At 54.1% G+C, this 69034-nt stretch overlaps 3 protein-coding genes across 4 annotated transcripts; 2 read left to right on the top strand and 1 right to left on the bottom strand.

Moving 5' to 3' along the window:
• Positions 1-12181: 12181 nt before the first annotated feature.
• Positions 12182-14635, top strand: GGT6 (gamma-glutamyltransferase 6). Of its 2 annotated transcripts, XM_037494672.1 has the most exons (4): positions 12182-12324; positions 12915-13117; positions 13206-13319; positions 13584-14635. In XM_037494672.1, exons 1-4 carry the CDS (start codon positions 12182-12184, stop codon positions 14633-14635), a joined length of 1512 nt encoding a protein of 503 aa, XP_037350569.1. The 2 variants fall into 2 exon arrangements, with proteins under 2 accessions (XP_037350569.1, XP_037350570.1); XM_037494673.1 differs by lacking the exon at positions 13206-13319.
• A 1405-nt stretch (positions 14636-16040) lies between these two features.
• Positions 16041-31932, top strand: MYBBP1A (MYB binding protein 1a). Its single transcript, XM_037495359.2, has 26 exons — positions 16041-16272; positions 16469-16564; positions 17261-17344; positions 17429-17503; positions 17591-17698; positions 19160-19335; positions 19501-19668; positions 19793-19910; positions 20916-21211; positions 21478-21588; positions 22108-22233; positions 22453-22620; positions 22706-22811; positions 23731-23827; positions 23938-24089; positions 24427-24513; positions 24593-24736; positions 24823-24996; positions 25100-25257; positions 26277-26514; positions 26721-26846; positions 26927-26995; positions 27578-27691; positions 27903-28004; positions 28928-29064; positions 29243-31932. Exons 1-26 carry the CDS (start codon positions 16066-16068, stop codon positions 29829-29831), a joined length of 4026 nt encoding a protein of 1341 aa, XP_037351256.1. The 5' UTR covers positions 16041-16065; the 3' UTR covers positions 29832-31932.
• SPNS2 (SPNS lysolipid transporter 2, sphingosine-1-phosphate) lies at positions 31765-65381 on the bottom strand. The gene is made up of 13 exons (XM_037495361.2): positions 64801-65381; positions 51695-51760; positions 41852-41988; positions 37828-37979; positions 37529-37595; positions 36195-36337; positions 35771-35923; positions 35472-35661; positions 35016-35081; positions 33161-33259; positions 32909-33072; positions 32383-32429; positions 31765-31804 (listed from the first exon to the last, which is right to left on the bottom strand). The coding sequence occupies exons 1-12, from the start codon at positions 65168-65170 to the stop codon at positions 32387-32389; spliced, it is 1650 nt and encodes a 549-aa protein (XP_037351258.1). The 5' UTR covers positions 65171-65381; the 3' UTR covers positions 31765-31804; positions 32383-32386.
• Positions 65382-69034: the final 3653 nt, after the last annotated feature.

The raw sequence follows: 69034 nt of genomic DNA, 5'->3' as shown, positions 1-69034 counted from the left end.
CAGCCACTGCTGCACGAGTTTGATCCCCACATGAGTTCGATCCCTGGAGGCCAGGGAGCTACCCACATGGCGCAGCAGACCTCTCCTGACTCGCCCGCTGCTCCCCTCAGCAGTGTGTTTCAGTCAGTCTGCCTGTTCTGTTTCCCACTCTGTCTCTGGCGAATCCTCTCACCCCCCACACCTCTGGTCTACACCGCAGTTCTTGTATGCATAAATAAATAAATTTAAAAAAAAAAGTCAGAGGTTTTTAGTATATCCACAGGGCATGCAGCCATCACCACTACCTCTTCCCAGAACACTTTCATCACCCCAAATAGAAATGCTGGACCCATTAGTTGTCACTCCCCAATTCCACGGCTGCTGCCCCTCCAGTCTTGGCCATGGCTCACCTTCTTCCTATGGCTTTGCCTGTTCTGGGACTTTCATGTGAATGGAGTCATATAGCATGTGGTCTTTCATGACTGGCTTCTTTCTTTCAGTTTATTTTCACGGTTGCTCGATGTTACAGCACGTAACCAAACTTCATTCCCTTTGATGGCTGAAGAATACGCCAAGGTAGAGCATAGCAAATATGGAAAAGTGGGCTTTAAGGAAAAAAAATAATTTAATAGTCAAGACATAGTAACACCAATATGTTATTAAAAATCACTGCAGTAGGCTTCCCCGGTGGCGCAGCGGTTGAGGGCGGGGTTGCGAGGCTGCCTCTGCGGTGCCGGTTTGATCCGCGGCTGCTCCCCAGCCACGGGAGGAGGGTCCCGCATGGCGCGCAGACCTCTCCTGCCGCCCGCTGCTCCCCTCAGCAGTGTACTTCGGTCCTTCTGCCTTCTCTGCTCCCCGCTCTGGCTCTGGTGAATTCTCTCACCCTCCTGCGCTTCTGACTGTACCCAGTGCTTGTATGAATAAATAAATAAATAAATAAATAAATAAATAAATCTTAAAAAAAAAAAAATTAAAAAAAAAAATCACTGCAGTAGATTTTTTTTTGATCCACTAAAATAGAAACAAGAAGTTGATTGCCTGTGGGCAGGGGAAAAGAGGAAGAACAGAACAACTTAGATATTTTTCTAAACAAGCCTTGAAGGAAATGATCAGATTCTTGAAACTATATACATATATAACTAGTGGAGATTAAAACTAAAATAAGGGGGCACATAAGAAAAAAAGCATAGGAAGTAAAAAATGTAAAATAAGGAAGCAAAGTAAATCCAAGTATATCAGTAATCACCATACATTTAAATGTACTCAATTTGCCTAAGAAAACTAAATCTTTCAAAATGATAAAATCTATAGTCTATTAACAGGAGACACACCCCAAGAGCAAACTATATAAAAAGAAATGTAACAGAGGGACGAAAATGTCCTTCCCGGGCAACTACCAAAAAAAAAAGAGTGGGGGCAGGGAGGAAGAGTGGCATCAGACAAAATAGAAGTCAGGACAAAGGACTTTGGGTTAAGATGGATATTTGATTTTTTTTTAATCACTCTTTTTTAAAAAGATTTATTTATTTATTTATACAAGCACTGGGTACAGTCAGAAGCATGGGAGGGTGAGAAATTCACCAGAGCCAGAGTGGGGAGCAGAACGACAAAGTGCACTGCTGAGGGGAGCAGCAGGCGGCAGGAGAGGTCTGCGCGCCATGTGGGACCCTTGCCGGTGGCCAGGGATCGAACCGGCGCTGCAGAGGCTGCGGGCAGCTTCGCAGCCCAGTGCTCAACCGCTGCGCCACCAGGGAGGTCCTAAGATGGATATTTTAATAAAATAAAATAAAAGTCAGAGACTTTCTGTCTCTGAATCTGACCCCTTCGTGAGCCTCCTGTGCGTGGACTCATAAAGATTTGTCTTCTTGTGACCGGCTTCCCTTAGCATGATGTCCTTGAGTTTTATCCGTGTTATACCATACCTAAGAATTCCTTTTAAAGGCTGAAATCGTCCATGGGAGGTATATGCCCCACTTCGTTTATCCATCCATCTGTAGACACTAGGGTTGCCTTCACCCCTCGGTTATGCCCCTCTTGCTGCTGAGAACATAAATGTGAATGAATATGTCAATTAATAGCCAATCAACAAGCATTGACTGAACACTGACCATCTGCTAGGCTGTGCTCCAGGTCCAGGGAATACAGCCCGAACTCGACAGCACCCTGCCTTCAGGGAGTTTATGTAAATTCTAGGGGGTGATCACGTGAGGGCAGGTGCTGGTCGTGGCAGGAGGATGATGAGCTCAGCTCTGTGGCTCAGTGACTGGCAAGGTGGGAACTGCTTTATCCAGGGAGTCTGAAGTCTTACCCAAAGATGGTAAAACTCAGTTAAGACTTAGAGAAGCGGGAGGGGGGAGGGTGAGAGCTGTGTGGGGAAGAACATTCCAAGCAGAAATAAAATCCTGACTCTGGATCCAGTTGGGAGCATCAGGGAGCAGCAGTGAGACTTGAAAGTAGCAGAGAGATAGCAGAGGCTTGAAGACAGAGAGGGAGGGTGGCCTTGAGCACAAGGGTGCAGGGTACAGGAGCTTTAGAGGGTGTCAAGAAAGGGGAGGACACACATTTTGTCTGATGCCACACAAAGCCTGGCTTTTAATGGCGTCAGAGTGGAGGTGGGAATTTCAGTTAGGCGTGCACCTAACTCAGTCCTGAAATGGGGAACGCCAGAACTGGTAGAACTACAAGAAGTTGAGAAACCTATTAATCACAGTGGGGAGTTTTAACTTCTGGATGAAAGAGAGTCTCTCAGCCCCTCCCATGTTGCCCTAGAGTTCCCACATTTTCCCAAGCCCTCTCCTCACCCCCTCTTCCCTTTACCTCCCTTTCCTTCCCAGAGCCCTCGGGGCCTTCACAGTCCCTGCACATCAACCTGCTTCCTGGCGGCCCTGTCAAACCTCACATCTTCCTTGCCTTCCCGGCCTCTTCCAGTCTTTCCTGGTTCAGTGCTCGCCTTCTCTCTGCCCTGCCCCACTCGTCTCCTTGGTCTTCTTACTCCATCCTCTTTGGGACCATTTCCTCCCAATCCTCAAGTTCCTTCCACCCAGTTCCTCTCTAGCAACTCAAACCCCCAGGTGGCCCCCAGCAACTATTGCGCACAGCACCCTGAGTAACTCCCTAACCTTTCCAGACACTTGGGTTTTATACCCCCTCCCACCCCAGTTCCACCAGCTTCCTCCCATTTCCCACAGTCCCTCTGGCTCCCTCTGGTCTAGCCCAGCTAGAGACTCATTTCTAGTCCCCCATGTGGGACGGTGAGCGGAGTATTTCCCCACTTTCCACATGGGCCATTCCACCGAGACCTTCAGATGGCCTGATATGCGGAAAACACAAACAGGATTTATTGCCAACTCCAGCCATTCTAGACTCAGTGACAGAGGAAAGACAGGGTCCCCAGACCTCTTTCACTTCCCACCCCAGGCAGGATGAGAGCATGGTGACCACAGGGTGGGGGCAGGGCCCATCCTGGCAGCCAGGGAGCCCCTGTCCAGCCTGGGGAGGCTCCAGCAGCTGTCACTGCACAGATGCAGCCGGAGGAGGGTAGGCCTGCAGCAGCAGGTGGCCACGGAGGGAGGACCAGAGCATTCTGGTTTTGGAAGATGTGTAATTTATCAAGATGGCTGCCCTGACCACCCTCATTACCATCCCCCCATCCCTAACTCTCTCAGCATCTCTGGTCCCTTCCCAGGCCCCAGACCCTCTTGGCCCCACCCATCCTCCCAGCCCCTCCTCCAGCCTTCCATCACCCCAGACCCTCCTGGTCTCCCATCATGCTCCACTGGGGAGGAAGCTGGAGACAAGGAATGATGTCTCAAAATGTTCTATGTGTAAGACAGGAAGTGAACTCAATATTGCCAGGGTCTGGGGTGAAGGGGAGTTATTAGTTAATGGATTCCTTTTTGGAAAGATGAGAAAGCTCTAGAAATGGATGATGGGGGTGGTGGTGGTTGCACAATATGAATGTACTTAGTGCCACCAACTTGTATACTTTAAAATGTTGAAAACGTTATAGATATTTTAACATAAATATTTAATTTTTTTTCAGTATTTAAGAAAGAGTAGTTACTAGTCATTTCCAACCCCACCCACTCCTGTTTGGTCCTCTCCAGTTCCCCCCAAGTTGCTATTTTGCTCCATCTTTTCTGGAGTCTTCCCTGTCCCAACAGAGCTGAGGCCTTTCCATCCTCCTGGTCCTCCCAGCCTCCTCAGCTCCCCAGCCCTCTATTTTCCTTCCATGACCACCAGTCCACCTGAGCCCTCCTACCTGCCCTCATCATTCCCTCTATCCTCAGTCCCCCTAGATCCCATCTCAGCCCCGGGGCTTGCAGGGGGTCGGGGGTGTCCCTTCAGGTGCTCTCTACTCCCACAACCCTCATATTCACAAACCTCCCCCAACAGACTCTCCCTGCCACTCCCCTACCCTGGTCCCACTTTATCACCCTAATTTGGTCAAAGTCACCTATGGGTTCCAGGAGCTCTTTTCCTCCCTGGGCTTGTGTAGGTTAGGAAATGTGACAGAGCCCGCCTGAGGCAGTCAACAAGGTGTAACAGGATAGGAGAATGGGTCTCATCTTGTCTCAGGATTGACTAAGACCCCAAGAGGGTAGGAGACAACAGAAGTGATGACTCTTGACATTCCTGAGTGGAACCTGCAAAGGGGCTGCTTGAAAACCAGTTTTGTGATCTTTAGTAACCCCCTCCTTACCCCCCCACCCCCTCCCCCAGCGTGATAGCTTGTGTCACCTATTCTATTCCAAATGGCACTGGAGATCTTTAGACAATGTAATAAAGCAAAGGGAGGGGGGGAGGGATGCATAAAGATTAGATAGAAAATGAAACTCTTTATTCACAAAACAGGATTGTCCACATAGAAAATCTCAAGCTATCTAACAACAGAAAAACCTTCTAGGCTAACAAATGAGTTTAGCAAGTTGTTAGGATACTAGGATCAAAGTCAATATGCAAAAAGCAATTGGATTTCTTGATATTAGTGAGAAAATGTAATGTAGTGATTTTTTTTACACTGAGGGAATAAACAGAACACTGAAATTTTTTAAAATACCATTTATAGTAGTAGTTACAATAACAGAAAACTCAAAACGCTCATGAATCTATTTAACAAAATATATACCAAACTTGTACATGGAAAACTATAAAATATTTCTGAGATAAATTAAAGAAGCCCTAAATAATAAAGAAATATACCAGGTTCATGCATCCTAAGACTTAATAATGTTATCAATTCCACCAAATGGAGCCAAACAGTATCATTATCCCAATCAAAATGCCTGGAGGCTTCCTTTCTTAAAGATTGACAAAATAACTCTAACATATTTCAAGAGAAGAAATTATCAAATTATCCAAATTTGAGACTTACTATAAAACTACAGGAATCGAGACAGTGTTTCTCAGGCCTCTCTGGTGACACAGGGGTTAAAGTGTCAGCACTATCAAGCTATCCAGACACTTGGCAAGAGTTCGATCCCTGGCCAAGGAGGTGATCCACATGGCACAGCAGACCTCTCCTGTTTCACCCGCTGCTCCCCTCAGCAGTGTATCTCAGCAGATCTGCCTGTTCTGCTCCCCACTCTGTCTCTGGTGAATCCTTTCACCCCGTACCACTGGCCTACATCCCAGCTCTTATATGCATGAATAAATAAAAATAAATCTTTAAAAATAAATAAAATCTTACAAAAAAGATTTTCTCAGTTTGGGAATGGCAGAGATGTTGATGGAATAGAAAAATGTGTCCAGAAAGAGGCTTATACACATAGAGTCCACTAACTGTCAATAAAAGCTGGAAAGTGAGAAAGACGGTCTTTTTTACAATGGTCTTTTTTTTTTTAAGGATTTTTTTTTTTAAAGATTTATTTATTTATGCACACAAGAACTGGGGTAAAGGCCAGAGGTACGGTGGGTGAGAATATTCACCAGAGACAGAGTGGGGAACAGAACAGGCGGATTGACTGAAACACACTGCTGCGGGGAGCAGCGGGCAAGTCAGGCGAGTTCTGCTGTGCCACGTGGGTAGCTCCCTGGCCAAGGATCGAACTTGTGCTACAGTGGCTGCGGATAGCTTCATAGGTTGCATCTTAACCCCTTGCGCCACCAGGGAGGCCCTTTTCTACAATGATCTTAGAATGATATTTGCAAAAACAAAATGAATCTTGACCCCTGCCTCACATCATATCCTAGTATGAATTCAAAATACAGACCTAACTATAAGAGCTGAAAGTCTAAAATTTCTAGAAAAAAAATATAGGACAAAATCTTTGTGCCTGTATGTTAGGCAAAGATTTCTTAAATAAGAAAGGAAAGCAAAATGATAGATAGAACTTTATCAAAGATAAGAAGTATGGTTGCAAAAGATACTTTTGCAAAACACCTTGCGAAGTGATTCTCTCTATGTGATGTGACCAAAATATTAGTAGTAAAAGAATATCACTCCAGCTGGTTCCAATTGCAGAAACCACCAGAAAGAGTTTTTAAGTCGGGAATAGCCCCAACAGAAAGGGCTGCAGTGGGGGGGGGGGAGGAAAGAAGAGAAGAGGGACAAGAAAGGGCTTAATTCTGACTAGTACTGTGTGCACTGGCACAAAATCACTGCGGAGCCTCCCTGGTGGCGCAGCGGTTGAGCGCCCGGCTGTAAAGCTGCCTGCAGCCTCTGCAGCGCTGGTTAGATCAATCGCCGGCTTGCGCTGCAGAGGCCGCGGAGAGCTTCACAGTGCGGCGCTCAACCGCCTGCACCACCAGGGGAGGCCCCATAACTAAAATTTTTTAAACTGTTGGTATTAACTTGCCAAAAAATGTAGAGCCACTGGAAATGCCTTTCATTGCTCAGGGGAATGCAAAATAGTACAGCTACTTTATAAAGTTGTTTGATAGTTTTTTATTGAGTTGGCCATATACTTACCATATGATCCAGAAAGCCCACTCTCATACAGTTACTTGAAAGGAATGAAAACACGAGTCCATACAAAGACTTCTACACGAATATTTATAGCAAGCTACATTCATAATAATAAAAAACATAAACTCAATCTCCATCAGTGGGTAGACAGGTAAATTACAGAATATAAATGCAATAAATACACTTCAGCAATAAAAATTAAAACTAGTTGTAAAGCAACAACATGGATTTTCTCCAAGGTTTTAAGGTGAAAGAAGGCGTTTGCATGTGATTACCTATTGTATGGTTCCCACTTAGGTAAATCCGCAAAACATGGTTCATTAGGTAAAGGCAAACGTGTAAGGGCTAGAAATCAGACTGTCAGATTCCCAAGGTCAGAGTAAAAGGTGAGGCAAAGGAGCACAAGGAAACTTTTTGGATGATGGAAATGTTCATCTTCATTGTGGTGTTGGCAAATAGCTGTATCCATCAAAATCGGTGTTTTGACTTTATATAAACTATGCCTCAATAAATCTGATTTTTTTTAATCAAATGCATGACCCAATTGCTGGTTCACGGTGGTTTTGATAGTAAAGACAGGTTGCTGCGACAGAGGCTGGAACTCTTAAAATCTATAGGGAGGAAATGGTGTATGACTGTTTCCGTGGACTGGATGTCAGCGTCGGAACAGCAAAGCCGCGTGGAAGCCTGTCCTAGAGCGCCATCTAGAGGGAAGATGAGACCTTAGCAGCAAGAAGTGGAAGCCTGAGCTGCCTGTGCACCTAGAAGGGGTCAGCAGTCGTGGTGTCCTCACCAAGGGGCCTGTGGGTGACAGACCGTAAAGTCAGGAATAGACACGATGCAGGTTTTCTGATCCCATGCAGACCGGGTAAAGGAGGAGTCAGAGTCCTCAGTGGTTTTTTGCAAGTCTTTTATTGGGATTTAGCGGGTACAAGGCAGGCAGGGGTGCTGGGGGGCCGGGAGGCTGGCAGTCCTCCCAGCCCCCAGCAAATCCTCACTCTATCTGGGCTCTCCAGTGATCTCGGCTTCTGCTTCTGCTTCTCGGCTTCTCTCTCGGCTTCTGCTGGCATCCCTGTGACACCGCCCTTAAAAGCCCAGTCTCAGCCCAGGTGAATCCCACCTACCTATGCCCACACCCTACTCCAGGTGCCCGCCACCAGGCACGCATTCAGGACCGCAAGGATCCATCATCTATCCTGATGGCGGGAGGGCAGAAAAGCCTGACATTTTTCCTTACCCTACACAGACCCAGATAATGGTGTGAGCGAGGGGATTTGGGACAAACTTAGGAAAAAGGCCCTGTGAATGGGGAGTCAGCTTTACACACACCCCAAGCCCCAGTGGTTTTGTGCTAGTGCACACAGGACTAGTCAGAATCAAGACCTCCTCTTCTCTCCCCGCCACTGCAGCCCTGTCTGTTGGGGCTGTTCCTGACTTGCTCAGAACCCCTTTTTGGTGGTTTCTGCAATTGGAACCAGCTGGAGTATTTTCTTTTACTACTAATATTTTGGTCACATCACACAGAGAGAATCACTTTGCAAGGTAAAGCCAATTCCTTTATCCCCATTATACTGCATTGCCTCCAACCTGATAGTAATTAGAGTCAAATCCCAGCTCAGAGATAACCTGAAGAAAGGCTTACCCCCCCAACGCAAACGTACATACACCCCAGAGGAATGATGAGCAGGGAAAACCGACCTCTGGCTGCTCCCTGTCTCCTCACCACCCCCAGTTCATGTGCATCCGAGAGTGAGTTAGCATACTCATGAGGTCGAAGCAGTCTCCACACCTGGCTGCTCGGGACGGTCACCTGGGGGAGCTTTCAACATTGTCGTGATGATCGAGACTCATGTCCAGAGGAGGGGCCAGCATGTTGATATGATTTTAAAATCATTCAGTGACTCCAGTTGCAGAAACCACTGGGCTAGAGGGCTGGACATGGCAGTTGTGCTCAGCCTTGGCTGCACACAGGGAAAACCTGGACACTTGTTTAAAAAAATACTGATGACTCTGATTCAATTTTTTATTGGCCTGACGGGGTCCTGGGATGCTTTTAAGCTTGCCAGGTGATTCTAATGTGCAGCAAAAACTAAAAGAATGAATGAATGAGGAAATGATAAAATGAATGGAAGATCGCATGAACCTAGTCCTGCTCTTCAGACCTACAGCTACTCCAGTGGGGGGGGGTGTGCGTGTGTGTGCGTGTGTGTGCGTGTGCGTGTGTGTGAAGGGGCGGGGATGTTGCCGGGGTGGGAACTGCCCATAGCATTCTAACATTGCAGAGAGTGAGACCTATAGAACAGAGAAGGAACTCATGTTTTCGGAGCAAACCCTCATACCAGGCTCCGGCCTAAACGTTGTAAATGTATTTCCTTGTTGAATCCAAACAACAGCCCAGGGAGGGTAAATATTACTACTCTGAGTTTACAGAAGTGGAGTTGACACTCCCGAAGGTTAAATGACTTGCTATGGTCACACAGTGAATCGGGGCAGAAACTGGAGGGGACCTAGATCTCTTGAAGGCAATGCCATGCCCTCCTCCACTGACGTGACTGGATCCCCTGTCCCTGGAGCCACCTGGGCCTGACCATTCTCATCCCTAGAGCCTGGCTGGCATCTAACTGGAGCCCAGCTCCTAGGCATCTCTGGGCGCGGGGGTGTTGTGCAACCATCCCAGGCCACACAGGTTCATGGTTGATTTGGGCAAATGGAAAAGGATCTTGGAGCCTTCAGTATATCTGAGTTGCCTTTAGTGCTCAGCAGGGGACTGGATTCACAGGCAGACCAGTAGGCAGGGACGCAGGCAGGCAGCAACCAAGCTTCCCAGTGCCCATGCTCTCCCCCATGATCTCTCACGTGATCTCGGCCAGGGTGCCCATATCCATATGTGCGTGTGCCCCGTGCTCACGCTCCCAACGCCTTATTGCAATAACATGTTACCACATGTGGGTAATGAAACCTGGGAGGAAAGAAAGCTGCAGGTGGAAGTCGTAGAAGCTGGAGGCAGGGGAGGTGAAAAAGCCTGAGCTACTCCATATTCCTTACACTGGGGTTGGGAGGGCAGTGCTATCCAGGCCCAGGGCTATGGGAATAAGAAAGACCCCATACGGAAAGGTCCCTGGGGCCCAGTCAGTGGAGGTCTTGGTCCCAAAGAGCTTGTCAGCACCCAGCCCAAGAGCAGAGGAATGTTACCGGGAAGGGGTCAACGTATCGAGTCTGCAGGACAACAGGAGCCAGAGCAGGAGCTGAGGACAGCCCGGGAGCCGGGGAGGAGGGGGCGGGGGTGGGTGGGTAAGGGGTTGGGGGTGCACAATTACAGCTCCCACTGCTTCCTCTTGGGAAGGGAGGAGTGTCCTTCATTCTGAGAGTGTAACCTTCCCACACGTGTTAATGGAAGTGAAGTCAAATTATTCCATGAAATGAGAGCAGATGGTAATTGTAATTTCCCCCCTCAACCCCATTACCCCTGGCAAAACAAAGGCCTTTTGCTGGTATCTCCATTTGGTTTGCTTTTTATTGGTCCAAGAAATCAGAAAACCTGGCAACCAAAAGTTTCCCAGGTGGGTGGAGGGAGGTAAAAACCAATCTGTAGTGGGCTGAGGAAGCAGAGACAGCAGGGGAACATGATTTTTGGTAGATCAGTGCCACTCAAAGTGAGGTGCCACCTGGGAGTTAGGAAAGCAGATTCCTGGGTCACAGGCTGTGCCTAGATGAGGTTTAAATAGGGGCGCCCTAAACATTTCTTTGGGCTTTGGTCCTGGCTGCAGAGTCCCTGCCAGTTCTCCAGCAGTGACCCCAACATCCACCTTCTGTGCCCACAGCCCTTTCACAGACTCCTGGTCCCTAGCCCAGGCCTGCAAAGTCAGAACGCAGGGTGCATTTTCACAATCAGTCCAGCCAGTGACCAGTATTTGGTCAAGCCACAGAACGTGACCGGCATCCCTGAAGCCGTCCATGCTCCTCCAGCCGTGACCTGATTTCTAGGGGCAGAGACTAGTTTTACCTGGTCTTGGGCTTTATATAAATGGAAAGGTCACTGGACCCTCCTGTCTGGCTTCTTTCACTCATCATCGTGTCTGCAAGCTCTATCTAGATTCTCACCACTACTGTGGACTCCTCGTCCTCCCCGCTGCAGTGTCTTCCATTGTGTGACTGACCAGTCCACTGATTATGGGTGTGTGTGCAGTTTCCAACTTGGGACTGTTCTGATTAATGCTGCTAGGAACATTCTAGTACGTGTCTGTGAGGCATACACCTAGGAGAGGAATTCTGAGGACTCAGCCCTGTTTAAATGTCACTGAGAAGAATCCAAAAGAGGTGGGAAGCTACAGGACAGGAGTCGCTGAGAGAGACAGTGGGAGGCTTCCATGGAGAAGTGGGAGGCAAGGGTGGGAGAGGTTGGAGCCAGAAACGGGAAACGGTTCTTCTATTGCAACAGGTGGGAAGGAGCGCAGCATAGAAGGAGACCTTTACCTGTCTACGTGGAGTAGGAAGCAAGATCATCTGCTGAGATATGCGTTGAAGGTTCAGGCCAGGGAGGCCAGGGAGGCCAGGGAGATGGAGCAGGTTTGAGGTAGTCAAAGCAGAGAGTGGTCAGCAGAGAGGTGACAGAACAGACAAGACTGGAGTCTGTAACTTGCCTTGCAGCACGCCATGGGGCTGCACAGAACAACTCCTCATGAATCCCAGCATCCTGGGAAAGGTTTCTCGGCTGCAGTTTCGGGAGCAGTCTGTGGCGCCACCTAGTGGGCAAGAGCCACATGCCAAGCCCAGGGAGTTCCCTTTGCACACCCAGCCACACACCCCGCCTCCCCAAAAATCTCCCAGACAGAAAAGCCCAGAAAGACCTCCAGAGTGACCTCAGGCTGAGCCTTGACCCTAGCTGAAGACCCCAACTGGAGACCACATCGGAATCCAGTCACATGCTGAGCCCTGATCAAAGTCACAGTATAACTAGTCCTAATTCAAACACCAGTGTCCCCAGAGTGGGGCTCCAGGGGCTCATCTCTTGAAGGAAGGGGCATGGTGCATGCTGGGGTTTCAGATCTGTGGTGGTGACCCTAGGACTGGGCTCGTCCTTTGCACTCAGCCATGCCACCCAACGCCGTGAGAGCCCCTTGGGCCCTGTGTCCTAATAGGGCAGGCCCACGTGCAGCCTCCCTGGCCCGGTGCCCTGCCCAGACCTGTTCTAGATTCCACCACCACCCTTCCCCAAGGCTGCCTCCACTTCCCACCCACCCGGCTCTCTCAGGGCCTCCTGGGATTCAGCTGGGAAGGCTGGCTGGCAGGAGGGTCATGGAACTCGCGGCGGAGCCCGTGCTCTACCAGAAACTGCAGCTCTGGGAACCAAACATGGAATATGAGGATGAGGAGGAGGAGGAGGAGGAGTTGTCAGAGCCTCTTGTTCCTGATCCCTGGAGGTCCCAGGATTCCTCTGGGTGAGTCAGGAAGGGTCTGGGCTCCTCAGGTCTGAGGCTGGCTAGTTGCTCTCTCTGGAGCCTTAGGGAGCCAGACGTCCCAGTGTTTGGCTCAGCTCTGGGAACTTTCTGATTGATTGTGGGGAACATGGGACTGTGTCTCAGATCTGGCCTGTACCAGTCAACCCAAGGTCAGTGTGTCTGAAGGTACATTTGTACCAAATTGGCACTGAAGGTCTTTCTGTCAAAGGTTCCTGGGCCCCGCCCCTTGGTACAAGAGGCACCTGCCGAGCAGGTTGCCTATTCCTGGCTGGGCTCTGCTCCTCAAGACTATCAAGCCCCCTCAGCCCTCCCTCCCAAATGAGTCAACCCTGCCTCTCCAAGCTCCTCTCCAGAGATTCCCTCCCTAGCTGTCCTTAGTTCCTCCAAGCTCTCTTCCATCTCCATGTCTCCAGTCATACCATGCACTCCACCAGGAGGCCCTTTCTCCTTGGTGGGCTTATATACTCCTCTTGCAAGACCACTCATTTTGGGAACTAGTCCCTGGATGCTCTTCAGGATTGTGGGTGTCCCCCTGTGTAAACCCTGGCTCAGGACGCCCCTCTCTGCAGGAACGAGGTTGGTGGCCTGCCGGGGTCCTGGGCCCGACTAGTTGCTGCCCTGCTGCTGCTGGCCGTTGGCTTCTCCCTGGCTGTGACCCAACTTCAAGGCAGGGGCGGCTCTCCAGGAACCTTGGGCTCTGTGGCTCCGCCACCCAGTGGGCACTCCCACCGCCCAGGTGTATACCACCACAGTGCCATCATCAGCCCTGCAGGTCAGTGATGGGAGTAGCTTGGAAGGAGGGGATAGGCCAGGGAACTAGTCCCAGTCCCCTCCCCAAGACGATCCCTTCCTCACTGCAGCCACGTGCTCCCACCTGGGCCGAGAGCTGCTTGCTGTAGGAGGCAACGTCGTGGACGCAGGAGTTGGAGCAGCCTTGTGTCTGGCAGTGGTGCATCCTCATGCCACAGGGCTAGGTCAGTGACCAGAAAGTGGATAGTGGGCCTGATCTCAAGGCTGGGGACCCCGGGTTTTGAGCAATAGCCCCAACCCTAGGTTGTGTCCCTTAATCCCAGGTCCATGTGATCTGGACCCCAGGACTGGTTATTGACCCAGGTCTCCAGGCCTGGTCAGTAGCTACAGCTCCCAGGCTAATAGTGACACTTCACCTAGTCTGCTGAATCCCCCTGACCCCAGTCAATGTCCCTGACTCCTGTGTAACCCCTTTTTCTCCCTCCCAGGTGCCATGTTCTGGGGTCTCTTCCACAATGGCTCCTCGGGCAATTCAACTGCCCTGACGTCAGGCCCCGTCCAGACCCTGACCCCCAGTCTGGGGCTTCCCTCAGCTCTGCCTGCCCTGCACTTGCTGCACACACGCTTCGGCCACCTGCCTTGGTCACGCCTGCTGGTGGGCCCCATCACACTGGCTCAAGAGGGCTTTGTGGTGGATGCACCCCTGGCCAGAGCCCTGGCAGCCCAGGGCACAAGGGGCCTCTGTCCGCTTCTTTGCCAGGCTGATGGGACACCACTGGGTCACGGGGCCCGAGCCACCAACCCGAAGTTGGCAGCCGTGCTACACAGGGCAGCACTCACCCCCACTCCAGAACTTGCTGGGGATTCCCTACTGAGTCTACTGGCCAGAGATTTGAAGTTGGAAAGACCCTTGGTAGAGCCCATGCCCACACTGGAGCCAGCATTGCAGTTACCTGTGCCTCAGGGCATCCTGTACACCACCCCCAGCCCCTCAGCTGGCCCAGAATTGCTGGCACTGCTGGAGGCAGCCCTACACTCAGGAGGGCCCAGCCCGGACCCCTGCCTACCGCAAGCTACTGTGCCCCCTGGCAGCAGTGTCCTGGCCACTGTGGACAGCAGTGGCTCTGTGCTCCTTCTCACCTCCTCACTGAACAGCTCCTTTGGCTCTAGGCACCTGTCCCCAAGCACTGGGGTACTGCTCAGCAACCTGGTAGCCAAGTCTGCAACTAGTGCCTGGGCCTGCCCCCTCATTCTACGTGACAGCCTGGATGACACTGAGGCTGATGTGATGGGGCTTGTGGCTTCAGGGAGCTCTGCAGTGGCCAGAGTCATGACTCACGCCTTTCTCAGCCACCTGGTTGCACCCCAAACTGAGGCCCAGCACCAGCACGAACACCAACACCAGGCCCAACACCTGCAAGGAGCAACAGGAAACACCAGCATCTGTGGCCAGGGAACCCTGCTCCAGGTGTCAGCCCATGCAGAGCACGCCCATGTCTCCAGTATCCCCAAAGACTGCTGCTCCTTCCAGGGATTCTAATAGGGAAGGATGTCTGGCGGGGGATGGGGAGTCTCAAGCCTTGCAGGCAGGAGCAGAGTAGGCCCAGCAGTGTATCAAGAGTGCATGGATATCTGCTCACCAGTGGCTCAGGCTTCCAACCCCTAACCTGGTCAGTTACCTGGACTCTGGCTTTTTTTTTTTTTTTCCAGCTGAAGGGACTGAGGATAAGGAGGAAAGAATTCCAGGGCCTGGGGGCAGCCCTTAGTTCAGCTGGAACTCTAGGATGACCAGGTAGAAGAAGGCTAAGCCCCTGCCTTGGCCCTGGGTCCCAAGTGGCAGGACAGGGAGGGTGTGAGGTATTGCTGGCAGCTCCCTCCTTCCCTTCAGGCTGATCTCCCTCTGCCCATCTCCCTCAAATGGGCTAGAATCAAAATAAAGATCAAGTCTTCTCGATGCCATTCCTGCTTCTTGGTTACTATTTTGTGAGCCTTTGCAGCTGGTGTCAGGGCTTCCCCCCAAGGGCAGCATAGGAGGCCCAGAGACAGAATCTGGCTGGTCTTTGTTCCCCTCCCCACCCCCCACTCACTCCACCTCCTTGGGATCCATACAGACATGATAAATCTTTTAATCATTCTCTAAAATAGACTGCAGAGCAAAAATGGGGTTGAAAGAGTGAGTAGGAGGTTCCCCAGGGGCTGGGGTACTCAGGGGCTGGAGCTGGGTGTGTGGAATTTAAGAGCCAGGGTTGGCCCGACTTTCCCCCTGCAGAGGGCAAGGTCACCAGGGATACAGCCCTCCAGGGGCCAGTTCTCAAGCCAAGAAGCAGGCCAGTTCCCTTGCCACCTAGCCCACCCCCACCCTGGCACCCCTGCAAAAGGTTATCTGATTGTAATAGAACTCTTGGTCCCACCTTTTACTATTGCAAAAAAACCTCTGATTTAATAGAACCCTTTATCCACTACCTCCACCATCCCTCAAAACACTCCCCCAGTCCAGTAGTACGACCTATCCAGTTATTTGAGCCCCAAACCTAGCAATCCCTCTTTTTCCTCTCCCCAGGTGCATCACCCCCATGTGCATTAGCCCCAGTCTGACTTGTTCTAGCGTCACCTGTCCAATCCACCGTTATCTCTGACTGGTCTACCTGCTTCCACCTTTGCACTCCTGCAGTCCATTCTCCCCACAGCAGTCAGAAAATCCGGCCAAGGCTTTCCCCCGCATAAACCCTCTAATGACTTCCCATCACACTGAAAATAAAATCCTAACTTCAGACTCGCGCTAGGCAGAGCAGAAGCGCCCACGGCGCCCGCCCCCAGGCCCCGCCCCCAGGCCCCGCCCCCAGGCCCCGCCCCCAGGCCCCGCCCCCAGGCCCCGCCCCCAGGCCCCGCCCCCCGGTTGCCAAAACTGTGCGCTTGCGCCGCGACCTGACCTGGAAGAGGCCGGCTGCAGAGCCCACGTGTTCGTGGAGCATGGCGGAGATGGGGAGTCCGGACGCTTCGGAGCCCGCGTCTCCCCGAGCGGAGGCGAAAACCGGCGGCGGGCCTGCCGACCGGCACGGCCTGCTGAAACACAGCCGCGAGTTCTTGGACTTCTTCTGGGACATTGCGAAGCCACAGCAGGAGACGCGACTTGAGGCGACGGAGAAGCTGCTGGAGTATCTGCGCACCAAGCCGAAGGTAGGGTGGCGGGCCCCGAGGCGGGGGCCTCGTTGATCCCGGCAGCGATGTGGCGCCGGGCCCCAGGGGTTGGGCCTGGGAGCTTGTGATCGCTAACCTGAGTGCCCAGGTGAGTCCCGGCCAAAGAACAGGGGTAGGCGGGAGCCAGCCGATTCTTCGTGTTAACTGGTGGGGTTGGGTGCGCTTGCTTCCGCAGGGATCCGAGATGAAGTACGCCCTGACGCGCCTGATCACTGGGCTGGGGGTCGGGCGAGAAACTGCCCGGCCCTGCTACAGTCTGGCCCTGGCACAGGTGAGGTGGTGGTTCGTGGAAAGGTCCCAGCTCTACTGGTCATAATGTTGGGGGGTGAGGACAGATGTCTCAGCTGCAGGGGAAGAGACTGAGGACCTGGGAGGGGGAGGGCATGCTGACACCTGGGCCGATGGGGGCCCACCCCACAAGGAGGTAGAGAAAGTGTGTGGACAAGTCTTGTCAACAGAGAAGCCCAGACTGAGAGGTTGAGAAAGTTTTCTTTTTGGCAGTTGGGTTTATCAGCCTCTTACTGGGGATAGAGTAAGCTTTGGAGTAGGCTCCCTTGCTAAAAGGGAGGTTCAGTGCCTTCTCCCCTCAAGGAACACTCAGCTCATTGTAGGCCATGTCTAAAGAGCTTGGGCAACTCAAGGCAATAAAGATCTAGTTCTTTAGGATCAGCCTTGGGATAGCTCGGGCACAGTGTGGGACAGTGTCTGGGAATCCCAGTTGAGCAGTTGAGGGGTAAAAGAAGGCCCTTTCTGAAGCCCCCGTGGATGTGAGGCAGGCAGCCAAGACTTCCATTTGAGCAGCAGAGATTTCCATCATCACCGCTGCTCAGAGGCTGGTGAGTAGCTTCAGAGGAGCAGGAGCAGGAGCCCAAGGTTTCTTGGCAGAAGTTGAAAGGAGAAGAGGTGGCAAGGAGATTGAGTTGTGCCCCCTAAGCCCCTCTCTCCCTCCTTCCTCAACTCCTGGCAGCTTTTACAGTCTTTCGAAGATATCCCTCTAGGCAGCACCTTGGAGCAGATACAGGAGAAATACGATGTGCAGAAGGTGAAGAAGGTGAGCGTTGTGACCCCAGGGAGTTGAGGGCCAGGGAGGAACTATCCAGGGCCTTTCTCACCGGTGCCTGGCATCCTTTTCTAGGCGATGATAAGACCTGCTCTCTTTGCAAACCTGTTCGGGGTGCTAGCCCTCTTCCAGTCAGGCAGGCTGGTGAAGGTAAGAGCTTATGGGGCTCACGGGGTTGGTGGACAGGCTTGGGAGAGGTAGGGGCATGGCTACTCTCTGTCTCTCTGTGGGTACCAGGACCAGGAGGCGCTGATGAAGTCAGTGAGACTGCTGCAAGCCCTGGCCCAGCACACCAACCACCTGCAGGAGCAACCCCAGAAGGCCCTGGTGGACATCCTCTCTGAGGTAGGGGCTCACCAGCAGCGGGATCTCAGGTTGTGCTACTCATTACGGAAACGTGGGGACGATGTAGCTTTAACACATGGACGTGTTCTCATAGAACTATATAAGCCTACTTCGGAGATATCGTGCATTGGCTTCCAGGCCACCACAATAAAACTAGTCAGGTGAACTCTTTTGGCTTGCCAGTACAGGTAGAAGATATGTTTGAGTGTTGCTGCAGTCTGTTAATGTAATGCTTCTAATGCAATAGTAGTATGCCTTATGAAGGCCACTGTGTGTACCTTAAGTAAAAATATTGCTGAAAGTGCTAACCATCACTTAACTTTCAGTAGGTCATAATCTTACTACTGATAGAGAGTTTTATTAAAAATGCATTGTCTGCGTGGCACAAGTGAAGGGCAGTAAAGTAATATATACATCCAAAAGTATGTAACTTGCCATTTCTTAGTAACTACGTTAAAAAGGCAAAAGATGCGGGCCTCCCCGGTGGCGCAGCGGTTGAGCGCTGGGTTGCGAAGCTGCCCGCGGCCTCTGCAGCGACGGTTCGATCCCCGGCTGCTCCCCAGCCACCGGAGGAGGGTCCCGCATGGCGCGCAGACCTTTCCTGCCGCCCGCTGCTCCCCTCAGCAGTGTACTTCGGTCCTTCTGCCTGCTCTGCTCCCCGCTCTGGCTCTGGTGAATTCTCTCACCCTCCCGCGCTTCTGACTGTACCCAGTGCTTGTATAAACAAAACAAACAAACAAACAAACAAATAAATAATTAAAAAAGGCAAAAGATGCATAACTTAGTAACTAATATCTAAAGTATTGTTGCAGAATGCAGTCAATATAAAATAAGTCATCAAATAGTTTATTTTCTTCGTATGTTAAATCTGTGCAGTCCAGTGTGTATTTTACATTTAGAGCCCGTCTCCATTCAGATTAGCCACATTTCAAGTGCCAAAAGCCTTGTGTGGCCAGTGCTGCCATATTGGACACGGCAGTTCTAGAAAAGTGCCTGGCATGTAGGAGGTATATTAAACACATTTGTTGTTATTTAGGGCAGAACAGTCCCTGTCAGGGCCATCACTGCTCTGCTTGGAGGTAGACTACCTAAGAGAAGGTGGGGTGACCCAGCCCAGGCCTCAGAAACGGAGGGCCTGAATTTGAATCCCAGCTCTTGGGACTCCTTGTATAAGAAATAACTAATCCTCTAGAAAACCCTGGAGAGGAATAATTAAAAGAGTAGTTCCTAGCCAGTTAGCATTGGTGGGGTGCTTGTTAAAAACCCAGCTTCCTGAGAGTTGGGGATTGAGTTTTTTAATAAATACCACCTAGCTACCTAGCAAGGTGGGTTTGACTGTCCTACCTCACACTGGCACTGCTGGGGGCTTATAGGAGACTGGGGGGTGAAACAGGGTCGAGAGGGAGAGACTAAGGATGCCTCAAGGGAGCTACCCTCCCTCACCTGTCTCCCCGCCCCCAGGTCCCAGAAGCCACATTGCAGAAGATCCTGCCAAATGTCCTTAAGGCCGACTTGGATTCGGTGCTTGGCTCCCCCGAGCATCTGGAGCTCTTCCTCTTGGCCAAGCGGAAGGTGCCCGCAAAGCTGGAAAAACTGATGGGCTCAGTCAACCTGTTCTCGCAGGAGAACATCCCCAGGTTGGAGAGAGGTGATGGGCTGGCTCTCCCTGGGACCATAGCACTGCATCTGGCCATCCAGAGACTGGCAGTGTAGCCGCGGGGTATCCCTGCGGCCCAGCCCAGCCCACTAGTCCTTGTCTGCTGGCTGGGTGCCCCACGAATCCCTTCCACCCTCCTCCATAGACTGGTGAATGTGCTGAAGATGGCTGCCACCTATGTGAAGAAGGAGCACAAGTTGCCCGCCTTGGCTCTGGACCTGCTCCGCCTGGCACTTCAGGAGGACAAGTTCCCACGGTTCTGGAAGGAAGTAGTGGAACAAGGGCTACTGAAGAAACAGCACTGGCCAACCAGGTACACTGGTGCTTGTCCTCTCTCAACCCCACCTCACCTGTTTGATACATGGAGATGGGCCTGTGGTTCCGAGGTCACCCACAAGAATGAGGGCTCTGACCAGGCTCTGTCCCAAACCCCTTAGCTTCATGTGTTTCCGCCTGCTGGGCGCCGCCATGCCCCTGCTGTCCAAGGAGCAGCTGCAGCTGATTTTGCGGGGAGATGTCATCCGACTTTTTGGGGAGCACATGGTCACTAGTAAGGTGGGTACCACCAGGGCGAGGCAGCAGACTTGCTTCCTAAGAAAGGGAACAGGCCACCTCAGGGATCTGCCAACTTCTGGAAAAGAGGGTACTCTTTATTGCTGCCTGGGATGGGCAGGCACAGCTGCTGTAGGATGGGTGGGTGTCTGGGTTTACCTTACCTCTGGGTAAAGTGGCCTGCCTGAGTCTCCCCACCCCCTTTTATCTCCTCGGAAATGAGCTTGGCAAAGTCCACCTTTCTACCCTCAGGCCCCTCAGCAGAGGCATGTCCACCTGGCAGTGTGTCCAGACCTCCCTTCTCCCACCCCGGCCAGTGTTACTCTAAGGGGTGTAGTTATTACCGCTGTTTTGAGCTCTGTCCCTGCCCCGCACACTAGGCTAAGTGCTAATCAGAGAAATGAAGCATGGTTAAAAGCACAGTTAGATACATGGAGATGGGCCTGAAATCCCTGCTTCTCCTTGTCTGTGAGACAGGAGCAGTGCCTGCCCCGGAGTTGTGAAGATAATGTGGCATCCACTGGGCTCATAAAATAGCACCAATGTGCAGAAAAGGCTGCTGGGTCTGCTTTTCTCACCAGCTCATTTCATCCTTACACCTGGCTTCTGAGAGCCATCTTTCTCGTTCTAGATGAGGGATAGGCGGAAAGTATAGAGTAGCGGTCAGAAGTGTGGGCATAATATAAGTTGCCACACAAAAGCAGATAACACGTGGCCTGGCATAGGAGAGACTTAGGCTCTGAAGCCCAAGGTGGCCCAGTCTGGACTCTGAGCCACTACCCTGCCTGCCTGCAGCCCAGAAAAGAGCCTGACCTCATCCAGCTGGAGGTCAGCAGGCAAGGGTATCCAGAGACAGGGAGGCTGGAGAAAGCACTGATGCAGAATAGTACCATCGGGGCAGAGGGGGAGGACTACCTAGGTGTCAGTTTAACCTGTTATGGGAGAGGTTGGTGGGGTTGTTGGACCCTTCTGGACTGATGACCCCAGTACCACACCCTCCTCTTGCAGTTGCCAAACCAGTCCAAGTTTGGTGCAGAGATGAATGAGTACGTGAGTGCCTTCCTGCAAGGCTGTCCCGATGACCCCGAGCGCCAGTTGGCCACAGTGGTGGCATTTACGTCCGTCACCAACCAGGGCCTCCCTGTCATGCCCACCTACTGGCGGGTGGTGCAGTTCTTGAGTGCCCCTGCTCTCAGGGGCTATGCGACTTGGCTGCGGGACATGTTTCTCCGACCCGACTTGGACTCCTTGGTGGACTTCAGCACCAACAATCAGAAGAAGAACCAGGACGCTTCCCTCTACAGGTGATTGGACCTGGTGGAGCAGGCTCAGGACTTCAGTAGTTGGCTTTCTGGGCCCGCTGAGAGTAAGGCCCTGACCTCTCCCAGTTAAGTAGGGTGGGAGTGGAGGACTGGAGGGTGGGAGGAGCCTTAACCGTCAAAGAAGGACTGTTTCCTCATGCGTGGGTCCATACTAGTGAGAAGGGGTAAGGAGATCCTGGTTATCCTGTCTCCAGGATGGGGCAGAGGAGGATGTTTTTGCCTCCTTGAAATGACTTCTACCCCCGCAGCCCTACGCGAGCGGTGTTCCGGCTACGGAAGTGGATCATCTTTCGCCTGGTCAGCATGGTGGACAATTTGCACTTGGAGAAGGAAGAGGCCTTGATTGAGGAGGTGGCCAGGTGCGAGCCATGCTAAAGCCCCAACTCCCTCCAGGTGGGACGGCATAAAAATTGAGCCTCTTGCCTGGCCCTACTTTGGGTCCTCCCTGAGCCAGAAGCTGCCAGGTCAGGTCATCTGTAGGGAGCAGACAGGCCAGCCTTGCTCCAGGCTGGGGCCACGCATTTGCAGGGAGCCTTTGCTCAACGCCAGCCTCATCTGTGCCAGGTGCTCATTCAGCCCTTGTCGCAGGCCCAGCAAAGGGAGCCGTGTTGGCGGTAGCAGCGGTGTGACTTAACCAAGGCCTCACAGCCACAAATCCATCCTGTTCCGAAGGACGGGATACTGATTCTCTCCCCAATTTATACCAAGCTATATTCAGCCGGGAGTCCAGGCCTGACAAGTACAGTGTCCTTTACCTCTCCTGGCCAAAGTAGTTCCCTCCTCCTGGCACCAAGCCCTCAGTGATACTATCCAAGGAGGGCCTGGATAAAGAGCTGGCACTGATGTGGCTATACTGGGTATTCTCCCTCCCACTCCAGGTTTTGCTTTTTCTACTCTTTCTTCGAAACAAAGAAGCCCGTGTCCCAGATCCCAGAGACCGAACATGAGTTCTCCTTCCCTTTGGAGAGCCAGACCCGGCAGGTGGTCAGCAATGCCTTCTTCAGGTGGGCATGGCACTTTGGGAGAGGTCTGAGGGTGGCCAAGCAGGTTGGGCAGTTGGCCTTGAGAGCTCTAACTTCCTCCACTTCTAAAATGGGTAAAGCCACTAAGGCCCTGTGAGTTCTGGTGGCTGGGGGTAGCAGTGGCAGTGGTGGTACACTAGGGGTGCACTAGGCTGCAGTCACTGGCCCAGCTGGTCATCCTCACCCCTACCCTCCATCCAGCCTGCTGCAGACCCTTAGCACACAGTTCAGGCAGACAGCAGACCAGACCCAGGACAGGCGGCCCTGGACGCACCGCCTGGTACAGTTTGCAGACATGCTGTTGAACCACAGCCGCAATGTGACCGCCCTGACGCCTTTCACTAAGCCACAGCGCCAAGCCTGGGACCGGTGAGAGGGGGTTTCCAGGGAATGGGGGATACTCCAGGTTCTGATCTGGCAGCAGTGACCTCAGAACATGCCCATCTCACCACAGGATGCTACAGACTCTTAAGGAACTAGAGGCCCGCTCCTCAGAGGCCAAGGCCAAGGCCACTGCCTTCCAGCACCTACTACTCCTGGTGGGCATCCACCTCTTCAAGGTACAGCAGCCTGCAAGGGAGGGGATTATGGACCTGGGATCTAAGCATGAGAGGCTTCCCTCTGAGAGACTTGAGGGCCTGGGGATAGCCAAGGAAGGCTCTGGAGAGTTGGACTTGCCAGTTTCCTAAGCAAACTGGTCCCAGGTGGAATTCCAGCTGAAGGAACAGTCACTTCATCTACTGACTGGGCACCAGTTACATCCTCATTTGAGACACATTGCAGCCTAACCCAGGCCATGGCATCTCTGAGTTTGACTCGGACCAAGGAGGCCGCAGGTCAGGGTGTGTCACAGGCCCCTGGGTAAAGGGGCAGAGACCTAGGGATAAAGACGGCCAGGACCTTGCCCTTCATTCTAGCATCCTCAGCTAAGCCTTGATGCTGCCCCCCGGCATCTCAATGGAAGACTCTCTACACATGTGCATTTGCCACCACGGATCATGCAGGATGTTCTCAAGAGTCTCCAACACACTAGTCGCTGATTGAAGTCAGGGCTTAGCCCCAGCAGAATGGGTGCAAGCCAGATTAAATTTAATGGATTAAATTAAATAGAACCAGTGGTTTTCACTCCTTTCTCTATAATATAGAGCCAAATGTGGAGGGGGTAATCTAGAAATTTAAATCCAGGGGCAGGGGCAGGGGCATGCTGGCTTCCGGTGAAGTGTCTTTGTCAGGCTCCCTCCTCTCTGGACACCCAGGAAGGAGTTGGGCTCCGGGTTCCCCGGGGGCTCTCATACCCTGATGCCGTATTAGGTAGGAAAGGTCATTAGCTCTCAGGGCTTCCCTGGGATCCAGCCAGGGGTCCTTCATTCTGGACTGTAAGGTGACTGACCATGGAGGGTGGAGTGTTCCAGGCCTTTGCTACCAGCCGTTCTTACGTGGCCAGCCCCTCCTCTGATTTCTGCCCTGCTCTGCCCACAGTCCCCTGAGGAAAGCTGTGACCTCCTCAGTGACATCCAGACCTGCATCAAGAAGAGCCTGGGGGAGAACGCCCGCCAGACCCGCTCCAAGGCCACCAGTGGGTCGTCGCCCATGGGGGAGGTGTGGGTAGGACACACACCGTCACAGCAGAACCCCAGGATGGGGTGGTGCTGCCTGTGCTGGGCTCAGCCCTCTCCTTGCTTGCAGATGCCCAGGAGCCACCATGGGTGGAGGTGATGGTGGAGATCCTGCTGGCCCTCCTGGCCCAGCCCAGCCACCTGATTCGCCAGGTGGCCCGGACCGTGTTCACCCACATTTGCTCCCAGCTGACTCCACGTGGCCTGCAGCTAATCCTAGATGTAAGTTTGGGTGCTGGGGAGGAATGAATCCTGAGGTGGTGGGTATTCTCAAGCCCTAGGGTACACTGGTCTGCCACATCAACCCCTTGGCCCCTTGCTGTCATCTGCAGAATGAGGGTGGGGGCAGCCTTCCTCAAACTCCACTGCTGTGCAAGCCTGTCTCAGGTGGGGCCAGAGCAGGAGGGAGGGTTCATCAGGTGACCAAGGAGGCACCAGCCCTCGTTCTTGGAGGGCATGGCCTGTGGCCAAGAGCAGGTGGGACACGAGGACCCGTGGTTTGCGGAGGGCAAAGGGACCAAGCCAATAGATGAGTCAGCTGTCTGGGAATTTCCCACAGGTGCTAAACCCTGAGAAGAGCCAGGGAGAGGACGAAGATGACAACGTGGTGGTCACAGATGACTCCAAGCAACTGCAGGATGTGGAGGTACTTGCCAGTAAGGGGCGGGGCAGGGTGGGCAGACCCATGGTTGGCGATGGGGAGCTGACACACCTGCCGCCCTCAGGACCAGAGCGAGGACGACAAGGATGAAAACTCGGAAAGTGGAAAGGACAGTGACGAGGACAGTGACGAGGAGGACCTGGACGGGGACGTGGACCAGGGCTTCCGGGAGCAGCTGATGGCGGTGCTGCAGTCGGGAAAGGCGCTGGTGAGCAGGAGCCAAGGAAGGGCTCCCATACCTGTCTGCATGTGCCCGCGGGAGGCCTGGCGGCTCACTGGGCATCTGTCCCTCAGGGAGGAGTGGACAGTGAGGAGGAGGAGGAGGAGCTGGGCGATGAGGCTATGATGGCCCTGGACCAGAGCCTCTCCAGCCTCTTTGCCGAGCAGAAACTGCGCATCCAGGCCCGGAAGGATGAGAAGAACAAGCTGCAGAAAGAGAAGATGCTCCGGCGGGACTTCCAGATCAGGGTGAGCCTGGACACCAGCCATCCCACAGCCGCCTCCTGCCCTGCCGCCCCTCCCCTTCTGCAGGTGCTCACACCCTGACTGAGCCCACCCATCTCGGCTGCAGGTCCTGGACCTGATTGAGGTGCTAGTGAACAAGCAGCCGGAGAACCCCCTGGTCCTGGAACTAATCGAGCCACTGCTGAACATTATCCGGCGCAGCATGCGCACCAGCAGCACCAAGCAGGAGCAGGACCTTCTGCACAAGACAGCCCGGATCTTCACGTGAGCGCGGGGCAGGGCCCCAGACTGACACTCCGAGGAGAGCCAGCCAGGCTTTGGGGATTCCCAGATAGAAAGGGCAGAAACCAGGTTCCCAAAGAGAGCCCACTTGGCTCTCCAGGCTCACTGCTCCACCCCAAGGTCACACGTCATGCCGTAATTCATGGTCCCTGACTCGTTGACCGCTTTCTAGCACTTAGTGCCAACTCCGTGCTAGGCCCATCCCCACTCTGATCACAGCAGCCTGGAAACCAGATCAGTCATCTGGCAGTGAGGCTGTAGGGTTGTAGTGGGGGGTGGACAGAAGGCAGCCAGGACACCTCAGTCTTGAGATACCTGGGAGGGCCTCTCAACAGAGGCTCAGTGATGCTGGAGCTTCATCAGGCCTGGAGGCCATGAGCAAGGCAGGAGGGAGTGTTCAGATGGGACCCAGCTGGATATAAGGAAGGCCTTGTGAGCCCGACCCTAGCAATAGTGGGGAGACCAGAGAATTTTGCAGCAAGGGCATGGCTAGGGGTGTAACAGGCATACAGGTGCCGATACAGCCCTGCCCACCAGAGGTGGTCTGGGGGACTCTAATGCTAGGGTAGGAGATGGTCTGGGGTCTCTAATGCTAGGTATACAGCATAAAGGGGAGCATGATGGATAGTGCACCCACAGCTCATCTCCCATATCAGCGCTAGGCCATGCTTTCTCCCCACCAGCAGTATTGAGTTTGTTGCATGTCTTTCCTTGTCCTCATCCTGCTCCTAGCCCTGCAGGGCCACATGGGGTTCTGAGCACATAACCCCTCATCTTGCTTTACAAAGGGCATGAAAGCCACTGTCCCATGAGAGACGGGAGTGGGCCAGGTGAAGGGACTTGGCCCATGGTTCAGTTAGTCGATTTCCTTTTCTGCTCCAGTGGTCTGTTTCCCCACCTATGAAGTGGGGCTTGGGACCCCTGCTCTCAGAGTTGACTTGGCTTGGCAGGGAATGGTTGGAAAGAACATGGAGACCAACTCTGCCCCTTACACTCCACAGGCACAACCTGTGCCGCTCCCGGCATTACTGCCACGACATGAGCAACCAGGACGTGCTGTACCCCCAGGTGGAGCGGCTGGTGCAGCAGGCCGGCCACCAGGCTGACTCCTCCATCTCCCTCTACTACTTCAATGCCTCGCTCTACCTGCTGCGGGTCTTGAAGGGCAGCACCATCCGCAAGACCCAGAAGAAGGAGAAAGCCGGCACTGACACCAGCTCCAAGCCCCCGGGTGGAGAGGTGAACAGGCTCAGCCTGGGAATCCAGTGCCCTTAGATAGGAGCAAGTCCCAGACAGGAGGCTGGGGCCATCCGCCCACTTCAAAGGGGGAATTGAGGTCATGACTTCCCCGGAACCCAACTTTCAGCCTCCGGGATGCACCCAGGTTCTGACCAATCCCAGGGACTCCTCTCTGACATTACACCTGCTCTCTCTCACCTTCCCAGACTGGCAGTGGCTTGGATTTGAGCCTCGTGACCCCAATCTACTCATCAGCACTGAGCTCCTTCCTGACCAAGCGCAACAGTCCTCTCACCATTCCCATGTTCCTCAGCCTATTCTCCCGGCACCCGGTAAGTGGGGGGCCAGCCCTACCCCCCTCAGGCCTCAGTTCAGCCCAGTCTCCCCCTCACAGCCATCATTCGCTCCCTAGATACTCTGTAAGAGCCTACTCCCCGTCGTGATCCAGCGTGTGACAGGTTCAGCCCAGCCCCGCAATCAGGTAAGGGACTTCCAGACCCCAGCCCAGGGATTGTCTGGGTTATCCACCTACCTCACTGCAGACTGGGGATCTGAGGCCCAGGAGTGCTGCTTTGTGAGGGTGCGGGTGTGTGGCCCACCCTGCTCCTCTCATCTTGACCATTGGCATATGCTCTTGTTCCCCCTGACCTGGCCAGCCCCTCCCGCACCATAGGCACAAAGCACCTGGAGAGGCGGGGAGACAGCCTCATGCCCAACAGCTGCCACTTCCTGTGTGGCCTGAGCCCCGCTGCTTAGAACTGGCCTCTGACCTGCAGAAATGCTGACAGGCAGGCTGGGGGTGTGTGGAGCAGGGGGAGGGGCAGCCAGGAGAAGACAGCATTGAGCTAACAAGGCCAGGAAATCTCTGAGGTGCCACATCTGTCCAGCTGGGAGCCCTAGCTGCCTCCCAGGCCCCAGTTCCTCCACCTGCTGATTGCTAAACCCAGAGCTTCTGCAGTGACAATGTGGGCAGGCTGGGCCCAGAGCGCTGGGGTCCCCCTGTGGTTGCCTAAGCCTGAGCCCGTCTTGCGAGGCTCCTGGTGACCACATTTCTCTGCCCCAGGCCCAGGCCTGCCAGCTGCTCCAGAAGACCCTGCCCATGAAGGAGCTAAGACTGTGTTTTGAAGACCCCAAGTGGGAGCAGCTGATTGGTCAGATCCTGGTGAAGGTCACTGAGGTAACAGCAGAGACCTCCCCTTTCCATGCCCCCATCAGGAAAGGTTCTCTGGGAACGAGGAGTAAAGATTACTGGAATCCTGATCCTCGGGTGGGTTTGGGGTCACACCAGGAGACATTTCTTCTCTTGGGGTATTAGTTTGTCATGTGGGAAATGTAAAGGCTTGGGGCAGCACTTCCGAGGTGGCTCAGCCTGGCCTCTTCCTCCCCAGAACCTGCGGATGCTCGGGAATGCACAGAGCAAGTCGGAGCTCCAGAAGGAGCTGTCCTCCCTGGAGCTGCTCAACACTCTCCTCAAGACTGTTAATCACGAGGTGAGCCTGGGCCTCAGGAGCTCGTTGGGCAGGACTGGGGGTTCTGTGCAAGCAGAGGAACCAGGCTTACAGGGCAGGCGTGTGAGGGAGGTTCTGGATGCCAGGGCCAGAGATCTGGACTTTTTATTTGGTCATTGGAAAGCCGTGGGTGAAAGCTGTTGACTTGGGAGGAGAGAGTGCCATGCCTGTGCCAGCTGTGGAGAAGTGGGTGTTGGTGCTGTCTTCCAGTCAGACCACGGAGAGGGAGCTGGGAGGGCTGGAGACCACGAGAGAGGGTATAGGAGACTCCAGGTGGGCAGTTATTAGGAAGGCACCCAGTTTTGGCTTCCTGGTCTAGGGCAAAGGGGTAGGGAGCCATCCCTGGAGCAGGCGGGGCATGTGGGATATAAGAGGCTGGGGGACTCAGGTGGGGGCCAGGAGGCAGTAGTGGATGAGTCTGTGTCCCCAGTTTGGGAGTGTGTAGTGTAGATGCTGTTAAGAGGCCCGGGGGCAGGGCAAGCTTGCCAAGGGGGTGCTAGAGATAGGAGGGGGGCCTGGGCCCTGCAGAACAGCAAGCTGGCCATCAGAATGACAGGAAAAGGTCAGGACTGGGCGGTGTCCTGGAAGCCAGTGGCTTTCAAATATACCCCTTTCAGTAAGGCAGAGTGTGAAATGGTAAAAAGGACTTCGACAAATTCTGGGGTCATTGAATGGTACCCTCAGGGCTGAGCAGACTGGACCACTGTGGGGAAGACTGGAAGGAAGGTGGGTAAGGAAGTGGCGATCAGGCCTTCTGGATGTGGGAAGCAGAAGGGGCATGACCCCTGGGGGCTCTTTCCTCCCAAGGTGAGAAGCACTGGTGAAGTACAGGCAAAAGGAGAGGCTGAGGGTCCAGAAGAGTGGGTGGGGCACTGGGGATCAAGAGCCTTCCTGCCCTTCTGCAGAAGCTGAGCACAGACCTGACTGCCATCCTGGGTGTGCTGCAGAGCCAGCAGGCAGCCCTGCAGCAGAAGGAGCGCTCCACCGGCTCTAGCCGCCTCTGCGACCTCTACTGGCAGGCCATGAAGACCCTGGGAGTGCAGTACGTCTGGGGAGGAGCTCACACACCTTGGCTGGCTGGCAGGGGTCCCTGCTGTACTCTGAGAGGAGCCCCAGTTGGGGGGAAGGGGCCTTGAACCACCAGGGTCCCGCAGGACAGTGGAGTAGCAGTCATTGCTGCCCTTGCTGGCCACTTCCTTACTTTTCTCACTCTCTCCCAGGCGCCCCAAGTCAGAGAAGAAAGATGCCAAGGAAGTCCCCAGTGTCACCCAGAGCCTTGTTAGCATGAAGCGGAAGAAAAAGGGATTCTTGCCAGAGACCAAGAAGCGTAAGAAACGAAAGTCAGAAGGTGCTGTGCAAGAGGAAGGGACCGTTGAAGGTGAGGGTGCCAAGCCTGCAGCCACTGGTGGGGACCAACCCCCCAGCACAGGCAAGAAGAAAAGGAAGAGGAACAGGATGAAGGCCAAGGTCTCAGGCCAGCCCCAGGTGAATGGAACATCTGCTGCCAAGAGTCCAGCCCCAACCTCCACCACCTTGAACCCCAGCACCCCCGCCAAGACTCCAAAGCTGCAGAAGAAGAAACAGAAGCTATCCCTGGTGAATGGGGCCACTCCAGTGTCCCCCATAGAGCCTGCTGGCAAAAAGCAGCTTCAGAAGGATCTGCTGCCCCAAAAGGAGGTCTCTGGCAAGTCACCACAGTCCTCACTGCCACGGAAAAAAGCAAGATTGTCTTTGGCCAACAGGAGCCCCAGTCTCCTTCAGGTTGGGGCCAAGAAGAAAGTGCAGCTGAGGAAGGGGAAGAAGTCCTGAATGTGGGCCCTGCCCCTCAGCCCCTCCCCCATCAGCCCTAGAGAACCTATTTTTTCACCATGATTTTAATAAACGAGCCACTCTGCGCTGCACCTTCTGGCACTGGAGGGAGCAGGTCTGCTACCAGCCTGCGGAACGGCCTGCTGCAGTGAGCAGTGCCTGAGCCCTTCTCTGTGTTCCCAGAGCAGAGACCCCTGGCCCGGGGCTGGGCCTCCCTGTGCTCTGGCTGGCCTGTTCTCAGCACAGAACCACTTAACCTGTATGGGGTGAGGGCCTCGGCTCCCAGGCAGTGTGGGCCAGGGCCCAGTGTCCGGCAGGTTGGTGCAGGTGGACGCAGGCCAGTGCAGAGCACACCACCCATGCTCATTCCTCACGACCCCGCCCCCAGACCACTTTGCTGCAGGAGCCATAAGGGCAAGATTTAAATAGGTTTATTTCATTTACAAGAGGAATATATTTGGCTTCTCTCTTAAGACTCTGAGATTCACAATCAGCAGCTCTAAAAAATAAAGGAGCAGTTTGGCTTCCGGAAGGAAGAGGAGGCAACACTTGGACCTGGTTCTTGTACAACAAGAAAACATTGCTGGGGCCCCAGTTGAGGCTGGGGTGGGAGTGGAGGCCACGAGGGTCTTAGGGGAGCCCACCCCTTTGTTAGGCCACCCAGGGTGCCCCAGCGCTTGTTGGGGAGTAGGCATTCCACTAGCTTACACGCCACTGAAGCCACGTCAGCCAGTAACTACGGCAGGGAGCACTGTCCAAGCTGGCTCTTAGGGTCCCCTACTGGCCACAGAGCCCCCGGACCAGAACCACCTTGATTCCAGCAAATGCAGAGAGGGTGTGTATGGAGCAGGGGATACGGTATGCTCCACCAAGGGGCCGGGAGGAGTTGGAAGCTGCACTCTGGTGTGGCAATGAGGACGGAGCGGTGTGGAAATGCGCGTGAGAGCAATAGCAGCCATTGTTGCGTGGAGGGAGCTCTGGTGTGTTGGCCTCTCCCAGAGGGCCTCATCCTCCACCAGACTATTCCCCGGGACAGGAAGCTCAGTAGATGACTGCTTCCTCTGGCAGCCTGAGCCCTGGCTATAGCTCTGTGGATTCTGGGAATAGTCCCCTGGGCCCTGCCCCTGGAAAAGGCCCAGCCTAGGGGCAGCAGTGGCTTCCTGACTTCTTGGGGGGATGTCAGGGAGGAGATGGTGAGCAGAGGGGTTCCAAGGGCCCTGTAGATCTTAAGCCTGAGGGCACGGGTGGTATGTATATAGCTGCCACCAGGGCCTTCACCCCTGGTGATTCCAACTCCCTTTCTGTGGGGGTGGTCCCCACCTGGGAGACCTCCAGGCTGAGAGCCAGCCCAAGGCAGCGGAGACAAGTGTCTTCTGAGTGGTCGTCCAGGGACTGGGTTCCAAGCTCTGCCAGGTCGAGTCCAGCATCCCCAAGGTTGGAGACCCATCTGACAGGCTGTGGTGCCCACACACCAGCCTTTCAGGGATCCTCAGAACCTGAAGTGCCGCCCGGAGACCTGAGCCACCCCTTTTCTGTGCAGTCTGGGAGCTGTTGGGTCTTCAAAGCTGCAGATGATTTCTTGCCCAGCAACCTGCGCGGGCGAGTCCAGCCCCCTGGCCACAAGGTCTGGGGAGGGCAGGGTCTGGCCCAGGACCGCATATGCCAGTGACAGGGCAGGGTCTCCTGATACGCCAACTGGGGACTGTCTTCTCCTTGGGCCCCAGGGGTTCTGCAGCCCAAACTCAGGGCTAGGAGTCTGTCCAACCACATGACTCCAGCGTCCACTGCCTTCCAGGTTGCTTGAGATCACAGCCTCTTGGAGCCACGGCCACTCAGCTGTCCCAGACCAGAGAGGGTGGGTGCCCAGCCGAGGGTCACACAGAAAGCTAAGGGACCGTCCAGGAGGGCCGGCCTGCCGGAGGGCACCTCCCAGATTAGGGAGGAGCAAGTGTTCTTCATTGTCCCTGCAGCACCTAGAGGGAGGGGGTCAGAGGTCAAAGATGGGGCTTTGGGAAGGGCATTTCAAAGTGCTCCATTTTCCTTGTTTGAAGTTCCAAGGGCATGAAATGGGTTTGGGTCTACTGGAGCCAGGGAGGGGTGGGGATGGTGACCTTGGGTCTTGTGCTGCCGGGAAGCAGCAGCCCCCAGAGATCAGGCTCAGAGGAAGGTCAAAGTAAGAGTCGGGCCCTGGCACCTCTTAGAATTTGGGAGGACAGAATCCAGGACAGAGCAGAGAGTTCCTGGCCAGTCCCAGCTCTGACCTGTGCCCTCAGCTCTTCAAAGGAAGAAGGCGGGAGCTGATTTACTGGAAGAGGGAGGCTGACCCCCTCCCACAGATCCATCAGTCAATTTGGGCAATGTTTCAGGAGGAAGAAGACCAAACCCCAGGCTGGTGGGATGTGCTCAGGCAGGAAGGGACTCAGGAGGTGCTCCTGCTTCCAGAACATCCCTGAAGGCCCAACCAAGTACAGTCTAAAATGCTTCCTCTCTCACCCAGCCCTGACCCTTCCCTCACAAAGAGCCCTGCCCTCGGCCCCCTGCCTGCACTCACCACCTTAGACTTTCACGGATGCTGGCGGCATCACCAGTTGATTCACCCTGGGGGAGAGACGGGCGGGGGTCAAGTTGGCGGATCAGCGGGGGCCGGGCCCGGGCACTGCTCTGGCACATCGCATCACGGGGGCCGGCTGACCGGAAGTGCTGGGCAGGGACCTCGTCAGTCCCAGGGGGAGGTGGGAGAGGCCAGGGGTGGGGAGAGGAGAGAGAGAGAGGAGTAAAGAGGAGAGGAGAAAGAAGTCAGAAAATAAGAAAAAGAAGGAGAGGGGTCCCAGCTCTGAAAACCAGCTAACTCCAGAGAAGAACCACAAAGAGCCTGAGCCACCGAGGACTCCCACCACCCCAGGCCAATGCTGGGTGTGAGCTGGAGGCAGCATCACAAGATAGGAAGGCTTGGGGAATGGGCCTGGACCCCAACAGTCAAGTGACCTCCCCACCCCAAGCAAACCACTTCACCCTCCAACCCCCCAGGCAGGGGGCCGTCACAGCCAGGACAGCAGGCCCACCCCACCCCCACTCACTGCTGCTCTGCCTTGGTGCGGTCGCTGAGGAAGAAGAGCGCAGTGGCGAGGAAGAACATGCCACCCAGGACCACCACGAAGGGGCACAGCATGAGCGCGTAGCCCAGACTCAGGAACTCCCAGAGCGGGGAGTCCTTGGTGCTCTGGCGGATCACGTCAGAGATCTGCAGGAATTGGGGGGTGGGCATCAGTGCAGGGCCACCTCCTGAAGCCCATCACCCACCAGCCCCTTCTGCCTCCCAGAGAACTCACAAAGCCGATGAGGTAGGGGCTTCCAGCGTCCCCAAGCAGATGGGAGGTGAAGCTCTGTAGGGCCACGGCAGTGGCCCGTCTCGTGGGGATGACCACATACTGCGGAAGAAGCTGCAGGTCAGAGCCAGAGCAGCCAGAGCCCCCACCTGACCTCATGCACGAAGCCTGCCTCCTCTCTCCCCCAACCCATACACCCTGCCCTGTTATCTTAACCCCCACTCTCTTAACCTGTCCCTCCTCCAGCCAGGCCTCTAACTTGTGAGACCAGTTTGCTTAGGCCTGTCAGAGAGCCAAGTGCAGTGATCATGGGGAAACTGAGGCCCAGAGGCATAAATTCCTGGAGTCAGGCAGTGCTGGGACCAGAACCCTGATTACTCGGCCTCTTGCCTTTCCATCCCCCCAGGCTAGACCCAACTTGCTTCCCCTCCATGAGGAACTAGCAAGACAGAGGCTGACTTGGGATAGGGGGGTGATGAGGCAGGACCCTGCCCAGGAGCCTCCACTTCATCCAACAGCCTCAGGCCCAAATGCTCCTCCCCCATCAGACCCAGTAGGCCCTGTGTCCAAGTTCAGCAAGGAGCAGCAGTTTGCTCAGTGGGTACCCCTAGACAGGCCCCTGCCCCTGAGCTCCAGCTGCCTCATCTAGTCAAGTGCCAGCCTTTGTGGACGGTCTGCAAGAACAGCCAGTGCCTACTGGGCACCCCACTATGGAGTGGGAGGGAGACCTGGATGCAGCAGGATTGCATGGCCCCATTTACAGCAATAATTAGTCACTTGGCTGTGACAGTAAAATGGGACATGATTTCCCTGGGACCCAAACCCTGTTGGCAGCTGGGGCTGCCCCTGGGGGCAGAGGCGAGGGAGAGAGCCTGCCCTGCATCAATAGCAGCTGATACAGACTCACTCCCTCACTCAGACATGTGCTATGACCCCCCACCCCAGCCCTGCCATGCACCTGCATGGACTGGAGTTGGGGTGGAGAGAGGGGGAGGAGGAGATGCAGAGAAGCTCCAGTCATGCAAGATAGGCTTCCTGGAGGAGCTGACAGAATCCCTCCCCCACCCCCAAAACACACGCACACACATGCGCACACACATATGCATGTATACACACATATGCACGCACACACAGGGACAACTGATCACCAGGCTTCCAGGGTTGATTCCCTCTCCTGCCCCCAGGCCTGCCCAAACCCTCTCCCCACCCTTGTTTTCTACATTCCCTTCTCCCAACCCTCTTCTCACCCTGACTTGCAGGACCCCCAGGACAGGACCAGGTGTCACCCATCTCCCGCTACCCCTTAACTACTTCAATTTACCAGGGCCACAGTCCCTCCCAGTTCCTCCCAGGCTGCGCCCGTCCCTGCCCAGGGACATAAGAGACAGCTCTTTGTCCCTGGCTGGCTGGTCTGGAGTCCATTGTTGGCCCCGTGAAGACGGGCTCTGTCCACCCGGCCCAGCCGCAGGCACTCTCAGCATGCCTGGGACCCAGCCTGAGCTGGGAGGGGCAGGGTTCATGGAAGCTCAGATCCCGGGGGAGGAGCGCTGGCTGGCAGCTCCGCCTCAGTGCCAGCCTGGTACTGCCAGCCTCCCAGTCACAAACCTGAGCCTGCAGACGTCCCCTTCCCCACGCCACCCCCACATCCTGCCCACTCAACCCTCTGATATCAGGCCTGCCCCAAGCAGACCCCAACATCTCTGTTCCCTCCCTGCCTCCAGCTCACCTTCCCTACATGCCTTCCTTTCCTCCCACACCCAAGCCCTGCCAGCTCTCCCACCTCTTCACCCGTCCTCCCCAGCTGCCCCCCAAAATCAAGAGGCCTAGGACAGCACGAGGCAACCACAGCCTGCCTCACCATGAGGATATCCGCAGTGATGGCCCAGTTAGAAAACAGCAGCGTCTCCCCGACAAAGATACAGATCTGCCCAGGAGAGATCAGAGTGACCATCAGGGCCCTGCCACCCACTACCGGTCTGGGCTGTCCCCCGTACCCTGCCTGCTGGCGAGGAGTTCCCCCACCCCCACCCCAAGCGCTCCAGCTGTCCCTGGGACCCTGCATCTCCCAGCAGTCAGGCTCACAAGGGATTTGTGGATTATCAACAAGTTTCAATCCTTGCCCACCCAGAGCCCTGGACAGGCCTGAAAGACACCCAGAGCCCTGAACAGGTCCTGGACAGAACAGGGGCAGGCAGAGAGAGGACTGGCACCTCCCCACGGGGCGGGAGGGTCCCACAAGCCAGGCTGCATCTGCAGTTCCAGGGCCCTGGCCTGGCTCCCACCACCACCCTTGCACGCCCCCCATTACACTCACATAGGCCCCCACAATGCTGGTCTTGGCGGCCACGAAGATGAGGCAGATGAATATGGCGGAGCCCAGCATGCCCACTGCACACACCAGGGGGTCTGCCCGCTGCGTCCGCAGGCGGCACCAGCGCGTGGCTCCTGCCCCCGTGACCACACCCAGAAAGCCCGTAAAGCAGGTGATGGCCCCGAAGATGAGGCTGTGGGGACAGAGGGCAGTGGGCGTGGGTTGGAGGGGGCCGTGGCTGGGAGAGAGGAGCTGGTGTTCCATCCAGTGCCCCACCACCCCGCCACCACAACCTGGCCCACCTGTCCTTGGCCCCACAGGGTGGGCTGCTGCATGTCTCTGCTGTCTTCTGCACAACTTGGGCACGGTGTAGGTAGAGCGGGATCCACATGGCCAGGGCCCCTGTGGCGAAGGACACAGCCGACGTGGCCAGGGAGGAGAAGACATAGCTGCGGCTGGGGAGAGGCAGGACAGTGACACTGAGTGGAGGGGTTTGTCCCAGACATCAGAGCCCAGGAGACTGCCTTCTCTCCATCACACCTTTCCCAGGGCCAGGTGGCCTCAAATGCCTGCCCTTGTGGGCCCTGGAGTGAGGGTTCAGGCTGCAGGAGCAATAAACACTCACTCCCAGCAGACAGCAGGGCCTCGGGAGCTGCCCCACAGGAAGGTTCCCTCATCTCAGCACCTCTCCCTCCCAGCGGATCCACCCCTGCCGAGAGCACTCACTTGCGGATCAGGGCCTTCATGTCTCGGAGCCATGAGGTCCGTGCCTTGAGCTGCCCCCCGAGCTGGTCAGCGTGGCCTCTCTTAGTGGTGGGGACCAGGACAAGGATGAGCGTTCCTGTGATCATGCCCAGGATCGGGGACACCTGGTGGGACAGGCAGCACCATGTTAGCCATCAGGACCCAATGGTCTTTGTTTCTGCTGCACCAGGAGGGCGCACAGGCTCTGGGGTAGCATCTGCCCAGACTTCCTGACTGCCCTGCCAGCAAAGCCATTGGAGATGAGGTCAGTGCAGGGTTTGGACTGTTGAGACCAGGGGCAGGATGGGAGGTGGCACTCAAGGAAGGGATGGATGATCAGACAGAAGGAGAAATGGATGGACGAGTGGCTGGATAAATGTATGGAGAGATAGACAGATGGTAAGAGGATGGATGGACGGATGGAAGAAAGGTAGATGGGCAGACATGGATGACTGGGAGAGGAGAGAGAGTTTCTGGGGACAGGGAGTCAGATACCAGCCCTGCCCAGCACCCTGGGGCTGAGAAATTTCCCCAAGCCAGCTCCTCACCCTGGGGAGAGCACTGGGAAGGGACTGGCCCAGCATAAAGCGTCTAGTTAACGGATCAGGTAGGTTATCATTTAGGAGGAGTCCATGTTCCAGGAAAAGAGAGTCTCAGGGGCCTTTTCATTGCTCCCTGTATCCAGCCCAGTATAAGGAACAGAATCTCCAAAGCACTAGGCCTCTTTCCTGACGGGAGGGGCACGTTTTGGCAGACTGGATTCCAAGATCCCAGCCCCTCCACCAGCTCATGAGAACAGGGAAATCTGTCCCCCACCCCCACTAGAGCTGGGAGCCCACAGACTGGGGAGTTCCTCTCCATGTCCCCCTTTAGCCCCCATCAAGAAATTCCACGGAGGCTGCTTCCTTCCTGCTTTTGAGGAAAAAACACTTTGTCTTAAGTTTCCGCTCCTCCGCGAAACTGGGGATCTCTGTTTCCTCTGATTGCACTGTCCTGGGCCTTGGCAGGCTTGCCCCAAATCCTCCCTCGGGACAGGAAGTGGCCTCAGACCCCAAGGGCCCCACACAGAGGGCTTGTCTCAGCTTCACCCAGCACCCGGCCAGGGGTCGAAGCAGGAAGCGCCAACATGGACATGGAATTTCCTGGCATGGTGGGAGTGTCCTTCATCCTCTCAGACTAGGGGTCCCCCAGGGTGGTGAGCTGAATCTGGCTCCCTCCATACCTGGGTCCCCAACACCTCAACATTGACTTATGTAGAAGAGCCCAGGTCCTTGAGGTGGGAAGCTTAGCCTGGGCTGATTTGGGGATGTCCTTACCCGCAAGGCCCAGTGCCAGTCTCCAGCTGCCTGCTTCACGCTGGAGCCGGTGATGTAGCCCAGGCCACTGGCAAGAAGACAGGCACAGTCAGAGAGGGGGTGCTCAGCAGCCATCAGGCCGCCTGCCCACCCCCACTGCACAGCCTGAGGCTGGAGAGCAGCTTCAGAGGCTTCTCCAATGCTGGCCACCTGCAGGGTTAGGCCACAGAGGGGCCAAACCTCAGGGTGAGGGAGTGGTCAGAGGTCCAGGGTGACCTTAACCAGATCCTCAGCCAAACCCTGGTGTCCCAGGCTCTCACCTGCCCAGCGGGATGGCAAAGTAGAAGACAGACAGCATGAGCGTGCGGGTGTTCTTGGTGAAGAGATCACCGATGATGGTGGGTGCAATGGTGGAGTAGCTGGCCTCTCCGATGCCCACCAGCCCCCGAGACAGGACCAGCAGCCAGAAGTGCTGTGGGGGAGAGGGAGAAAATGCTGGGTGCTGTTAATTCGTGGCCCCCGCTTTGCCCCCCCCCCCTTGCAGAGCCCAGAGCCTGGAGCTTAACCCATGCCTCACCAATAACTACACACCTTCCTGGCGAAACTGGGCCTCAGTTTCCCCCTCTGTAGAGTGGGTGTGATTGAATCTGGTTAACCCAAGGCTGGGATAGGTCTTTTACAGGTTGAGTTGGCTCAGAATGTCCTCATAAGCACAGGGTCCCCTTGCCCCCAATTGTGAGACCTCCTCTCTGGGTTCTGGACCCACCTTGGGGGCTTCTGGTCACTCCTCCAGTCGCTGACCCTCCCCCAGGCAGGGAAGCTGTGCTGGCCCTAGCAACACTGAGGACCCAGTGTGAGTGGGGAGGGGGCAGGGCAGCATCGTGGGCTCAGTGACCCTTCCCCATACACACATCAAAGAGAAAAAGCCCAGCTGAGCTGGTTAGGATGAGGCCATGCCAGCTGCTGATGGAAATGCCCCCTTTGATGTGGACCCGGTCCCTCTGTCCCCCCAGCTGCCCAGGGCCTGAGAACCCAGCCTGGTCATCGTTCCCCAGCCCCACCCTGACCACCCATCCGGCCAGTGTCGCCCACATCCAGTCCTCCTCCTGATCTCTCTGCTGCCCTTTCTCTGTCGGCCTGTCTCTTTCCCGGCCCTCTCCCTGCATCGCTGGCGCGGCCCATCCATCTCCATGCCTCTCTAACTAGTACACTCTCTCACTCTGTCGATCCCTGGGTCTTCCCCAGCCTCTGCTCTGCTTCTCTTCCTGGGAATCATCTGTCCTCAGCCTTTGTCTAGTTCTGATGGACTGTTTGTCTTTCTTGTGTTGATTTGGATCAACTTTTTGTGTATTGTGGGTATTGGTCATTTATTATACATGTCACAAAGATCCTCATCATTTTCTTTGTCTGCTTTGTTTATAGGGAGTGTCACCATACACACAGATTATTTTGTTTTGTTTAATTTGATGCTATCAAATCTGCTGATGTTTCTTTAATGGCTTCTACATTTTCTATCTGGCTCAAGAAAACCTCCTCCATCCCAAGATGATTAAAATATTCTTATCATTTATGTTGTTGCTTAGATTAGAGAGAGAGAGAGAGAGCACAAGAATGGGGTGGACTTTTGCAACCATTCCTCGATCCCAGAGCAGCAGATAACTGAAGTCCTCACTGACAGGGCATGCTGTTTCCTCACTCCTGCCCTAGAAACTTCTCTCCAGCATTTCTTGTGACTCTGTCTCTGCCTTTGCTTGCACGTACGAGTACCAAGGACACCACTTAGTGTCCCCTGCATGCTTGTGCAAAATGAACATTAAAAGGACCATTCCACTCATCAGATCCTGCAGCTTGCTACTTTCAATCTTATTTTTTGAAAACCCACTTATGCTAGTTAACACAGGTCCAGTTCATTCTTTTGCTATCCAGAATCTTAAAGTACAAATGCACCCCCATTTTACCCCAGGACTCCTTCCCCCATCATGGTCATTTAAATTGCTTTCCTTTTTGTCTATGATAAGACTGCAGTGAACATCCTTGCATGCATTACTCTCTTCACGCTGAAGCTGGAGTTTCTCTCTTGGGTATATACCTCGAAAGCAGAAGACTGGGCTGTAGGGACGTACAGTTAGAATTTTACAAAATCCTGCCATTTTGCTCTCCAAAGAGGCTCTGCTAATTTACACTCCCACCAGCAGTTTTAATCACACTTGGTATTGTCAGCTTTTTTAATTGTTGTGAATGTAATGGGTGTGAAATGGTACCTCATTGTTCTAATTTGCATTTTCCTGGTTACTCCAGAGGCCAAGCATCATCTTTCTTACATTTATTGCCCATTTGGGTATCTGCTCCTGGAACTGCCCATCCCTACCCTTTGCCCATCTTTCTATTGGATTATTTGTCCTTATCGATTTACAGTTCTGGGTTTTTAGAGTTTACTTTTTTACTTTCACCTATCTGGAATTTATTTTGAGGTATGGTTTGAAATGCAAACCAGATTATTTTTGATTGAGATGGATAGTTAATTTTCCCAAAACCATTCATCTGAGATGCAACTTTCATCCTACATTCAATCTCATAGGAAGAAGGACACTGTTTTATTGATCTCTTAGTCTAGCCCTCTGCTATTTTAGTTAGAAAAGTCATATTGTGATAACTGACAGGGTAAGTCCCTTCTCATTGTTATTTTTCACAATGTTCTTGGCTGTTCCTGGGCATTTTCTCGCCAAATTAACTTTAGAATCACATCGCTAAGGTCCACTAAAAACCCTCATGGGACTTGGATTGTGAGTGCAATGAATTTATAGATTAATTGGGGGTGATATGTCTGTTTCTCTCTCTGCCTCTGCTTATCTTCTTGCCCGAGCTCCCCCGTCACACGCACATACTCAGAGCTAGACCCAGCCCTGGCATAATGGTTCTGGATTTACTGGTCAATTCCAGAGAGCCCCAGAAGTCAGATGACCAGGGGCCTGGCCAGGGACAGACAAGGCCCACAGGAGCCCTAGAGGCTTCTGGTCCAGTACCCATTTTTTAACGTAACTCTCTACCTAACACTCGGGGCCTGCAGTTTTCCTGACTGTCCTCTGTGAAGCAAAGCTGTTCCCCCAAACTTGCAATTCTCTCTGCCCTCACCTCCAGCCTCCCTTCAATCACTGTAAATCAGAACGACCTTCAGACCTTTCCAGGGCACAGCACTATCCTCAGGAGCATACCCAGACCCTCCAACCTGGTTCCTGCCTTCTTCCTCAGCCCAGATGCTCCCCTCCCTGTTCATTCAACTCTCCACCATTTCTGCTTTCATGGAGTTGCTCCAGCTTCCCATGCTCTCTTCACCAAAAGGCCTGTTTTATCCTACCTGCCCAGCTCAAATGTCACCTCCTCCTTCCCTGGCCCCATGGATTTCAAGAAGCTGCTCTCTCTTCAGGGAGGACTCTAAGCACCCAGCACATCTTGAAGACCCTGAGAGTAGGGGCTCCTGTCTCATCTTCCACCCCCAGCCTCAGTGTTCCCAAGGACAGGACAGGGGGCTCCTCACTTCTCTCCTGGGCTGAAAGCTCCCTGAGGACATATGTTGCTCTTCCCTCTTCCCAAGGGTTGCTCGCACACCCCTCTTGACAGGAAACTCACTACCTGAAAAGTAGCTTATCTCCTCTTTGAAACAAAGTACAGAAATAACCATTTATTGACCATCTGCCATATCCCAGAGTCTGGGTTTCCGTTAGCTCAATTTTCTTTCTCAAGCTGAGTGATAAAATCCCATTTTAAAGATGAGGAAACCGAGGCTCCACAAGGTTGACTAGGTTTCTCTAGATCACAAAACTGAGGGGGCAACAGAGTTGGGGTACTCAACCAAGAACAGTGGGAACCCAGTAAGAAATATCTTCTTTATGTTGAGCTGATGTTTTCTTCCCTAGGACTGTGACCCAAGAAGCTAGCTGGCCGTCAGACAAAGAGCAAACTGGGTGAGGATAGGAGAGGCCTGTGTGACCTGGGGGTCACACAGCAGGGCCGGAACTAGAACCAAGGGTCAGGGCTCCTGGGCCACACTTGCTCCCTCTGGCCCGTGCATCTTTTCCAAATCAGAGCAACTCAGAAAGAAGCAGGAGGCCATGCAGGCCTGCAAGTATCCGGGCTCAGGCCAGCATGGGGAAGGCCCATCCTGCAGGGCTGTTTATAAAATTGTCCAAAGACACCCCCCTTCCTGCTGTACCCAAAGACACCATTTGGGGCTGGGACCCACAGTCACGACTAGGACGGGTCAATCAGACTAACCACCCCCTGGAGGCACCGGGGCACATGGAAGGGACAGGCGGGGTGCTGGGTGGGGAGCCTGGGCGGCCTCACCTGCTGAGGGATGAAGGAGCTGGAGAACGTGACCGCTGACCAGAAGAAAATGCCGCAGCTCAGGATCACCTTTCTGTTGAAGCGGTCGCCCAGGTAGCCAAAGATGGGAGCAGCCACCATGAAGCTGCAGATGAAAACTGCACGGAAGAGGAGAGCTTGAGGGGGTCCCATGTCCCTGTGGCCGAGCCTGCTGGCCCATGAGCCTCAGCTGGAGGCAAGTGCCAGTGAAACGAAGCTCAGCCTGGGCCCTGGGCTGAGGACCAGCCAGAGAGTGGAACCCTGGCTCAGGCCTGGGCCAGCAGAGGCAGGAAAGGCCCTCAGATTAGGTGACTACACCTTTTTAATTCTTGTCCAGTTTGTCCAGTTTGGGAGTGAGCCCTTGGTACTTTTTAAAGGACTACAGGTGTACTTACTGAAAGCTTTCTACAGGCCAGGAGACATGCTAGGGGCTCACCACACAGCCTCTTGTGTGTTTTTCCAACCCCTACCCCACCTCCCGGATGAGGAGACAAAGTCAGAGGGAAGTAGCTTGTCCCTGGCCCCACCGGCAGGAAATGTCCCTGTGGGGACTGAAAGGTTTGGCGTGGTAAAGACAAGAAGAGACAGGCCAAGCTTTCTCAAAGGAGGGGAAAATTTATTGCACCCCGGGGCAAGCTTCATGGACCCAAGGTGGGGGTCAGTGAGGCCGCCCACGTTGCCAGGGGGAGGCAGGCTTTTATAGGTTGTGGAGAGGTCAGGTGGGAAACTGGGTTTGCATGGTGGGAAAAAGTTTGTAGGGCGGGGAGAGGCTTATTGTCTGAATTTTCTAGGCGGGCTTCTGCATTCCTGGTCCCAATGGGCTTCCTGGTGGGCTTTTGCATTCTGGCCTCCTGCATCGACCTTTCAAGGACTTGACCTCCTGTCTGTCTGACTCCAGGGCCAGAGTTCCTCTTACTCTGCCACTCTGCTGTCCTCACTTGAGAAGGAGATGCAGAGGGGAAAGGGCCTACCCAAGGACACATAGTAAATCACAGCAGCACTGGGTCTGGTGCCCCAGGTCTCATACCTGCCCAGTCACACAGCTTCCCTCTTCCCAGGAAGCCTCAGAGGCTTACTTCCACCTGGAAGCACTGTCATTCTTTTGTCCATTCACCCATTCAACAAAACAGGCAAAACCAACTGCCTTCTTGGACTTTTTCTCTAGTAAGGAGAAATAGCCAATAAAATAAAAAGTATAGCATGTCCGATGGTGACAAATGCTAAGGAGGCTAAAAGGTCAGAAACAGATAGAAAATCAGTGTGTGTGGGAGAGAGAAACACAGGTTACGAGCTGAAGTAGAAGCGTCAGGGAAGGTGACACTCCAGCAAATACCTGGAGAAGGCGAGAAAACAAATCAGGCAAATATTGAAGCAAGAACATCAAGTGCAAAGGCCCTGCGGCAGGAGTGTGCTCAGTATATCTGAGGAGCGGCAGAGGCCAGAGTGACTAGAACAGAGGGACAGAGGGGAGAGGCCAGATGGGGAAGGCCTTGGGGCCATGTGAAGACTGTGGCTTCTACAGGTGAGAAAGGATAACAGAGGATGCTGAGCAGAGGTGTGACATGACCTGGTTTTGTTCTTTCAGAATAGGAGAGTGGCAGAGTCTTAGCGGAGTCTGTGGAGACACCCCAGCCAGTGATGGGAGGGGCCTGGAAGGGCCCAGGTAGGATGAGGAGGCCCAGCAAAACAGGGCAGGCCCTAGGTCACAAGGCAAGGCAGCCCCATCCCCCGGAACAGAGTCCCATAGCTGACTGGCAGATGGTCAGACAAAGGCCAGACGAGGTGACCAGTTGGCCAGCCTCTGACCACCAGGCTAAATGTGTACATGGGCTTGCTGCTTCTCACAGGCCTGAGTCCCTGTGGAAGCCAGGACTGGAAGAAGAGAAAGAGGGAGGGGAGGTAGAAGGTGAGAAAGTGAGCAAGGGAAGAGGGGGCTGGGCTGGAGGAAGGTGATTGTCTCTCCTATCCGTAGGACAGCCAGCGCGGATGGGTGTGGGGCAACTGTAACTGGGGCTTGGCAGAATCAGCACAAAGCTAGGCACCAGAGACATACTAGGGGGGCTCAAATCCAGCTCTCTTCCTTCCCAGCTGGGTGACCTTGGGCAGTTCACACCCTCTCTGTGGTAATAAGTGTTTAACAATAGCTCTCCCTAAACGTAAGTGTTGTGTAGAGTGTGCCAGCTTCCATGTTGTAAAATTGGTGTAATTTATGTCCCTACTAGGATTTCAAGCTACCAACATAATGTCACCAGTCAGATTTACAATGATGGCATCGATAATATTCAGATTTACATTGTATATAGTATTACTATAATGCAGTTACAATAGATGTAAAAGCCTTAAGAACACTGATTATAGTAAAATGAGGCAGTTAGGGTATGATGAATTTTGAGCATATATTACCATTGTTTTTAAACATACATTGTTCAATTATAAGTTTATATCATTTAGTTCTCAACAGTGGTTGTGTTTAACAACTAGCTCACACAATTCCTGAAAATTTAACAATTGACTCTCAGGAGCTGGTCTAAGCCAGTTCCAGTGCAACAACTTCCTCATCTGTAAAATGAAGATAAAAATAGCAACTCCCTGTGCGCTGAGGCTGGGTAAGATAATGCTGGTAAGGTGCTCCATGCCACACCCTGCCCACAATGGCCCATTCGAGGTTGGAGGCTCCAGCCTCGGTCAATACAGGCCCTTGTTTTGATTAGTCAAGGCAAAATTTATTTCCTCATAATTAGAAAAAGAATTGTTCCTGCGGAGCCTGCCTCCCACAACCTAACTGGTATCCAATCAGGATACGGGCAGGAAAGAAATTTGGGTCTCCTCAGGGTCTACACACATTAGGGGGAAGAGAAAGAATTGTTCCCTCTGTGCCTGTCAATCCTAGGTGGGGAGTAAGTAGAACAGGACTTGAAGTTGCCTGCTGTCCGACCATTATGGGGTGCCCAACTTAATGGGTTCAAATGCCAAGGAACTAGTAAAGAGGGCCAAGTTCTACCAGGAGAGGGAGGTTTTATGGAGGCAGAGATGTCAGAATTGGGCATTGAAGGATGCATAGGAGTTTACTATGATGATAATATTTGAAATCAAGATCATGTACTCAAATATAAATTGAAAATCTTATAAGCAATACTGTATACTGGTTAATGAGGCATAATTTTTTTTGCTAGTAATAACCTCTTATCATTTGTGGAGCACTTATTATAGGCAGGACCAGGGAAGCGCCCTGACATAAGCAGATTATCTCGTTTGATTCTCACCATTAACTTTATCTTTCAGAGGAGACAGTAGAGGCTAAAAGAAGTGACATCACAGTTAGTGTTGGCTGAGCCAGAATTTAAACCCCAATTTGTCTGACTCCAGAGTCCTTGCTCTAAATCACCCTGCAGACTCCCAGACAGGGAAGGGGAAAGGTCCCAACTGGTCAGAAAAAGTTCAGGGTGTGTCAGGGATAACAAGAAGCATCAGGCTACAAAAAGGAAGGCTCCTGAGGAAGCAGTGGGAGATGAAGCTGCGGGGGAGAGGGCCCCAAACACTACAACAGGTTAGACTTTTAGTTGGAGGGCAATAGGGAACAATGTTCTGTTCTCTTCCTGCAAGGGGGAGAGCTAGAAAGGCCCCTCTGAGTGGTGAGAGATGGGGGGACTTAAGGTGGGGAGCCAGGCCTTGGTCAGACCAGGGCCAAGCCAGTCTGTCCTGGTGGATTGGCCCTCCTCCCACAGCAGAGTAGGAAGGCAACCTCTCCTGGTTCTTCCACCCCTAGCTTTCTGCAGCCCAGTGGGTGGCAGGGGCATCCAGGATCCTAAGTGAACTCCTGTTGAAGCAGGTGTGCCCTGTGCCCCAACTCCCACAGCCTGACCCCAGCATCTACCACGTACCCACCATGTCTGTCCATTTTACAACTCAGGGTACTGACAGGTGGAGCGACATGCCCAAGAAGACACAGTCAGGCAGGACACTGGAAGTGGTTGCTCTGTAACAGAAGCACCGCCTGCCATGCAGTGCCTTCCCTTGGGGACAAAGGCATCCATGGTAAGGAACGAGTCCCCAGTCCACCTTTGAAGCTCTCTACTCTGCTGGGGATAGAAAAGAGAAAGGACCTCTCCAGGCCCTCGGGGATGTCACAAGTCGGGGGGAGGCCTGAACACAATCACTTAGGGCCAGGAGGAAATCTGTCAGTGGCAGAATGAATGTGTGACCCTTGTCCCAAGAAGGGGTGAGAGGCTGATGGGGCCAGGAGGCAACACAGCTGGAAATAAAGACCAGGCAGGCTAGAAGCTTCCCTGGCCCCTCCACCCTCCATCCCGCAGTCTTTGTTTATTGGAAGCGAGCTCTCTGGGCAGACCAGCTGCCCCACCCCTGATTTCAGTAGGAGTGGCTTTCCCAGCAGTTCCCACACGAGGACATCCTGTGGTCGGGAGTGGGGAAGCCCTCACTCAGCTCACACGCGCTGAGCCCACAGCCAGGGACAATGGAGTCGCAGGCAGGGAGCCAGGGCACAGGGACAGGGCCTGATGCAGGGTGGGAGGAGCCAGAAGCCTGGCTCCCAGGAGACCCTAGGCCTGAGCCTCACTCCTGCCTCTGTAAGACAGGTGAAGCCCCCTCCTCACAGGGCTGCCAGCAGATCATCAGGAAGATAGGGCTGGACAAGATCCCCAAGGGGCGGTCCACCTCTTATGGCGGCCCCCGGGCTCAGTGTGTTGGCTGAAGGCCTTCTCCCCTATGTATCCTGAGGGACCGGCACCGAAAAGCTCAAAATATCTCCCGATGTGGGCTCTGGGTCCCAGGACACTGTCCCCCTCTACCCACCCCCGTCATGGGGCTCCTGAGCCCAGAATGTGGTCCTAGAGCAGGAGTTGGCAAGGTCTGAGCTGGGGGAGCCCTGGGCTCCCCACATGGTGGCCTTGGAACCCACATACAGCCCCCACCTTGGCCTGGTTTGAACCAGGATTATTTTTACAAAGTCCAGATCTGACTGTTATTTGGAGAAGACTCACCATCCTCCACATCCGGTGTACAGGGAGGGTGCTCAGGCCGGCATGGTGTTGGCGGGCGGCAGACACTGCCTGAGTATCCTTCCTACCCACTGGATATGGAGGGTGACCCAGGCCAGCCAAGACGGAGAGGAGGACCCAGGACAGACAGGCCCCCTTGGTGCTGAGAGCCCACTATGCTCAGAGCTCCTATAGGAAGAACAGGAACCGCTCCTCCCTTATACCCGGGGTAGGATGTAAGCCCTGGGCTGGTCCTTTAGATCTCAAGAGAAAAGAGGATGGCCCTGGAGGGATGGACACGGGGCTGCCCAGTTTTGGGGCCTTCAAACCCCAAGTCTGTCAAAATGAAAGGATATTGCCAAGCCAGTCAAAGTGAGGAGGGGAGAGAGGGAGGCCAGAAGGAGACAGTCCCAAGCAGAGATGCTGTCTGGTTTCAGTCTGAGCTGGCTCTTCCTCTGTCTAAACACTCCCCCCCCCTCCCCACCACCCACCCTGACACTCGTGACTCCACAAACCCCAGCCCCGAAATGCGTCCCAGTCTCCTCTGCCATTCATCCCCACACTCAGCTCCACTCTGATGCACACACCATACAGGGATCTGTCCTGTTCCAAAACCTTCTCTGGCTCCCACTACTGCCAGACAAAGTCAGATGCCTTCACAATAGATCCTGCCTACTATCCAGTCTCCTCTCTCTCCATTCTTCCCATACCCCAGGCAGAGTGCAGCCAGCCAGTGGCACAACCTTCATTTTTGCTCTCCCCTTTCCCTGAGCTGCATTTATGCTGATTTCCTCCATCCTTCTTCTAATTTGCATATTTTCTCTTCAGCTGGGTCTAATCTAATTCACTTATGTACTTGTTACAGTTAATTTTTTTAATTCCTACATTTTTCACTTCTAGAATTTTGAAAAAAAGAATCTCTTTTTCTTTGTAAATAATGTGCTGTTCCTATCTTTAAAGTCTGCCCTTTCTTACAATGCTCTGAAAATTAAGGATAGCTAAAGTCCTTTTAAGATGAGTCTATTATTTCCTGTCCTTCTGCAGGAGCTGGTTTTGTTATTGCCTAGGCTAGATGACTCCCATTCACAAAGGTGGACATCCTTGTGAGCTCACTTTGAATTTGAGTTTGTCTTCAGCAGGAATTGCCTGTACCATAGACCCTGGATCAAAAAGGCGCAGAGTTAAAGTCTCAGTGCTATCAAGCCATCGCCAGCCACTGCGGTATGAGTTTGATCCCTGGCCAGGGAGGTGACCCACATGACGCAGCAGACCTCTCCTGACTCGCCCACTGCTCTCCTCAGCAGTGTATTTCAGTAGTTCCATCTGTTCTGTTCCCCACTCTGTCTCTGGTGAATCCTCTCACCCCCTGAACCTCTGATCTGCACCCCAGTTCTTATATGCATAAATAAATAAATAAATAAATAAATAAATAAATATAAAGCTTTAAAAAAAATGGCTTCTCAGAGGATCCATTTTGGATTTGTCTCTGCTGGGGTCCCTGAAAACATAAATCCTACATGGGGAAGTGGCAGCCTGTACAAAGCAAGGGCCACACAAGGCTCTCTGGACAAAGCTAAGCCAGGAAGGAGAATTCTACCCATGAAAGTGAACTTCACCAGAAAAACTGCCCACCAGCATGGGGGCACACCTGATATCAGGGAGCTTGTCCTGGACGCTGGGTTGAGACTGAGTCACCCCAGTCAGTGTTGTCCAATCCTCAAAGCAAAGAAACCCTTGAGCCTAGAAACTGGGCCAGACTGGTGATGCTTTGATGAATCTGGGTGACTGCATATGGGCTTCGTTGTACTATCTCGCTCTACTTCTTCTGTGTGTCTAAATTTTTTTCATGATTAAAAAAAAAGTTTACGTTAAAAATACTGTAACAAGCCTCTTTGAACTATACTAGTCCCCTCTGCATCACTTGGCTTCAATGTCAGCTCTCACTCCAGTTTTTGAGTTCAATTCTTTTGTTTCTCCACCTGGAAATTTCCCTGATAGCTTTAGCTTTCAGAAACAGCTATGCAATTTAAATGTATTCTTGGCATACTTTATCCAGCATGGAGGGTAAGGAGGATTTCTCACATCCATTTAATATGACAAACTGACTGGAAATCCTTTGCCCTGAACAAACTCTAACTCATATGTCAAAGCCCCACTCAAATGTCCCACCTTGAGGAACTCCTCATCTACCACCAGACAGAGGCAGAGATGCCTACTTGCTATCATGCCCCTGAGCTCCCACTGTTCTCCCCGTGCCTGTATGGGGACTGGACACACTTCCTGTTCCCATCAATAGAGGGAATCTACCTGAACGCAGGGGAATCCTAACATGGGCCTGCCAAGCAGCAGGGCCAGTGGCAGTTGCCACTTCCGGTGTAGGTTATGGTGGCTCCTGACTTCCCAAAATAGCAAGACCCAAGAGCTATAATTCCACTATGGACTTCACGGAAACTGAGCTCTGGCCACTGCAGGTGCCTCGGGGGCCAGCTCTCAGCTGTCAGCAATCTGCAAGGGGGCTACTGAGAGTAGGCTTTTCTCAAGCCAGCCCTCATGTTATAGTCCCAAGGGGAAACAGGAGAGGCAGGCCCAGGCCTAACCCCAAGCTACCCCCCACTCTGTCTCCTGGCCCAGCAGCATACGGTGCCCACAAATAAGCAGGCAACCTAGCTGTCAGCCCTGGCCCTTTGATCTGGGCAAGCACCAACACCTGGCTGGCGCCCTCCACCCAGCTCCGACCTTATCGGAGCTTGGAGAAGAGACAGGTGCCTGGGGCTCAGGCCAATTAGGTGATTTGCCTGCTTGCCACTGAGTCACATCCTGGTCTAGCTCTACTGGCTTCTTGGCTCAGATGGCTGAGGGATGAGGACACTCTGAGGAGCCCTCCCTGCTGTGCCAAGAGTAGATTTTAGGATGAAGGCCATGGCATAAGGGCTAGAGGATCTCTAGGGTGCTGGAAACTCTTGCCAAGGCCCAGAGGCACCCACAGTGAGAACAGAGATGTCAGGCACACAGGGCCCTGGGATAAGGCTCACGCATGTAGTGCAGCCTGTGCCCCCTCCCCAAGCCAAGAGGTCTTCACATGTAAGTCCTAATTCCAGATCTGTTACTCTCTCACCAGAGACCTGAAGCAAGTCATTTCCCCTCTCTTGACCTCTGTCCTTTCATCTGGAAAGTGAAACTGACAAAGGGAGCTCATAGGAGGAAGAACCAAACAAGATGATGCCTATGGGTGATTTGTCCACCTCCAGCCAAGAGCCACCAATCTGTAGGGGCTGCAGTGACTTCTCCCTTTCAGCCAAGAAGGCAGCCAGGGACCTACCCACAACACACTGTGACCCTCCAGCCCAGTACCTCCTCTCCCTCAGCTGCACTGGCCACCCTCAGTGGCGGGGAGGGGGAGGGGGGTGGGGGGTGAATGGAGGAGGTTGGGGCAGAGCGTTACTCCTGATCAATCAGTGAGGGGATGAGGCTCAGGATGGGAAGGGACCAGGGAGGGAAAGGGCTGGGCAATTTGGCTCTATCGGCTCCCTCCCACTCTCCCTCTGGTTTGAACTCTCTTCCGGCCTGTAAGTGCAGAGCCCAGGAGGCTAAAGGGACTGTCCCAGGCCCCAGGGCAGGCTGACTTGATCTCACCCAGCAAGGGAGGCACAAGAAGGGGGGAGGAGTTACAGGAAAGCTTGGGCTCTTATCCCAAGGAGGAGGGGACACCTGCAGGGGCAGAGACCTGACCAACTTTTGGAGGTGACGTGCCCTGTTCTTGCTTGGTGGGCCTCACTGATGAGGACTAAGCCCTGGAGTTATCATGTCCCCTCTTTGAGCCGCAGAGACCCCAAGTGGGCAATGAGGACAGGTGAACCCTGGCTGAGTGGCTGTGGCTTCTGTGAGCACAGGGAGACGATGGAGACAGGCACTCTGTGTACTGGAATGCCACCTAGACAGGTCAGGCAGGTTCCTGGACAGTGAGCTCCACCCCTCCCGCCCTCCCTCCCAGGAAAGCCTGAGCAGGGGAAGGGGTTCACACTCTGGAATGCAGACTTTGGGCTTTCCTGCTCACATCTGACAGGCTGGCAGTAAGATGGACTCCAAGGCCAAGGAAACTGACCACACACAAGGTTGGGGCCTCAGCTCTGGGATGCAACACTGGCTCTGAGTCTTCACCGAGGCCTCAGGGTCCTGCTGAGGGTATGACCAGCAGGGCCAGAGCGAGTGGGAGGCTCAGGGAGCCAGGAACTTGGGTCCTGAGGGGCCATGTATGAGCAGGGCAGGAACAAAGGAGACACGGAACCTTGAGGGAGAGGCAGCTAGGCTGGGATAACTGCTCGATGACCTGCCACACTGCCCCAGCCCAGTGAGGCTCCAGCCATTGCCCCCCATTGATCAGAAGGCCAAAGTCCCAGGGCCCAGGGAGTCAGACTCTCAGCCTCCTGTCTGGGTTGGGGAATGACTTCGGGGTTAACCGGGGGAGTTCTGTTTTGACATAAGAGGTGATTCCCAGGTTGAAGGCAATGGAAGGAATTGGGGGGCAGGCAGCATATAGAAAGGGAGTCACTAAGGCTCTGTTCACAGCACCTGTGCCCCTCACCAGCCTCTAGATGGACCCTGAAGCATTGGGGCCCCCAAGGCCCCCACAAGGTATATCTCCCACAGTCCTCCAGGCTGCCACTTGTTTTTGTTTTACAAGAAGGAGAAAAGAAGGAAAGACTTGGAGAAGTGGAGCCTTTTGTGAGTGGCAACAATAGGATTCGAATGCCAAGTTCATGCTCCTTCCTGAAAGTCAGGGCCAGAGAAGAGGCCCAGTGGGAGGGGTGAAGGTGGCAGGGGTTCTCACCTGACTGCAGCAAGCCGGCTCCTCGGTCCTTGACCCCGAAGTGCTGCTGGATGTCCAGAAGGACTCCTGGCAGGGGAGACAGAGGGTGCTTACTGACAAACTCTGGTGCCTGGGTACCCGACCCCCCCACCCCACCAGGTCACCCCCAATTCCAGCCATCTTTCCACCTTGCAGGACCCAGACTGGTTCCATCTACAGAACATCACCCTGCCCAGTCTAGCCAGGGCCCTGGGGACTTTGGAGCCACTGATTCCTTCCATCCTGGGCCCCCTGATCCCTGAGGGGGGTCCCACCCCCTCACTTGGCCCTTGCAGGGGTCTGAGGTTCCTCTGTGGTTGTTCATTCAGATGAGGCAGCCAAGCCTCCTTCCTATGTGCCAGCCTAGGCCTCTGGCCCACGCGCGACCCAGTCCCATGCTGGGGGTTGAGGCCTACCCTCAGGGAGGCCAGAGATCACAAGCACAGCCACTGAAAGGCGTGGGGAAACTTCTGGCCAAAGAGAGGGTAGAGGGGGCTCACGCCAACACTCATCTTCTCACCTCTCTGTGCACATAAGCACACTCACACGCTCACCCAACTGTCCCTGTTATAGAGCAGACCCGATATTGAACGGGATCCTGGCTGTGGGTCCTCACCCGCGCGCTTAAAAGGGACTTATGAATACTCCACTACAGGCACACACAAAAGGTTAATAAAAGGTTTATTTACAAGGGAAAAGGAAATCAGGAAAATGTACAACTCAGGGAGAAAATAGGGAAATAAAGTCTTTAACGCGTCCTACCCGATCCGCCGACCTGGAAACCCAAAGTCACTCTCAGAGCTGGCCGGACGCTGCGAGCTGGCGGAGAGCCAAAATGGGGATGCCCCAAAGCCCACGTGTCTGCCTTTTATATCAACCTGGGTGCTTAACCCCACCCTCAGGTCCCAGCCACCTTCCCTTTGGTGGTGATGGGATTTGGAGTTCCTAGTGTCTTTGGCTTTGGCCTGGGGTGGGAGTGGAGTCCACAAAGCCTGTATGGAATTAGCTTTAGGACATCCTTTTCCCCCTAACATCCCCAGGATTATAACCAGGACTCCCAGTTTTCTTATGCAGGAGCCAAGACTCCATGGAAGGTAAACAAAGCTCAAGGCCAACTTTTGTGGGGTGAGGAGCTCCTTTGAAGCTGGCCTGCCCTTCTTCCAAGTCCCAGCTGCCTCTGTCTCCTGTTAGGGCTTTGCATTTTGCAGGGTGGGGAATGGAGGTTGCAACCAGAGCAACTAGCTGTGAACAAATAGGCTATATGGGGGACCAGCAACCTCCTGGGCCCCTCTCACATCTCACAGCTCTCAAGCAGGGCTTCTGAGGAAGCAGAACCCCAGCCCCACAGACCCCATGGCCCCCATCTCCCCTTATCTCTGAGGACAGCAGGAGGCGAGGTCACAGGTCAGAGCTCCTAACTACTGCACTGAGAAGGAATAGGGAAGAAAGGAGATAGAGATAAAGCCTGCATCACATAGAGGACAGAGGGACCTGGACCTTGCTTTCTGGGGATTTCCAGAGCTTTCCATGACGGTGATGATGACGTCAGCATTTAAAATGATGAACATTAGGCATTTTTCTGGTTTAACCCTCTATGAGGCTGGTATTTTTATTCCACCGGACAGATGAGGAAACTGAGGCACAGGAAGTCAAGCAAAATGCTCAGACACACAACAGGGAAATGGGCGAGAGTAGAATCTCCAAGAGCTGGTTGTGATCCTACCTAGCATAGGGCTGGGGCCAAGGAAGAGGGGGAAGGTGTCACTGTCCCTCAGCTGGCATGCTGAGCAATTTCCTGGGACACACGGTCAGATCCAGCTGGTGTCCTAGCAGCCTGACAACCAAGAGAAGCTGGCCTCCTCCTTGTTAATGCCCCAAGTGGTTTTACCATAATTACCCATAACGAGGAGGCCATGTGAGGCCTAGTTAATGACTTAATAACCAAGGCAGGTTGTGGCCTTGCCTTGAAGGCAGAAGCAGGGGGCTGGTACAGGGCATGTAGATGGTGGGGCCAGCAAGTGGGACCTCCGAGTTGCCCCAATCTAGTGTCAGAGAGGTCCAGAGTTCCCTCTGGGCCTATGAGAGACTAGGCTGGACCCAACCTTGGGGGGTTACTCACATTCACCTCCCAGCCCCAAAACCCATTCCCCCCTCCTAAGCCAGGGCCTCTGTTCTCCCTGAGCTGTGGATCTGAAACACCCCTCTCTCACATAGTCACCATCACTCATGGCCTACCAGTGCTCAGAAGAGGACCAAGCACTGCAGGTTCAGCCCTGTCAACCCCACCCTCCAACCTCACTACTCAGGACACCACTCCATTCCATACTCCAGCAACCCAAAAACACTCAACCTCCCTCCCCCCAAATGTACACACTTCCTTTTTTGCCCTGGCACAATTTTGTTGGCTATGCTAATCCCTACCACTCTTTCAAGACTAGTTTGCATGCCTCTTCTTCTGGAAAGTCTTCCTTGATTTCTCCCCCTCCCACCACCCTTAATAAACTTGTCCCTTACTCTCCTCCCTCCTCCCCCTGTCCATTCTTATTTTAGTATTTGTCAAGCTAGGATTAGTTAGTTCTATAAGGCAGACACATAGAGACATGAATATGAGCCCCTTGGCTACTAGTTATTGGTTCCTGCTAAGTTCTAGATACTGAGACTCCACAGGTGGCATTTCTATCCTTGCCACCATAGCTGGTATTTATGATTATCACTCCCATTTTACATATGAGGAAACTGAGGTTCTGAGAAGTAAAGTACCTTGTCACATAGCACCTAAGGTGTCAAAGTTAAAATCTGAAGTCAGGTCTATTGCCAAGACCAAAGTTCTTCCACCACACGGCCTCTGTGTTTCATGCCTGTCCTCTGGCCCAGGGCCCAGCACACAGCTGACCCAGAGTGACTGTGGATGATAAGTAAGGACCTGCTGACCTCCCACCAGACCTTCAGCCCCTGAATGAGGGAACCATAGCATGTCACCCCCAAACCCAGAAGGTCACCGTGTAATATTGGTGGGAGAAATGATGGATGGAGTTGGAAGGTGAAACTCCCCACCCACCCACCCCGGTTTGTACTGCGGGGCCCATGCATAGCCTGGAGAGGGCATGGATCAGCATGAAGATGTCATGTGTCCACAGCAAATCAAAACAATCTCGCTTCCTCCTTGAGAAACACCCTAACCACCTGGCCCTCCCTACTATGACTTCAAGATCCAGTGCTGCCACTACCTCCAGGAAGCCTCTTCTGGCTTCCTCTGCCTCACAGAACTTCTAGTAAGAGGGAGGAACATTTCTCCATGTCCAGATGGGCATGCAGAGTCCCTGGGAAGTCTAGACCTCAAGTCACAAAAATACTTGGATACCCCCACCCTGAGATCCCCTAGGGCCCAGTTTGGGGTGCAAAGCCTGAACTGCAATACAAGGGCAGAAACTTCCTGAGGAGCAGGGCCTCACGTGAGCCATAAGCCCCAAGTCAGGCCTGACCCAAGCCTTTCAGGGTTGTTTTCCTTCTCCGGGAATGGAAGGGCCATGACCGCAGGAGGGTGAGAGCCCACTGGCCACTGGCATGGGAAGCATGTGTCACAGCAGCTCGGCTGGTCGTCTCAGATTTTCCTCTGAGCTCCAGCCTAGCTTGAGCCCACACACCCCCTTCCTTCTTTACCACAGTCTTATTTTTAGCCTCCTTCCTGGAGGCTGAGGTTTGGTGGGTCACAGGACGGGCCTCACGCCCAGGAACAGCCTCCTACAGCTCAGGCCAAGCCCATTCCACCAGCCCCAGCAGCCTTGGGTAGGCGAGGTCCCCCAGAGCCACAGCTTCCAATTTGGCTCTCTCCAGGCAGTCGCTTCAAATCCACAGTGAGAATTACCCTCTGGTCACAGGGTTCTCATCCCTGGGCCAAAAGAATATTCTAGAACAGCAAGGCCCCTGAATTTTCTAATTCATGGATCCCATTTATACCTCTCCCAAGCCCCCAAGGGTTTTGCCTCTGGTCCAAGGTCAGCTGTCGCCTGCTCTACCTAGACCATCCATCCCGCCTGCCTCCCAGAGATCTTGCCCAGGTCAGCCCCTGGCTTAGGCTTTTGTGTGCACCATCTCCTTTGCTTCTGTCATCTGCACATCTGCTCACAAACAGCTCTCATCCTGGTGGCAAAAACAACTCAACCTATGCCCTCTACCAGTCACTCCATCTCTCACCTTGTTTCACAGCTGAAGTTTTTAATAGAGTTCTCTCCCCTCTCAACCCAATGTCTTCACCTCCATCACTCCCCTGAAACCAATCACCTACTGGTGACTCAACACCACAGACTCTCTCATCCCTCAGTGTCTCAGTCATTCGAGTCCAATTCCACGGCCCCACCACCTGGTCCCCATTCCCTGTACAGGACCACGGCAGGCCAGAGCCTAGGAGTCAGCCCTCACCCCAGAAATGTACCCTGGCTCCCTGCCCCAGTCCTCCCAGCCCACCCAGCAGCCCCCCACAGCCTGACCTCTCAGGCACTTACTGCTCTCCTGCTAAATCCTGGGCTGGGGCTCCAGAGACCAGCTCTGTCTGGACTCACGGAGGTAACACCACAGCCCAGGGTTTGTCAGTTCTGCCTGGACCTCAAAATCACCCATGACTTCTTCCAAACCCATTGGCCCTGCTCAGTAATACCACCAAGAATAACAATAATAGCAAGTGACTGACTGTTGAGTGAGTGCTCACTACACAACACACACCGTTCTAAGAGCATTACCTGCAGGAGCTCATTGAGTATGCAGACCCAGGGACTCTTCGTGGCTGCCCTTTGCCACCCAAACTGAGTCTAGACCTTTAACATTTGATGCCTCCATGATCCTGATCTACTCAATCGCCCTCTCTAGAGGTGAGATCTGGCGATCTATTACCACGTCACCCAGGTGACCAGTAACCTGCTGGTCTGAGGGCCCCAAGTCTCTAGCATCACAGTCTGCAGACCCCCAGCCTTAATGATAGCCATGCTGTCTTCCTGGGGTGTCCATCTTCACCAGTGAAGATCCACCCCACCCAAGGCCCAGATTCAAGGACACAGAATGCCACCCCAACACCCTGCTCTGCAGCTTTTAATGAGGTACCTGTCATCTTGAGGGAATCCCCAGAGGTGGGTGGAATCTGGTCCCAGCTCCCCCAGCCAGCTGGGCGCAGAAACTCAGGCATCTGCCACCATTGCTGGCCCCTCAGTAGCCCCTGGAGGAGCAGGGTCCAGATCTCAGGACTCTTGGCTTCCTCCTCCCTCCTCCAGTCAAACCCACCTTGCTGATATCACAAGGTGTGAAAAGAAACCCACACTGACCTTGGGAGCCCCCAGCTCAGACCAGGCTCCCATGCAAGGTTGAAATGATGGGATCCTGAGGTCTCTTCATGCCCGGTCTGCCAAGAGAGGCCACCTGGTGCTCAAGCTCAAGTATAATCACCACCTCCCCTCAGAGCAGCAGGCAGTTAGCTGAATTCCCATAAGGATGGGCTCCAGAACCAGGCCATCTGGGTTCAAATCCTGGCTTTCTCCCCTTCCCACCTACGTGAACTTAGACAAGTTCTCTGTCCTCTCTGTGCCAGCTTTCTTTTTTGTAACATGTCTTAATGTTAAGGTCTGCTTTATAAAACGGTTGTGAGGTTTATAGATTAATCCACATTAAGTGCTTAGCACAGTGTCTGGTACATAGTAGGAATTCAATAAATTTTATAAATGTTCTCTCTGATGATTAACTTGCCGGGCAGGACACAACCCGGGTCATGACCAGAGAACAAAGGGGAGATCCCCCCTCAGTGTTCTTTCCTCCAAAACAAGGACAGACTGCAGGAAAGACAAGGTGAGGGATCTGAAGGCTGGGGCTGAGCCTGCCATGAGGTGGGCCTTCTCAGAGGGTCACTGGTCCCCCAGTGGAGGCTCTCAGAGCTGAAAGTTTCACCCCTGCACCAATGTTTGGCCACAGCTCCCACCCCAGTAATTACAGGGGCCTGAGGGCCTGGCTCTGCTGGCCTGGCTCTGCATGGCTCAGGCTGGGAAACCACAGGTTAGCCCTGCCAGCACCCCCCATCAGCCTAAGGAGACCAGGCCAAGTAGCCCCTGAGTCAGGGACCTAGGTTCTCATGCACATACACTTCTACCTGCCCCTGAGCTTCCAGGACACAAGATCCTACCCCATCCCACCCCCAAGGCCAAGCTGGGTGACCGCCAGGAGTATCTGGCCCCTACTCGAAGCATCAGGTTACCCATGTGAGAAGTGGCCCAGAATCCTCACACATCCCTGCTGGGTCCATTCCTGAACCTCAATTGCATTTGCTCTACTTATGCCAACCTTCCTGCACCCACGTTACCCTACAAATCTGGGTCATTCATGTTGGTACAGCTTAGGGGTCATCTCTGCAGGGACCATGAGGATGAGGCCCCCCCAGTTTTATAGCTTCAGTCCCTCAGAGAGTCTCCTCTTAGACAACCTCAGATCTGAACCTGTCCCCTTAGAAAGCACTATAGCTGGAGGCCTGCACACCCCTTCCTAACGAAGACCTACTGTGGACCCTGCCTGCCCTAGAGAGGAGACACCCCCAGTGCCCAGAGAGACCTCCCTCCTCCCCTCCAAGTCTCCATGCCCAGAGTGGGCGGGGACAGGCAGCCCAGCCTCTGTCCTGTGGTTCTAGTCTATCATTTGGGGCCAGCTTTCCTGGAACCAGACTTGGCCTTAGCAATTTGGGGGCTTTGCACAGCCCCCCCTTCCCAGTTCGGCCTTCCCAGCCCTATCCTGCCTCAGGAGCTCCCAAGACTATGGTGGTGGGAGGAGGAAGGACAAGGTGGCCACACCCTTATCATGACCCTCAGAGGGCTTGGCTTGTGTGGCTGCAGCCCAGGATCACGCAGGGGTGTGCGGGAGAGGGACAGTGGGAGACCTTGCTCCTGCTGGGTATGGCACAGCTCAAGCCCGTGAACGACCTTCTCCCCATGTGCTGCTTCAGTTGGCAGAGATTAGTGACTGCTGCTCCCACTTCTCAGATGGAAAATTGAAATTTAGAAGGTCAGTGAGCGAGAGACTACAGAACCAGGCAGGAACCAGGCTGAACTGCCAATAAGCATCCAGACCCAGCCTGTGGTCCCCACCTCAACCCAACAACCCCCCCAAAAGAAGTTGCAACTGCTTCCTCTAAATATCCACACCAGCCACCCTCACATGGGTGCTAGAAACTACGTGACAAAGTGACACCACCCCTCCCCAGGGGTGTCATTAGGCGGTGTCATTTTTACAGATGTTCTTGGCTTCCGGGCCATTTATTTGGCAAATCCATGCTTGACACAAGTGAAGGTACCATGGAGATCTCATGGAGCTACCAGGGAGGGTTGGAGGAGGGTATGGAGGCAGATCCTGCAATGCCCCCATGTTGGCATAACTAGGGATGGGGGTAGAAGGCAGGACCCCACCCATCCCCTGTCTCCATGTAAATGCTTCTGCCCTTGGCCATATCTCCCTTAGGACTTCTTTCGTCAGCCTCCCAGCTAGCAGGGGAGGGCCAGGCTCAGAGCAGACCAGCATTTTATTCACGCCACTTTGCTGTGTAACCTGGGGCCAGTCCGCCTCAAGTCCCCTCCCTGCAGCAGTGGCAAGGCAGAGCCGGCACAGCAACCACCTGCACAGCAGCCACTCCGTACAGTATGGGGGTGAGGAGGCCCCACTTTCAGGGCTGTGAGCTAGGCAGCCAGGGACCACACTGACCACTTCCCCCATTTTCTTTCCTGAGACACAAGGCCTGCAGCTTGCTGTGAGCCCTTGACAGGACAAAAGGACAGCACTAGCCACTGCAAAAGAAGCCCTGGCCTCTGAAACAGAAGTCCTTATTCAGGGTTGTCCAAACATATCCATCAAGCCCTTCAGTCTTGGAACTGAAGCTTTGGGGTAGGCTAGGGCTGGGTAAGCCAAGTCTGCCCCTTGGTCAGTGGACCAGGGCCAAGCCTGTGCCAGTCCCCTTGGCCAGAGATGACCAGGCTCAGTCCCTCGAGGTTGGAGGGAGACATCTCCCCACACAGGTAGGAGCTGTGATGGAGTTTCAACAGATGCAGTTGAAAACCAGCAATTAGGTGCCTGACTCAGCCCAGAGAGTTGGGGAAGAAGACTAGGGCACTACTGGGCCACCAGAGGAACCCAAGGTAAGCTGCTGCCACTCCTGGGGAACAGACCTGCTTATCTGGGAGGACAAACCCTGAAAAAGCAGAAGGGGGGGGCAACAGAAGTTCCTTAGACCAAGTGCCCCTCACTGTCCTTAAGATTAAGACCCTGAGCACAGAAAGAGACAAACTCATCTGTTGTGGATTCAGGGATCAGAGAGGTCAGAACCTGCTTGGGGTCACACAGAAGTCTGGCAAAGTCAGGAGCAGGAAGCTCAGTCCAAAAGATACTAGGTACCCCAGCCCCAGGAACCTGAGGATCAAGCCCATGTTTGAGTAGCTTCCTAGCTCTCATCCCGCTTCCTTCCTCAAAGTTTCAGGCCCCCATACTCAGGCAGAAACAAAAATCACCTCCTGTCTGGGGGCAGAATGTAGAGCCCCTCTCTCTGAGCTGCTCTGACGTAGCTGGTCTCACTCTGAGCCGAGGCGGCCCTGCAGCTGCCTGCTCCTTTGGCAAAACAGGAGACCAAGGCACAGGCTGGGGCAGGAACAGACCCTGGGCCCCAGACCAAAGTAGCGAGTTGCAAGTCACTTCCTCTGACAGTTCAACAGCACAGCAGAAGTACTGGCAGAACCAGCTGGAAAGGGGCCTAGGAGGAAGAGGCAGCAAGGAAATGGGCAGCTGGGGGTTAGTCATTAGGACACTGGCATTCCAGGCTGCCCAGCAGTTTACCTGGGTGCTGACCTGCCAGACAGGAGCTCTGGAATGCAGCCCTGGGACACGCCGCCCTGCAGACCTCAGGTAGTGCTGACGTGGCTATGACCAGGGCAGGGCCACCCAAGGGGACAGGGCCTCCCGAGGGGGCAGGGCAGGAGCGGTGTTGACTATCCTTATCCAAAAAGATAGCCACAGAGCTTGGGGCTTTACTTGGCTTCTATCCACCAGGTGACCCTGTAAAAGGTTCTGGGCCTCCATTTTCTCAACTCTTAGCTCTGGACAGACAAAAAAAAAAAAAAAAGAGGGGAGAGCCCTGGCCTGGCAGCCTCCTCCTGCACAAGGCTCAGGTATTTGGGGAAGCCCCCAGTCCCTACCAGCTCTGTTTCCCTGGCTGTGTCCCAGTACTGTCTCTTCTCTGGGTTTGTGTTAGTGAGCGGTTGCCATGGATACCAGTCTCAGCTTCTTTGGCAGAAAAGGACTCCCCCAGGGCAAGGCTCAGCCTCTCCTCACCTGCCCCAGCTCCACCCAATTTCAAGTTCCCAATCTGCCACATGCTGGATCAAAAGAAAAGAAGTCTCAGGAAGGGAACAGGTGCCAGTGAAATTAGGGAAGGATCTCAGTTCTCAAATAGTCATTCACCAACCATGAACAGGGCCCCACCAGCTCCCTCCTGCTGGGCCTGGTTCCAGGAGCAGAAAACTGCCACCTACACACTCAGCTCTGCTTCCATTTTACAGACAGAAGAATAGGAGCCCAGGGGCAGAAGCAGTTCTTGTGCTGGGAAGCAGAGTGGGGGAAGTGGGGATCCAGGACCCAGGACCTGAGGGGCCGCTCCTCCTGATTGGCTGCCAGGCCTGCAGGGGCCATGGGAGCAAGAGCCATGTGCCCTAGGGAGCTCAAACTTCCTCCATGCTAAATTCAGCAGAGAGTCACCTGCCCAGCCTTCCCCAAGAGAACACTGTCCTAAGGGGTTCTGGTCCTGCCCCACCCTGCCATGTGACCTTGGATAAGTGCCGATCTCCGGGCATCAGTGTCCTCCCCACACCAGGTGCTGGAGGGAAGCATTCAGAGGTGGGTTCTGGGTTACCTTAATTTCATCTAACTGAAGCAACGCCCAGGTAGAAAAGCAAAAGCAAAAGCAGTTCCCTGGCTTTCCTCATCTGCTGCTGCAGCCTGCTGCCCTCAGGGGGTTCTCATGGGGAGGAGGAGAGCCATAATTAGCTGGATCACGGGTGGCGCTGGGAATGCGAGGGCAGAGGGGAACCTACTGGAGTTCCCAGGATGGAGACCTGGTGGAGAAAGGAGGGGTACGCAAAGGTATCCTTAAAGGAACTGTCAAAAACAGAGAAGAATGGGAAGGGCATCGTGGCAGGGGCACAGCTTGAGCGGAGACATGGCCGGGAAGGGAGCGGATGTTTGGGAAGCTCTCCCAGGACTCTGGCCTTGTCCCAGGTGCTTAAGAGACAATCTCATTTACTCCACACAACCTAGGAGGCGGAGGGAAGGAAATGAGCACACAGGAGGGCCAGGCAAGGTCCCCAAGGTCACACAGGGGAGGAGATGAAGAGTCTGGACTGGCGCTCTGGCATCAAAGACTCCAGAACCGCACCGGCCACTGGCCGCTGTGGCCGTCGCACACCCGAAATGCTGCTAGTTCGAACCGACATGTGCTGTAAATGTAAAACAGACGTAGGGTTCAAATACTTAGTATGAAAAAGTAGGTAAGATACCCCATGAACAGCTTTTGCATGGATCACATGATGAAATATGTTGGATCTATTGAATTAAATATATTATTAATCTACTTTGTTAAGGTGGCTGCACGAACATTTCCAATTAAAAATGTGGCTTGCATTATATTCCAATTGGACATTGGTGGTCTGTACCACGAGCACAGACCTGCACAAGGCCCATGTAAAGGGAGGCAGTGGAAACTACCCCATTCTTTGACGTGAAGTCAGTGAGTGTTTCAGGGATCAAAGATGGCAGGGAGGTGGGGTGTGTGCACCCTCTCCTGTGTCCCAGCTGGGCCAGCTAGCAACAGGTGGACTCAGGCTGGGTAGGGCCATTCTTCTGCCCCCCTCCCACAAGACACACCAGCCCAGAGTAGTTGCTGTAAAGACAGTAAACTCCTGGGGGCAGGGTGGGGAGTGAGGGGAGCTTACCATAAAGAGAGAGGGAGTCAGGCTTATCCGGAGAGGAAATCTGTGTATGTTGTGTGTTGGGGGCAGGGTGGAGCATGAACTCCCCCGCCCCGACCCGGACAGGGAGGGATGCACAGCCCAGCGGGTGTTTGCACAGGGCTTTCCTGGCCTTCCTCCTGACTGCCCCACACCCCTCTTAGCCACTGCTTTCCTTCTCCCCCTACCAATTTGCCAGAAATTTCCTATCTTGTTCCCCCATTCTGACTCTGGGACCCAAGTAGGGGTAGTGGCAGATAAGCACCAGACCTCCCTAATCCTATCCTCAGACTCCAGCAGAGTCAGTTTCCCAGAGAATGTCAGAGGGGATGGTCTAGGGCCGGAAAAAACAAGTTGGAAAGCTTTACAATGCCAGAAGTGCACCACTCACTGCCCAGCTGAGAGGGTGGGAAACCTTTCCCAGGTGGAGGCTGGGAAACTAACGCCAGCTTTGCTGTGCACCCTCAGCCATCTTGGACAAGGGTGGTACAGCGGGCTTGGTTTCCTCACCTGTACAAAGAGGTCTATTTTGCACTGATTACAGTCCCTAGTGTTCTCTGACCTCTCCCACCTTGGGTGGCGCTTAAGCTGGGCTGCAGGCAGCATGGCATGCAGGACAGGGCTGGTGTACTTCTGCATTGCTGGGTCCAAACCAAGAGTCTCTTAGGGACAATCCGACCCAGAAAATGGTGCTGCTTGTACCCACTTTCAGCTCCCTGCAGTGGAGGGACAGAGAGCCAAGAGGCTTTGAGAGCGCTCATGGGGGTAGGCGGAAGCCTCTGCTCTCCCATCAGAGTTCTTTTCTTGCACCTTGACAAAAAATCCCTTTCAGTGAAGGGGAAGATAGAGGCCTGGAGAAGGGGACCCCAGACTCTACTCTCTCCATCAGCACAAAGTACTCTTTAGAGTCTGTCCAAATTCCTTCCACTGTCCTTTCTTTCCCCTGTAGTTCCAGATGTTATGAAGCTGTGATTAGGCAGGTTCTGAGCCAGCCTGCCAGGTACACAGGCAGTGCTGTCCCTCCCACAGGGGGCCCCCACCTATGCCCACCAGGTCAGAGGCCTTTTTACAAGGTTGCACCAGGAACAGTTCACTGTAGGGAAAGTCCCTACTCACAGACACCCCCACACACCCACCCCCACTTGAGAACTGGGGTAGGGGAGATACCAGCCAGGAAACCAGAATTCGGTCTATCCCCAAAGGTCCCAGGAATCAACCACCTCACAAATGGGGAACGGAGCTAAACAGGAGCTGAGACTGGTGGCCCAAGGTCACACACCAGGCACATCAGGTGCAAATCTAAGAGTAGAACGCAGTTGTTGGGAAACCCAACCCTACTCCCAAGGCAGCTTCCCAGAGGTGCTCGCAGTGGATGAGGCAGCCCCTCTTGGGCCCAAGTGGTCTGTGCCCTACCCCCGGCCCTAAGCCTTAGAGCAAGAGGAGGCGTTCTCAGGCCTCTAGTCTTGGCCAGCTGCAAACCGCATCTTGGGTCCCCAGGCGCCGGCGACTGGCCCCGCCCCTCCCTCCGCTCCCCGCAGCCCAGAGCCTTTGTCAGCCACGCGCTCGCACGCTCACACACACCCGCGTTGTCCGCGCGCGCACATTTGGTCTCCCCTGGTGTACACCCGCAAGGGGCGCGCGCGCTCGCCGCACGCTCGCAGGGGAGTGGAGGGGTAGAGGAAGGGAGAGACTGACCCGCCGCGGAATGACGGACGGACGGACAGACTGCGTTGCCTGGGGGAAGTGGGGAGGGGCCCGGGAACCTGGGGCTGGGGCAGGAGGGGGCGCGGAGGCGAGAACGCGGAGACGCAGAGGAGACTCGGAGACGAGGACAACGGATGGGACGTCAAGGGCTGGCGAGGACGCGCGGGCTACTCCAGGGGTGGGGACTACCCGAACCCCTGACGCAGAAAGTGGGGTGGGGGTGTCCCTGGATGGGACCCGTGGATCTCACATCACTCCAGTAGTGCCTGAGCAGAGGACCCTTACGAACGCCTCTTAAGGCTTGGAGATAGGGGGTCTGCGCCCCAAGTCTCCCTGGGGTACCTGGTGCTCCGGCTGGGTGGGGCGCTCGCTCACCTGCTACGGTGTACCTGTCCAGGTAGTTGAGCACGTTGCCCAAGCTGAGGATGGCGGCGGCTGCCCCCCGCCCGCGGCCCAGGCTGGCGGGTTTGGGCTGCTGCGTGCCGGGGGCCTTGGCAGCCGCTGCGCAGTTGGGGGTGCTGGAGGTGCTGGGGGGTCCGGACGGGGCCCGCCTCACGCTGCCCGACAGCGTCTGCACCTCATCGTCGGCGGTCGCGACTCCAGGGGCGCCGGCTCCCCGCGCCCCGCAGCAGCCACCGCCGCCAGCCCCGAGCTGCGCCCCCCGGCGCCGGCGCCGCCGCTCTGCGTCCGCCTCCTCCTCCTCCGCGCCGCCCGCCGCCGCCGAGGCGCATTCCAGGCACATCATGCCGGCCGGGATCGGGGCGGCGGGGGGCGCGGGGGGCGCGGGGCCCAGCGTGGGCCCGCTCAGTGCGTGCGCGCGCCGCGAAGCCCCCGCTGCACCATGCCGGCCGGGCCCGCGGGCTGCTACACTTCAGAGCCGGCTGCAGCGCTGCCACCCTTCAGCCCGATGCGCCGCTCTCGCGGCCCCGAAGCCTCTGACAGCTGCGTCCCGGCCCGCCTCCCCACGCCGGCGCCCAATCAGCTCCACCCCTGGGCCACAGCCCCGCCCTGCACGTGCAGCCCGGGAGGGGGCGAGGGCGCGCGCACAGCCCCTCCTGCCCGACGGGGGCGCAGTCACGCCGGAGCCGCACTGCCAGCCGAGGCCAAACGCGACCTGGAGCGGGCTTGTGGGGAGCTTCGGAGCTAGGAGCGGGGTGCCGGAAGCAGTACTCCTCAGCACCTACTCAATGCCCGCCCGCCACCCTTCATACCTGGGGAACGGATTCTTAGCAGGCACTTTGGAGGAGAGAGAGCTGGGAGTACGAACTCGGGGCTTTTGGACATCCTGGAGAGAGGGTCTCAAGCTATCAAGCCGGGGTCACTAGAGGGAGAACCCATGGCTGCTCCAGCAGCGGCTCATCCACCCTAATTTAATCAGTTCAGGGAGGGCTGAGTAAGAATGGAGAACCATGACCTGTTGGGACTTGGCGCAGGACCCTCAGGCCTCCACCAGGCACAGAAGGCTATCTTTCCCATCTCCCAGGGAAACCTAGATCCAGCCCCAATGTCTCCCCGTGTGCACACAGAGACGCTCCTCCAATGCCCAAAGAGAGGCAGCCCCTGGCAGTGAAAGCCAGGCCTCTGATGGGGACCGACCAGAAAAAAGGCACTAAGAAACACCTCGTGTCCTGAAAATAGGATATCCCCAAGCATATGACTTCCAGCTGTGTGTTAGGGAAGGGACAACGTCCTGAATGGAAGACAGGCTGGGTCTTAGCGCAGCTCTGCCTGGTGAGGGGTATGACCATGGACAGTTTCTCTGTGGGTAAACAGAAGGACAAGATTCAGACAGTCTGGAAATCTGAGCGGCCCTGCCAGTTTTGGGGATCTTGGAGTCCTGTCTTCTGTGGAGGGTGGTGGGATAGGGTCTGTTCAGCAGCACAATCACCACTCACACATCTCAAAAGTGCCCTGCTCCTATGAACCACCACACATAACGCTTTCCCATTCACGTTTGAGGCTTTGATTGAAATTAAATTCCTGAACAAAGTGCTGAGGTCAGTACTAAACATAGAGCTCCCATATGACCCAGCAATTCCACTCCTAGGGATTTACCCAAAGGACACAGAAACATCAATTCCAAAGAGCACCTGCACCCCTATGTTTATAGCAGCACTGTTTACAATAGCTAAGCTATGGAAACAACCCAAATGCCCAAAAATAGATGACTGGATCCAGAAGATGTGGTACATATACACCATGGAATATTACTCAGCATTCAAAAAAGATAAACACATGCAATTTGCAGCAACATGGATGGCGCTGGAAGGGATCATGCTCAGTGAAATAAGCCAGAAAGAAAAAGAAAAATACCGGATGGTCTCACTCATAGCAGGAATCTAGAAAACTTAAATAAGGGACCAGGAAAAAGAGTAACTATAAGAAAGAAAAAATCAAAATCAACAAACAACTATGAACCAGAGACACTCTACGGGGGCTGGGGGGGGGCGGGGAAAGGAGGGGTTGGGGTCAAAATAAGGGGGTTGTAATTGTATGGGGAATATAAAAATAAAATTTAAATAAATAAATAAGTGCTGAGGTCAGAATGTTAGAAATGCTAGAAAGGGCCTAGGAAACCAGAATGATCACCTGTGTTTCAAAGGCAGGACCCGAAAATTACCCCACCGTGGCATGCAGCAAGTCGGCAGCAGGGTTTGTGCTGACCCAGAGCTCTGATACCATCTCCCAGGACTGAGAGCTCAGTTCCCCCTGCAGGCTGTTCTAAACTCTAAGTCCACAGGCAGGTGCACCTGGTGTAGGTATCTGTGAGTCATGTCATAGCCAATGGGTGATGCAGCATAAGGCACTCCCCCACCCACCCACCCACCCCACTGTCTCTTGTGAGGAGAGTTATTCCCCAAGCTGGTGTTTCTTGGCACCTTCGAGGTGTATTTTAAATTCTGCGAAGTGACTAAAAATATGCTTCAGTGTGTTGGGTATGAATGACTGTGATGGAAGGGTTAGGAAAACAGATTTCATTCTGAAAGTTGCCTTGCTGCCTCTTTCCAGCTTGCTGAGCTCAGGCCTGCAAAGCCAGATGGAGGAAGTTCTGCAGACCCAGGAGCTTCGTGGGGGACTATGGGATGGGCCAGCTAGTGGATAGTGTCCAGCTGTGGGACTGTGTCCAGATGTGAAGGATGGACAACCATGGCTCTAAGCCCAACCCAAGGTTTCTTCCTACTCCCCACAAATACCCTCATTCTTTCCATCACAGCCACACCCAGTGAGATAGTTTTAGCCTTTGACCAGAAAGGACAACCTTTTTTTTTTTCCATGGCATTCCCTTACCACCTCTGGGTAGGTTTGAGAGCAGGGAAAGAGGACAGAGTTTTGAGCCTTTCAAAATTGGGGGACCTTTGAGCTGCCATCTTGCAAGCTAACCATTTCCACTATGGGGGTTTTGTTGGGATTTTAACTCAAAGGCACTCTCTTGAGCAAGTTTTTGAGAGAGATTATGAGCCACAAAGGGCAGGATAATGGGAACGATAATAAGCCCTTTCTGGTTATGTGGCCCGGGGAAAATCACAATGGCCTCCTGAGCCTCTGGCAGTATCATGGAACCATAAGCCACAAAACTCATATGGTTCTTATCTTCATCCCACTGATGAAGAAACTGAGACCCAGGGAGAGAAGTAATCTGCCCAAGGTCATGTACCTAGTAAATGATAGGGTTTGCACTAAACTCAGGTGTGTCTACACATTAATCCAATGCTTCCTCTACTGTTCCACAATGCTGCTCTTAACTTCTCCAGTTTCATCATTGGCATAATGGGATGCTAGCTCAATGGCTAAAGAGCCATCTGATATTCATTCAGTAGATCTAGACCATCACTTCAAAACAAATGGGGCACAGGATATTTGTGACCAGTGTTCCAAGGGCAAATATATTCAGGGAGTGATGGGGGTAAACTGAGAAGTATGTTTCCTTGCTGAGGGATTTTTCAGTCTTTAATCTGAGAACGTACACTGTGAGTCTCCTGGAGGAGACGTAGGCTGCCATGTTCCCGTGTGTATTCCACCACAGAACATCTCGAAAGACAACTAGAACGCTACAGAACACACTCTGAGGAACACTGTTTTTTCTAAGGCTGATAATAGGCACTCGGTACACTCCCCTCTGCCTACCCCCCTACATGGGAATGTCTCCAGGTTCCAGACTTCAGTATCTTCCCTTATTATCTATCACACTCACCCTCGACAGTTTCACACCTATGCTTGGGCTTTCAAAACCATGTGCCCATGATCCCAACCTCCATCTCCAGATATGCATCATTCCAAGCACTAGGTCCATATTCCATCTCTTGCACATTCCCACCTAGATATTCCAATGGACAGCATCTAAACTCAGCACATCCAACACTGAACTCATCATTTTCCCCCTAAACCTGCTCTCACCCCAGTATCATTTCTCTCTTGACAAATAATCCAATCTGTCACGTTGTCATCAAGAAGGAAACCTGGGAGCCATTTGGGACTCCTCCCTCAGCTCCCATGTCTAGGGCCTGTCCATTTTTAATCTTTACTATTTCCCAATGTCCCCAGTGCTCACCAACTTAGCTCAAACCTCTCTATGTCTCACTTGAACCCTTTTAAAATTCAACACCACCTG

The sequence above is a fragment of the Talpa occidentalis genome, unplaced genomic scaffold (genome assembly GCF_014898055.3).
Source record: "Talpa occidentalis isolate TD23 unplaced genomic scaffold, MPIMG_talOcc4v2.1 talOcc4.7, whole genome shotgun sequence".
Taxonomy (NCBI): Eukaryota; Metazoa; Chordata; class Mammalia; order Eulipotyphla; family Talpidae; genus Talpa; species Talpa occidentalis.
This window is presented reverse-complemented; position numbering and strand designations above follow the sequence as displayed.

Excerpts from the sequence above, each read along its gene's own strand:
- MYBBP1A (XM_037495359.2), top strand. The coding sequence starts at position 16,066 with ATGGCGGAGATGGGGAGTCCGGACGCTTCGGAGCCCGCGTCTCCCCGA. Across the intron at positions 24,514-24,592 it reads AGCAACTGCAGGATGTGGAG|GACCAGAGCGAGGACGACAA; the intron begins GTACTTGCCAGT and ends TGCCGCCCTCAG. Across the intron at positions 29,065-29,242 it reads ATGAAGACCCTGGGAGTGCA|GCGCCCCAAGTCAGAGAAGA; the intron begins GTACGTCTGGGG and ends ACTCTCTCCCAG.
- GGT6 (XM_037494672.1), top strand. The coding sequence starts at position 12,182 with ATGGAACTCGCGGCGGAGCCCGTGCTCTACCAGAAACTGCAGCTCTGG. Across the intron at positions 12,325-12,914 it reads AGGTCCCAGGATTCCTCTGG|GAACGAGGTTGGTGGCCTGC; the intron begins GTGAGTCAGGAA and ends CCCTCTCTGCAG. Across the intron at positions 13,320-13,583 it reads TCCTCATGCCACAGGGCTAG|GTGCCATGTTCTGGGGTCTC; the intron begins GTCAGTGACCAG and ends TCTCCCTCCCAG.
- SPNS2 (XM_037495361.2), bottom strand. The coding sequence starts at position 65,170 with ATGATGTGCCTGGAATGCGCCTCGGCGGCGGCGGGCGGCGCGGAGGAG. Across the intron at positions 41,989-51,694 it reads AGCCGGCTTGCTGCAGTCAG|TTTTCATCTGCAGCTTCATG; the intron begins GTGAGAACCCCT and ends TCTTCCGTGCAG. Across the intron at positions 37,980-41,851 it reads GCTCCTTCATCCCTCAGCAG|CACTTCTGGCTGCTGGTCCT; the intron begins GTGAGGCCGCCC and ends TCTCCCCCACAG.